At 37.0% G+C, this 72089-nt stretch overlaps 4 protein-coding genes across 9 annotated transcripts; 2 read left to right on the top strand and 2 right to left on the bottom strand.

The window, feature by feature from the left end:
* Window positions 1-7633: 7633 nt before the first annotated feature.
* On the bottom strand, window positions 7634-14798 carry LOC109236326. Of its 6 annotated transcripts, XM_019402496.1 has the most exons (6): window positions 14576-14798; window positions 13740-13899; window positions 13168-13268; window positions 12424-12662; window positions 11329-11477; window positions 7634-8179 (listed from the first exon to the last, which is right to left on the bottom strand). In XM_019402496.1, the coding sequence occupies exons 2-6, from the start codon at window positions 13740-13742 to the stop codon at window positions 7943-7945; spliced, it is 729 nt and encodes a 242-aa protein (XP_019258041.1). In that variant the 5' UTR covers window positions 13743-13899; window positions 14576-14798; the 3' UTR covers window positions 7634-7942. The 6 variants fall into 6 exon arrangements, with proteins under 6 accessions (XP_019258041.1, XP_019258037.1, XP_019258036.1 ...); XM_019402492.1 differs by having other exon boundaries at window positions 13168-13910; XM_019402491.1 differs by having other exon boundaries at window positions 13168-13899.
* Window positions 14799-20332: 5534 nt separating this feature from the next.
* Window positions 20333-29399, top strand: LOC109236324. Its single transcript, XM_019402490.1, has 4 exons — window positions 20333-20786; window positions 28340-28378; window positions 28918-29002; window positions 29080-29399. The coding sequence occupies exons 1-4, from the start codon at window positions 20403-20405 to the stop codon at window positions 29160-29162; spliced, it is 591 nt and encodes a 196-aa protein (XP_019258035.1). The 5' UTR covers window positions 20333-20402; the 3' UTR covers window positions 29163-29399.
* Window positions 29400-48589: 19190 nt separating this feature from the next.
* On the top strand, window positions 48590-50962 carry LOC109236337. The gene is made up of 4 exons (XM_019402510.1): window positions 48590-48907; window positions 48995-49810; window positions 49907-49991; window positions 50457-50962. The coding sequence occupies exons 1-4, from the start codon at window positions 48590-48592 to the stop codon at window positions 50960-50962; spliced, it is 1725 nt and encodes a 574-aa protein (XP_019258055.1).
* A 4561-nt stretch (window positions 50963-55523) lies between these two features.
* LOC109236323 (cyclic dof factor 3) lies at window positions 55524-58994 on the bottom strand. The gene is made up of 2 exons (XM_019402489.1): window positions 58417-58994; window positions 55524-57203 (listed from the first exon to the last, which is right to left on the bottom strand). Exons 1-2 carry the CDS (start codon window positions 58666-58668, stop codon window positions 55929-55931), a joined length of 1527 nt encoding a protein of 508 aa, XP_019258034.1. The 5' UTR covers window positions 58669-58994; the 3' UTR covers window positions 55524-55928.
* Window positions 58995-72089: the final 13095 nt, after the last annotated feature.

The raw sequence follows: 72089 nt of genomic DNA, 5'->3' as shown, positions 1-72089 counted from the left end.
CAAGCATAGAAAATGAGTCAATAGATTAGACGGTAAATTATGGTACCATATCATAGCTCCCTTTGACAGGGTCTCCCCGAATTTCTTTAGCAAGACAGATTCGATCTCGTCATCCTCTAGATCATTTCCTTTGATAGCACACGTGTAAAAGGTGACGTGATCGTTCGGATTGGTCATTCCGTTATACTCAAGAATCTCGGGCATGCGGAACTTCTTGGGGGTTATCTTTGGAGCTACGCTCGAGGGAAAGGTTTTTGTACGAACTCTTTGGAATCCATTCCATTCAATATTAGCGGTGCCCCCGGGATTTGATCGACCCTGGAGTTACAAGTTTCCACCTTTTTGTTGTTTGCCTCGATCTTCTTTCCCCCCGAATCAATCCGCTTTGTCAGTTCTTCGAGCATTTTCATGATTGCAGGATTGGTCTCCGATTCCTTCTCGTTCGATTTTTTAAAACTGATTCAACCCTGTGTACAACTTCCTGGGACGGCTCGAGCCCGACCATGTTCGGTGGGTGATTCTGATTTTGGAGCTGGGTTATCGCTGCCTGCTGAGCCTGCAACATTTCGAAGATCATCCGCAAGTTGATCCCGCCGTATTCACTGCCATGTGCGCTTTGAGCGACTGATCGAGCATCCCCACGGATGCTGCCTTCGGGATCGACGGCCAAATTTTCGTTGATGGCTACATGTGAACTGACGTCAATTGGATCTACAGCCGGAACTCAATCGAGGCCAACAGGGGGTGCATCGTTCCTTGGTGCTATGTTATCGTTTTCGCCGTGGTGGCCGAAATTATTGTCAAAGTGTAGAGGTTTTGATTGAGAGTTTGACATTTTTTTGTTCCTGTAATCAAAGATACTTCAAAGAACAAGTGTAAAATAGTGTGTCACGAAAGTTCGTACCAGGTAACCACTATTATCCTTAGCCCCACGGTGGATGCGAAACTGTTTACCCTATAATCGGTTAACAATTGAATTTATACGCGGTTCTAAGGATACGCGATATAACTTGGTACAGATTAAGAAGAATAAATTAATATTGAAATCGACGATATAAGAATAAATGCAAACCACAAAAATTGAATAGCCTTGGCCCTCGAGTTCAGTCACCCTTGAACTAAAAGATGATTCAACTGACTTATGAACAGAGTAACAAAATAATGAAAGCTAGAAAATAACAGTATATTTCTTTATATTACGTCAGTATCATCTGATTTACAAATGATCAGACCCCCTTTATATAGTAGGGGAGTCCTACTCTTGATACAGTTCTATATGAGGTAAGAAATATCATGACTAGCTAATTAATTGGCCTCTTCTCGATACGTGCCGGGATTTCCACTGCGATCCTCGCCCGATTGCGGATATTTTGGCTTTCCGTTATTTGGCTCGGTAAGTTTCCCTCGATCTTGCTAGATCTCTATCTTGCTTGGTCTCAATCTTGGCCGATTTCGATCTTGATCGGTCTCTTGGTCATGAACTCGACGATCTAACTTTGCACCATGGTTTGATATAACACGAGGTCGAACCTTGACCTATCGTATTCCAATCTCGATTAGTCACAAAAAGAGCAAGCCCGATTCTGACCGCATACAACTTAAATCATTCTAAGGTTGTAGCCAAGAAATGAGAATGGCTTCTAGGCTTAGAATCTCCTACTTATCTCGATGGCAGGTACGCACATTCTAAATCACATTTTTATTATGCGGAGAAAAATGTATTCTATGAAAAATATTTTCATGTTCTGTTCTGTATGATTGAATTTAAAAATATATGCTTATTTAATCGTTCAAAATTTAAGAATAGGGTAATATGATTGTGCTGGTTAGGGGTGTACATAGGTCGGGTTGGTTCGGATTTTATAATTACCAAACCAAACCAATTGTGTCGGGTTATTAAATCTAAAGACCAAACCAAACCAAACCAATAAAACTCGGGTTTTTCAATCTTGGTTTTTCTCGGGTTTTCGGGTTATTCAGTTTTTTTTCTGGTAAAATTTTCGTAGAACAAAACATATAACTTGTGCTCAAAATATTTCTTTAATCCTTGTAAGATGCAACTATATAAAGTATTTTTCAAGAAAATAATATAAAATATGATATGTGTCATGGCATTGTCCTAAAATATTCAACAATAAAGACAATACAATTATGTAATATAAATATTGCTAATTAAAAAGTCATAATAAAAATAAACATAATCTAAAAATACTAAGTCATGTTAAAATAAGTAGACTAATAAGGGAGTATTAATTACATGACTAAACGCTAAAGAGAAAATAAAAATAGGTTATGCATTTTTATCAAAAATTATCGCAAAACAAAAAATAGATATTTAATACATTCCCGTTCGAAGTATTGAAATGAATATTTTTTGTTAGCATTAGTATTGATTTGATTTTGGTTTGGGCTTTTGTTAGCATTGTTTAATTTATTAATATTAATGACTATAAAACTTATTGGAACATTCAAGTAAAAATTGCACGAGGCGCCCTATTTGGTCTCCCCCATTTAAGGAATTTTTACCTTCGATAGCAAAGGTTAACACCTTATTTATTTTAAATAAATACCATTTAAAAAAATTATATTCTATAGATACCTTTTAAGGTTTATAGCGAAATATTTAATTTTGGTTTCCTCCTAGCCCTAAACCACTAAATACGCTAATCTGTTACAATATTTTCTTTCTCTCTCTACTTTGATACATCCCATTCTCTTCCCTCATCCCATTAAAATTTCCGATTCTCTTCCTCTTCTCTGTCTAGTTCGCTTGCGATTTCTCCTCCGTCGATACAACATTATGAATTTCCCCTGACTTGTACAAAATATATTTGTATGATGTAGTTTCCCTATTTGCTGAAAATGGATAGCTTCCCGGAGTTGTACCGTACTGCACCGTCGCCGGCGTGCCGAAGTCTTCTGTAATCCATGAAATCCTCATCTTGTCTTCACCAACCATGGAAATATGCACCTGAAAATGTGAGAAAGCTAAATTTGTAATATTAACCGTATGGTCTAAAAGCTTAAACACTCATCGATCTCAACCGGATTCTCCGATGTATCTTTACCGTTCAACAATTCCTCTGGATATTCACCCCCGAAGATTATAACCCTAAAGAAGATATGCAGATACTCATCATGAATTTGAAGTATTTCAAACGCAAGACCCATCCCCTCCACCAGATTGTTATCTAAAAAATTTCATTTCTTATTCATCATTTTCTTTCTTCTACTGTTCAAACTCATGCTCTAAGATTTTTTTTCATTATAATTCAATGTATCTCGTTGTATTCCATGTATTTCATTGTACTCACTATCTTTTTTTCTCATTGTATTTCAATGTATCCCGCTGTATTCTATGTATTTCATTGTATTTACTGTCTCGTTATATGCCATGAATGTATTCATAAGTTTTTTTTAAATATAATTTCTCTGAAGATTGCTATATTTTTGGGGTATTTTTCGGTTGAGAATCTTTTTTATAACTGAAAATACAAAATTTGTGTGTTATAACTGAGTTTGTTGAGTTATATTAGGAGTCTATTATGTTAATTGATTCACTTTCCCTTTTAAAAATGGTGTAATCCCCTATTTCACACCGTGAATACAGTCGAATACAATAATCTGTCCAGCTGTAATCCCATGTTTAACTCCATGAATACAGTCGAATACACTCGAATACAACAACTGATTAGCTGGGCTTCCCTGATTCACGCCTATTTTTGCTACTGTATTCATGAATACAATAGCTTAAATACATCAAATACATCTTATAACTACGTAAAAGGTATCTATAATCCGTATAGCAAATGGTATCTATAGATGGCTAATTATTACTAAAAGATAGTGCTTTATGAAAATTTCTCCCATTTAACCTATACCCATTTTTTTAAAAACTTTTAACTTGTACCCACTTTTTAAACAACTTCAGTCCCTCCTCCTCCTTCTCCTCCTCAAAGTTATATCCGCCCTCAAATACAGGGAGTTAATGCACTTACAACGGAAGAAAAGAAAAGATAAACAATAATTATATATCATCAAACTGAGAATGTAAAGAGAGGGGCCAGTGCGTCAATGGGAAGGCGATGATTGAATAAGGAGGACCACCTTTGAACAATTAAAAGAATTGTATATTAGTAATAATTAATTAATTTTTGACATATATCAATTTTTGGAAGCACAGAAGAAAAGTATGTGTCCTTCAAGTTTGAACGCTTATAAAATTCTGGGAAAGGTAACTGAACGTCATATTCAAACAACCAGAAACACAAATACAAGAAAAAGAATAACTTAAATACCTGAAAGAATATATCAGTAAGCAGCTATTTTTCATGTTTTCGTGACAGTATCATTATGAAGGGAAGAAGACTCCAGAGCTGAAGTTCGCCAGTTACAAAAAAAAAACATCAAGTTCGCCAGTTACAAAATAAAAACTTCAGCTCTAAAGTTCGCCAGTTATAAAACAAAAACTTCAGCTCTAGAGCTGAAGAAGTTCGCCAGCTACAAAAATAAAAACTTCAGCTGAAGTTCGCCAGTTACAAAACAAAAACTTCAGCTCTAGAGCTGAAGTTCGCCAGTTACAAAAACAAAAACTTCAGCTCTAGAGCTGAAGTTCACCAGTTACAAAACAAAGTTCGCCAGTTACAAAGACAAAAACTTCAGCAATGCAAATAGAGAACAAAAACTTCAGGCCCGTCTACTAGAATGCTGAAATTTTGCGTGATTGCCTTTGCTACTTCAGGCCCGTATGCTGAAGTTATGCAAAAAAACGGGTACGCTTGCAATTGTTCTTGCAAAGCGGACACAAGTTAAAACGTGACACAAAAAGCGAGTATAGGTGCAAATGCCACAACATTCAAAAGTTCTAAGTCCAACCTTGAAATAATACCTTAAAAGATAAAATTATGAACTTTTTTTAAGAATTATTTATAAATTACATCACAATAAGTAGATTTATATATTAAATATATCTAAAAAATTTATATATGTAATGCCGGGTTGGTTTGGTTTCGGTTTGACTTTCTTTGGTTAAAACCAAATCAAACCACTTATGATCGGGTTTTTTTTCCAACACCAAACCAAATCAAACCAAACCATAGTCGGATTTTTTTCTCGGTTTGACTCAGATTATCGGGTTGGTGCTGTTTGTCGGTTTTCTTTGTACATCCCTAGTGTTGGTGATATAGTCTCAGTGTTAGCAACAATATATTTGAGTGTTAACAAAACTAATGATATATAATAAAAGACAGAAATCTTTGTAAAGGAGCATAACTTCCACCCATAAGTAATAGGGGTGTCAATGGATATTTAAAAACCGACTAAATCGGCCGAACCATATCGTACCGAACCGATTTTAGGTTTCTTTTAATAAAACCGTAGGTTTTTATCTAGATCTATAACCGTACCGATAATTAGGGTAGGTTTTTTATTTTATGAAAATAAACCGAAAAAATACCGAACGTACCGAATAAATTTAAAATGTGAAAAATATATTTATATATTAAGTTTAAAAATAATAAAGCAATGAATTTTTTCTTGGGCCTTGAAATTATGAAATAATTATAAGACAACAAGTAATTAAACTCAAAATCCTAATTCCCAAACCTATTATGCTACTCCTATTAAAACTAAATTATTTTCAACATATTCACTAGCAAGACACAAGGTATTGTAGCGATTATGAGTAGCAAACTACAATGTATTAAATATGTTTCCTTTCGTACGATTTAGATTTTCTTTTTGAATATTTAATCTTCTATAGATTTTATTCTTGAGTAGCTTGGTTAATATCTATCTGCTCGTGTAATTTATATTTTTATTGTATTTGCATAGTTTCTTTTACGTAGTTGTAGAATAGTTGATGGATCTATATACTAGCCATCTTTCATGTTTTCTTAATTCATCACCTTTTAAACTGTAAAATTGTCTAAAGAGATTTGCTAAGTCTTATAAAAGTACGTATGTTATTGCATGCTATTTCTACTAGTGACTTTTACATGAAAATCAAAAAAATTACCGAAAATTAACCGTACCGATACCGAAGAGAAACCGATATGATGGGACGGTTTCGAAAAGTCTAATTTTGGTTAATAACCGAAAAATTAAAATGGTACAATTTTATAAAATAACCGGCCGAACCAAAACATTGACACCCCTAATAAGTAACAAAAGTTATTCTCCTATATATTATTGGAAAATAATATATATGAAGCAAACATTTTTACAATTCAAGGTAAGCAAAATCAGAAATATAAGTTTCATTTTCGAGTACACAGCAACGATAAAATTACGTCTTAATCTCAAATTTCACGTGGGGGTCATGCAATATAAATTTTCACTAACCATATCATTCCATCCGTTGCCAAAAGCGTTTTCCAACAAAAAATATATATTTTGCACTATATAAGCACCACCATCCAGGAAAAATATTTTCCACTATATAAACTCTACTACAGAGTTACTTTTCCACTACTATGGAGTCCAACTCACAATAAGAATCAGCATTTGGCTTCTAATCAGCGTCTTCAGGTAGTCTGGTTCTTACAACATCAATAGGCTAAAGGAGATTGCTAATGCTAAGTCACTAATAAGCCTGTTGATTTCTTTATAAGACTTCGTATGACTTAATAGAAACAAGCTAATGTCCTAGTGGATTTGCAGGGAGATTGGCAATGTTGGCATTTTTCGGATTTATAGCACAACACAATTTGACTGGAAGGACCATTTGATAACCTGATGCAGCACCTTTCAGACCCATGGCACAACAACATTGTCCAAACCTTTTGAAGCAGAAAACCTGTTAGATACTACGCCAAAGATACTGTTATCTTTCAACCATGAGTTAGTGGTTTTGATCAAGATTTGAGCTTTGTTATAAACCTTTTGAAGCAGAAAACCTGTTAGATACTACGCCAAAGATACTGTTATCTTTCAACCATGAGTTAGTGGTTTTGATCAAGATTTGAGCTTTGTTATAAACCAGTGACCTCTAATGTACAGGACGACTAGAACTGCATTCTTACTCGGATTATTCTCCTAGATCATCAAGAGAATATTTGCTTTCCAGATGGTCGAGAAGCTCACTGAAAGTTTGTCTGGTTAAGAGAAAGCTTTTGCGGAAGATGTTAAATTTTGCATCTGAACAAAATTGCAAAAGAATGTTCCAGTATTTATTCAAGTAAAGCAAGAAGTTACTCTTTTGTATCATATTAATCTACGACTGTTGCTCATATTGTACATGATGCTATTGTCACATTGGCATGCATGGTGCGTGTGCTTGCTAACATAATAGCTATGATTATTGGAAAGCAAAACTTACCAATCAACAGGTAGTGTACAATTGAAAATTCTCTTTCCTGGTAATGACTACGAAGACCTCTAATAGCAACCTATGTTGTGTGAACTCTCCAAAAATGCTGCCGCACCCGTGTCAGATCATCCAAAAATGCACTACTTTTTGGAGGATCCGACACGAACCCAGTGATTTTTTTCAGAGTCCGAGCAACATAGCTAGCAACAACAAATTCTTGGAATCAAAGTCTAGGCAGCTCACATTTTTAAGCAGAGTCCCTTTGCTGTAAGAAATAAAACCACAACCAAATGAAGGAGAGAGAAATGGTCAGATTTCAAACAGTATCTGTAGAGATAGTGGTTTGTCCAGTGAATTAATAATGTAGACGCTCAATCGATGTGCTTACAAACAAAGACTTAATTATGTCCCCTGTAACGCACAATGGTCAAAGGTAGCACTTCTTCCCAGTATTTTTATCCGAGGAAGTAGCAACATGAATGAGTTAGGTGGGCAACCATAATCAGATTAGGAGCCCAATCCAACAAAAATACTCTCATGGAAAGAGGGAAAATTATTCCTCGATGAATAACCAATTAAGGTACATTGACATACAGTAGCACCTCAAGCGAAGGTCTTGTTATCTTGTAGCAGTTACAGTGACTGAAGTATGACATTCCCAGATTCAGACTCGAAACGTTCCTCCAGTTCTTGTTTTCCCAGCAGTCTAGAGGAGGGCATAAATTTCGTGTCATCAGGACTGTCAAATGATTTAAGCTCCAGAGAAGTCACAGAAAAGTGGCTGTCAAGTGCAGATATGGTTCTATTTATGAATTCTTGCCGAGATATATAATCCTTCATGCGGCAGATAAAGTCTGAATGGTCTCTTGCCTGAATAACCAGTAGGCAAACTCTCCATCAGAGACTAAAGCAAGCAAATTACTAATGTGCAATGCAAAAGTAACTTGTACAAATAAAAAAGTAGTGAAGTATCTCATGAGCCAAAACGGTAAATTGTCAAGTATGAAGTAACAAGTGAGAGTAAAATAGGAACTACAAGGCTTCAGCATGAGAATATTTAACTCAACTACAAGTTCACACATAAAGACAGCCTTCAAGCCAAAGAACTTAGGTGTAATTATCATGCTGCAGTCTTGCTCAGCTATAAGTTGGTCATGACATGCATAATTCCATGGAGAAAGCATAGCAAGACTTCACCATGAGAATATTATACTCAACTTGAAGTTCAAGCATAAAAGATCCCTTCAAGCCAAAGAACTTAGGTGTAATTATCATGTTGCAGTCTCTCTCAGCTATAAGACTTCCATGGCATGCATAATTCGACTGGAAAACACTAGTAAATACTAAGAAGTTCAAGTTCGCAAAGCCATCTAAAAAGCAATGTGGAGGCATTAAAGTGAAATAAGCTGGAAAAGTACTATAAGCAGAAATGAGAGCAGGGTTGAGAGACATCAAATGACAGAGTTAGAGTACAGTAAGGTAGCTCATGAAATAAACAACTTTTTGTTACTTTGATACTCTGTGGAATACTTTACCAAAGAAAGCACCGACTGTCGCTAGGATTGGGAATATGTTACGTCCTTTCGAAGAGGTAAAAGCAAGAGTACGATCTGGATGTTGGAGAATGTTCGGACACATCAGATTGCATTGACTACCATTCCTAAAAAAATGACTGATCAAGATCGAACTGGGAATAGGTTTTTTATCACCAGTTGCTGATACTCAACTAAATGTTCTCTACATCCAGAAGTCGAGACAGTGGCTTAGAAGGCCTCCAGGGACGAATCTGGCTAGAAACCTTCAAGCCACAGAATACTCAGGCTCCTAGAGAGTTAACAGTGTTAGAGCCTAGAGTGAATGCACCATAGAGATGACCAGGAGGCTCCAAACATTAACAGGTAAACAAGAGCTCCGCCATATTTACTTTAGCTACTAGAACCTCAAAAGGCATTGTTTAGACACGGCATTCCCTAAGATAAGATCATGGATAGCTTTAGTTATCTTGCACATAAGGAACTCATCTACTTCCCAATCGAGAGCTTGGTACAGGCACAAATAGGCTCCGACCCTAGTGGATCTCATATAATAAGTAGAAGTTATTTTCCTGTTTTCCCTTAATAATATTTGTTACAATTATATGATTATACTTTAGATTTGAGTTAAGTGGATTTAAAAAAATTTGTTATTTAAATGACACTCAAACAATTAGAATTTACGAAAAAGAATACAGATAAATGAAAGTTTTCCAACTTAACGCTGAAGAAAATTATTGTGAGAAGTATTAGCCAAAGATTATATCACTTGAATATCAGAAAGAAAAATAGGACAAGCACTCTAGGAGAGGGAGTAAATGAATCAGATAAGCACAAATGGATCCCAACTACTGTGGATCTCATCTACAAGTTATGAATAGCACGTCAATAAATAAGTTTCCTAGTTTAGTTTGCTAAAAAAGATATAATGGTACTACGATGTAGCAACTGAGGAAGATATTTACATCTAAAAGTCTAATGTGAAAAATAAGAAAAAGGAAGGGATACTTTGATAACTCGTTTATTCAATATATACTAGAACCCTATTTGTAGGTGTCAGACTCAACATAGTATAAAGATTTGTCAATGTCTGAGAATATCCAACTAAAGAACTTAATTCTTTCAATATTCTAATTCTAACACTCTCACACTCGCACTTAACATTCTCACATGCCCGCTAAGGTTGGAAACCAGTTTGAGTTTATTTATGGCTAAACACATAAAAAGATTCAATAGGCACCACAAAACATGCTGAAAATAGTCAGAAAAAGTTTGGTCACTTGGAATTTATTGAAAAAGTGGCTGTTGGAAAATGACCCGAAAGAGGTAATATTGCCAGGAACTATCGCTAGAAAAGAGAGCACGGTGCAGTCAAGGTAGGGAGCCTGGAACAGAATGTTTTGGTCCCATAGCAATGCCCATCACATGCTCCCCCTCCAGAACCAAACACAGAGCATGCGGCGCATGCTCATCGCGAGGGAGGTCTGGGTTCAGCTCATCACAACAGCATGCAGTTATTGGAACTTGGACTCCTGGTACGGACACGACTCCAGGAAAAAAATCAAAATTAATGAAATAGTTGGGTTCTTGATTGCCCACTTGAGCACTTGAAAAGAGGATAGTTTCATATGTGGACCTTAAGCAAGAGATTAGTTAAGAGGACACGAGTGTATTTTACACTCAAGATTATGATATATTAGGTGATATGCAGGCAGAAAATTAGAAGACTACAAAGGTGTAAAAGACAAACTTGGAAATTCCATATGTGAGGAAATGGCGATGCATGTACCACATACTTCAACATTGTGGCAGCTTGCAAACTGAGATTAACTAGCTTTACCTTTTCAGCCAAGCCTATACTTGATAGTAAACAACTTCTTAGGCTCACTGCCACAACCATAGTTTCAGGGACAATTTGTTCAGAACACATGAAAGAGCCTCTCAGTAAATTTATCTTATAACCACATTAGGACAGCCCTTACCAGTGACATGATCCAATTTTTGCAGATTTTCCGAAGTAATTAATCCCAGTACCCATTCCTCAAGCTAAGTGAAACAGAGAAGACTGCCCATGCTTCATCTTTTCACCATGATGTCGGCACCAACTTAGAGGTCTTCACACCATCAGCTTAGAAGAGTATGCATGCAGTGCAAGCACCACCACGACTATTTTCTATATGAAAATGCTTTATCTATTCTCTGTACCTAAATGTACTCTATGTTAGAGGGAAGAGAAAAATCTGTACGGTTATGAAATTATTCAATAATAATGTAATTCTATTAATTACATAGTTGTTCCATATGTTGCAGTGTACGAGAATGAAATTTTGCATTGATCTTGAACACGGTTAAGTTTATTCTGCCAACATCTTCAATCGGTGTTTCCAGAAACAAAGTGTTCAAAAATCAGCTGCGTCAAGTTCATTAAAAAAAGGCTCACAAGACTATTTACCAAGCAGAACAAAAGAACTTGAAAATTTTGCAAACCTGTCGATAGTCAGGAGCTCGTTTTGGAAGTTTGAGATAAGCCATGTTCATCATCTCATAATCCCAAAGAAAGGATGTATGATGGATCCAACGGCCTTTTGTGATAGATTGAGCATTTCCCCCAAACTTGCGGTTGCCAAAAACGTAGTCTGTGATCATGTAAAAAACAATATGAAGTTGGATGTCTTAGAAAGCTGGTGAGCAAGACATAAAACAAGGATTTCTCAAGTCATATCCCCGTGTGAGCAAAAAATAAAGGACAAAACAAGCAGTCAGACAGATATCCAGACATGGCGAGAGAATGAGGGGGGGGGGGGGGGGAGGTAGTAGTATTCACAATTCTTTTAAGGCCAAGTAACACCTGCGCAGAGAAGAAAGAATATAATATTGCTAACAAGAAGAAATAAGAAAACAGAAAAAGAAGCATCCAATCCAATGAATGGCACTTTTCTTGCCAGGAAGTTAGTTAGAAAGTGTGTGAACCTTATCTACCACAAATAGTTAAATCTACATAAAAGGAAGCTCCCTTGATGAGTGCAGCATAATAGCATCGTTAGTTTGACACTCAACCTTGGTTTTTAGCACCAGTACATGCATAAATACATTGTCAGGCAATTGAAACTTCTATTTTTGTTTTTTTATTAGTCAAATAAATTTCAATAATATCAAACTAACTCGGTGTAACAAATATAGAGAAATATATAGTGCAAAAATACCATACAGCAAGTATAAGCAAGTATTCCTCCGCAACAAAGTTTAAAAGCAAGTCCTTTTTTTCGACATAAAAGCAAGGTTACTCGTTTTTTTTGGGGGGTTGCTCTGATGGTAAGCAACCTCCACTTCCAACCAAGAGGTTGTGAGTTCGAGTCTCCCCAAGAGCAAAGGTGGGAAGTTCTTGGAGGGAAGGATGTCGGGGGTCTATTTGGAAACAACATCTCTAACCTAGGGTAGGGGTGAGGTCTGCGTACACACTACCCTCCCCAAACCCCATTAAGTGGGATTATACTGGGTTGTTGTTGTTGAAGAAAACCTGCAGCTCTTCCTGCAAAAAGCTGGACAGTCAACAATGAAAATAATCCTGGAGCAGATAAATACCATTTTCACGAAGAGAGAAATCCCCAACTCCTTGAAACACCTTGCTATAGAGTTGGCTGCTCCATGACATGATGGGCCTAGGATATGGTTGTACAGTAGGGACAGCATCCTTGTTGCATATGAAGGAGATGAAAATTGTCCTGTGATCGACAATTACAGTGCCTCCTCCAGTAAACCTCTTTACTACTGGAATCTTGTCTTGCAAAACAGAACCGATTTCAAGAAGTTCAGCTGGTTTTCTGTGACAATGGTTAATGTTGTTATACAATTAACTCAATTAGAGACATACAACAAAAAATGTCCGATCATTACGGCCATGGCATTCAAGTACTCATAACTTCTTGCATCAATTGTAAGCTGATAGATCCGAACTTGCGCAACAGCAGTGCAGTTAATACTGATAGCTTAGCTCCAAAGAATATACAGCCTAAACAATATCAGAAAGTGAAAAAACTGGCCTCGTTATCAGTGTCTTTATGACACACATATGTTAAATTGCTTTAGGTTCGTATTTTTCGAATCCCCTTCCTGGCTCCATCATTGCCCACAAGCACTATATAGTTTAAAGATGGTGAAGGATTAATTAGTGAAGCAGAAGGAATCAGGATCAGTGCAAACCCAATCGTCAAAGCAAGTTGTATAATGAACCCGCCAATAAAACAATCAAGAAACAATTCTAGCAAAAGTATTACTATGGAAAAAAGAGTCATACCATAAAAAAAAGAGTGAAAATTGATAGCTCACCCTGAAATACCCATGACAATTGTGGGTTCATCGGTTCCATCATTTACAATGCACCAGTTTTGAGGTGAAGTCCTGAGCAGTCGTTCCTCCAAGTGCAATTGCTGCAGAATTGGCACTCCCTTAAATTTAACAACATTCATCAATGGCAGCCGCCCCACATTTCCTGAACTCATCGCAACTAAAACAATCTGTACGTTAACAGCTGAACAGGGTCTTTTCCTAATTTTGCCAGAAAACCTACAATTGTGTACTTTCTCGACAATTTCAAGGATCAATGTTATCCACGAGTGTCACCACAGACCCACTCAAGGAATTCATAAATCTCCCTCTTCTTCTCTTCTCAAAGACCAGTCTCCTCTCTCTATCTCACACTTCTTCTCGTGTCCGAAACTATTGATTTCACCTAAAATGACCAGTAATTTATTTCGAGCTATAAGGTGGGGAAGCAATAGCTGAGGTAGATATGATCAACTGGCAGAGGGAGGCGATGCGATCTAGCTTTGTTGGAGGAGTTAGGAAATAAAGGAGCAGCCAAAGACTAGTAACCTAGAAAAGAATAGAAGCCAGCCTACCATATTTACTTTGGCATTGAATACAAACGGCCAACGGGAAGACTTGACAATTTTGGATTAGAGTTCTATATGTAATAAAAATTTGAGCAAACTTCATTTATAGCCAGAGGCGGATCCAGGATTTGAAGGTTCCGGGTGCCAAGCTGGTCGATTTGATCAACTACAAATCAACTTCAATTCAAGTTATTCATTGTTTGATTTATATAGACAAATCAATAAAAAAAATAATAACTATGACTACTTGGCGCAAAGCATATAATTACCAAAAATATTACTAAATCATAAATATACATCATCCCTTTACAATTGTCCTTGTCAAGTTTTATTCGTAATAACATCATTACTTCCATTTGTAAATATATCATACTCTATGTAACAAACTAAACAATCATTTAAAAATGCCATCTCAAGATGAAAGAATTTGTTTATTGCAGAAGAGCATTCTTCTTTTTCTTAAAGAGTTCCTAAAGTCTACACTGTTGCTTTTCTTCGATTAGACATTATAGATTCAAAGTCTAATTTAATATGTTAGATAGAGGTGCAAAAAATTCATACGAACAAATATGTATATCAATGTATGTAGCTCCATAAAGGGGCTCTTTCCCCCTCGTGATAATCATAATTTGCAATAATAAAAGGCAAATGGCTAAAGAAAATTATACAGATAGACAAACTAAGCATTTAAAATAAAACTTGCAGCAAGATTCGATAACCCGGAAAAGTGAGACACAACCAAATTGAACAAAAGAAAATCAAAATCGAACAGATATTTGATGGGGGGAAAAAAAAGCAAAATAGGGCTAGGAAATAAACAAGATGGAGCCGTAGTGCCTTACAATGGTTGGGCGTTGGAAGATGATTCGGCAGTTATCTGAAATTGGTGGAAGACTGAAAGTAGAGAAGCGGCGTTGGGCTATGAAAGCAGAGGCTGGATTATTTGCAGAGGGGAGGGGTTTGGTTTTACTATGAGAGAGAGAAATTAAGAGAATATTCTAGAGGAAAAAACATAAATAGGCCATATTTAAGAAAAAATTTCAGTTACCTAGCAGTAGTTGGTATTCTACAAAAAAAAAGGCACCTAAATAATTATATTTTTAGCAGGAAGCTAGAAATAAACCCAGAATCACGATTTAAAAAAATCTAACGCATTCAATTCCAAAAAAAAAAGAAAATTCAAAGCAGTTCCGTTTCTTCTCCTTAACTTCCTAAATTAGCGCTGAACTATATGAAGAGATTAATGCGTTTTCTGTTGCTATGTGCATATATGAGATTAGTAGACTCTATTTCATTTTGGAAGACATAGCTTATATTTATTTTCTAAAACTTTTATGAATCTTATTTGTTGCAGATTAACATGACTCTCCAACTTTTTGTCAAACAATATTGAATTGTACATTATGCGTATACAAATGATATAATTATATATACCATTGGTATAAAGTTTTATTATTTGCTGTATGTCAATATAATTTTTTATACAGTATAATGATGATATTAATAATTTTTTTTATATACAATATATATATATATATACATATATATATATATATATATATATATATATATATATATATATATACATACACGCACACGCACACAAACACAAACACAATTATAATACTATGTATATATTTAATTATCTACTATTATTACATTAAAAAACAATATATACATACAATGGCTGAAGGATACAGTATACTCTGTATATTAATATACTAAAAACACCATTGTAATGGACTCTATTTCATTTTGGAAAACATATCTCATATCTCATATATATATATATATATATATATATATAAATATTTAAAGTACCAAAAATATTCAAAGACTATTTGAATGCTAAAATAAAGGAAAGAAATTTAGAATAGAAAAAGAGAGTGATTTGAATGCTAATTCAAGCAACTAAAATTTAGAATAGGAAATATGAGGAGAGAGAATATAAAAGATAAATAAGGATAAAACTAATCTCATAATTTATGTTATTCATTAATTGTTTCCATAAATCTTTACGGTATGCTGATATTGTAAAAGAATGTGCTATATATGGAATAAATAAAAATTAATACCATTTTCTTAAATACTTTTTAAAAGATGCCCCGTAATGTATTTTTCTCAATATTCTAAAAGGAGAGCTTTTGTTATTTTATTCTATTTTACTTAAATAAACAAAAGCTGGAGTTCTCTTGTCATGTAGGCGGGAAACGCAATACTTTGCCACTGGCACCTTGGCTGCTTCTATTAATGCGGGTGGCAATTCAATCATTTATACTATTTCATATATATATATATATATATATATATATATAGATAGATAGATAGATAGATCCGCCCTTGTTTATAGCAATCCTGAAAAAACTAATGACATTAGGTAGCTATAAAATAAATCATATAATTAATAGTCCAAAACCAATTAGCCAAAAAATACCGTCACTCTCCCCCCCCTTCAAATTTCAAATTTTTCAGCCCCGTAACCTGCTTTAATCCATACTTTCCCTTTACTCCATCACCTACTTAGAGAAATTCGAAGTAAATTGTTTGGGCATTTTGAGACGAGGCACATAATTAGTTTGTGAAACGGACCAATTTTCTTCTCGCTAATAGTTGAGGTCAGATTACTTTTGTTGTTGCTTGAATTGTGAATTGGCCAAACTTACCTTACTGACTACCAGCAAAAGCTTTTCAACATGGATTTTTTTACAAGAAAATGGTCAAATTTATCCTAGAACTATACAAAGTGATTTTATATTTTGCTCTGAAAATTGAATAACAAAAAAAGTAACGCTTTTAAATTAAGTTTGGAATAACAAGTCTATTGTATATAAATTTTATAGTGACAGTCTATTTTATAAATATTTTGTAAGAGTGACAGCGGATTTTTAAGTGTCAGTATACAAAATATATATAAAATAGACTGTCACTATACAAAAATATACAAAATAGACTGTCACGATACAATTTATTACAATAGACTGTCAGTACACAAAATATATATGAAATAGACTGTCACTATATAAAATACAGTCAGACCTCTCTATAACTGTATCTCTATATAACAACCATTTACTATAAAAACCATTTTTTTCGGAACCGGTTTTATATTATGTTATAATATATGTCCTCTATAACAACACCTCACTATAGCAGTCAAAAAATATTGGAACAAGCGAGGCTGTTATAAAGAGGTTTGACTGTATATGCTAAATAGACTGTTACTATACAAAATAGATTGTCACTATATAAAAAATATATAAAATAGACTGTCACTATACAAAAATATATAAAATAGATATTCCGGGCTATTAAATATAATATGTTTGGGTCAGAGGGCTATTTTGTGTCAATAAGAAAAAATATGGGCTATTAAAATTTTGAGGGGGCTATAAAGGATAGTTTTCTCTTTATTTATCGGGATAGTTTTAAAAATAGCCAGATTTACAACTGGTCGTTCAAAAATAGCCCAATTTCAAAAGTAATCGAAATTTAGCCACTTTTTATGTAAAGATAAATCTAAGCGAAAACACTGTTCAAAACCCGGAAAATACTCCAGTATATTATGCTAGAGTTCCAGCATAAGTATACTTGAACTCCAGTGTATTATACTTGAATTCCAGGATAGTATGTTGGAACTCCAGCATAATATGATGGAGTTCCAACATAAATACACTAAAACTCCAGCATAATATACTGGAGTTCCAGCAAGTATAATTGTCCAGTATAATATACTGGAGTTTGGAGCACCAGTGCTCCAGTCTCCGGTATATTATACTGGAGCCAGCAAAGTATACCGATCCAGCATAATATGCTGGAGTTCATACACAAGTGCACCGAACTCCAGTATATTATGCTGGACTGGTCTCTATTGCAGCAAAACGGTGGCTATTTTTCATTGACTTGGTAAACGCTGGCTATTTTTGATTGACCAGTCCGAAAACTGGATATACCGTGAAATTTTGGCCTATTTATCTCACTATACCCCATTGGGCTGATCGGTAGGCCCAATTTAGATTTGGGTGAATGACACAGTTACCTACAAAAATAAAACTATTTACCCTTACCTACCCATTTATTTTTCTACCCATCAAACTAATTACATTTACTACCCATAGTAGTGTTTACGGGGAGTTTTCTCTTTTTTCTCAAATTCTTTTTTATTTCTATGCTTCTTTTCTTTTTTCCTTTTTTTCTCCTTTTTTTTCTCGTTTTCTTCTTGTTTTTTTCGTTTTTTCTCTTTTCCTATTCATTTATTTTTGCCCAAATTTTATTATTGTTATTTTTACCATAACTTATTTCACACTCAATTTTGACTCCTTTATTTTTTATTTTCTTTATTTCTTGTTCCTTTTCTAATTCCATTTAACTCCTTTTTTCTTTTATTTTTTTTATTTCTTGTTTCTTTTCTAATTTCATTTAACTTTTTTTTAATATTCTTTTTTTCTCTTCATAATCTAATTTTATTTTCTGTTTTCACTATTTTTTATTATTCTTTTTTTTATACAATAAGAAAAAATAACTGATATAGTAAATATTTGTTCAACTTTTTTTAATATAACTAGTATAATATACCTTTTGTCTTTTTTCTCATTTTTTAATTCAATTATTAAACTGAAATAATATCAGTTGTCACTTGATCTAATTCACTGAATATCACACTGACTACTGCTAAGCACCATAAATTACATAATCAGATTCTAAGAATCAACATGTGATAGCCATGCAAACCTTGATCTCCTTCCCAAAAAATATGAGTACACACTCTACCATTAGCAGTAATACAACTAGTTATGGAACAAGAAAACACAATCTACAACCACCAAATCTCCATATATACTAGTTAGAATAGAAATGATAATAAAATACAAAAAAATACAATTAAAGTATAAGTAACAAAAAAGACTTTTTAGTACCATATGATACCAATATGGTATACATGTATACCAACAGAGTATATGATTGCTCTAGAATATTGTTACAACAATCTGCGACTATATTAATGTACCAAAACATTAAAGGATGCAATAAAAGTATGAGAAAATTACATGCTCGCATTGCAAGCTAAAATTCGCAAAGCAACTTACTCTATATTAACAGGGTATGTAGTTGTATCGGGTCGCTCCAACAATTGCCTGTAACTATAAAAATTATTACATAATACACATAATCTATATCCATCGGTACAAAAAAATTCCAACACTGCAAATCATGTTCATATAAATAACTCCAGAACAGAATTCACTTAAAAATACAGCTAAAACAACCAAAAAAATGTTTAAACTGCCATATGATACCAATATGGCATATTACTATACCAACATGGTATACAGTTTTACAGGTTAATTTTTGGCAACTATATGACTATACTACTATTATATAACACACATGCATAAAGAGAAAAATAACAAAATAGTGTACCACATATCAATATAATAAAGTATTTCAAGATATTGTACTACATTACCATTATTAAAAGAAAATCAAATAGTGTACCAATTAAATGCAGCTAATAAAATCAAAAAAGGATTCAACTAACATATGATACTAATATAGTATATAGCTATACTAATAGGGTATATAGTTGTACGGGGTCGTTCCAACAACTGCATATAACTATAAAAATTATTACATAATACACAAAATCTATGTCCATAGGTACAAGAAAATCCAACACAACAAAATATGATCATATAAATCATTTCAGAATAGTATTCACTTGAAAATGTAGCTAAACAACCAAAAAATATTCCAACTACCATATGATACCAATATGACATATAATTATACCAATAGGGTATACAGTTCTACTAATTAATTCCACACAACTATATATGACTATACTACTATTACATAATACACATGCATAAAGAGAAAAATAAAAAAATAGCGTACCACATATTAATATTAATATATTCCAAGATATTGTACTATAATACTATTATATAAAACAAACGCATAAAGAAAAAATTAAAATGACTACATAATACATATGCATAAATTAAAATTAGAAAAATCCAAAATATTGTACTATTCTACTATTACCAAAGAAAAATCAAACAGTGTACCAATTAAATGTAGCTAATACAATCAAAAAAGGTTCCAACTAACATATGATACTAGTATAATATATAAAAATACCAACATGGTATACAATTGTATGCAAAGAGTTTAATTTTTTTTTTTAATTCAATTATTAAACTGAAATAATATCAGTTATCACATAATCTAATTAACTCAATTTTGTACGTCATCGATTATACTAAATTTTAGACATGTTACAATAATATACTCTATACCATTTTGAAATGGAGAATAAATTAATAAAAAATATTCAATGAACAAGTACATCCTATTATGAAATGAGAAAGATAGAAGAAAAATATTTATTTATATTTGAGAAGACAATAAAAGAGAAAATAGGTTGGGGCAACTAATGGAATTTTACGTGATACGAGATAAGAAAGGAAAGGATTTTGAAAAAAGGTAGTTGGGTAAATACTTTAGATTGCATAGGTACACATTATAAGAAAAATTAGAATGGGTAGTAACGGATAATTAAAATTGCATGAATAGGCATATTGAGCAGATTTCCCATTCAAACGGGTGCCCAACTCCAAACGGGTCAAAAGCTAACATAAATGGCGTTTGAGCAAAAATATCAACAGAAACATGAGATCAAGTAAAGAAAGCAAAAGGAAAAACAAGTATGCTTCATCCCCAACAAGAACCCGACCCGTTAAACCATCAGGACCCGACTCAAGACCTCCCTATTCCGGGCTATCTCCTCCACCATCAGCTGCTCTCCTTGAGAGTGAAATTGTCACTGATTCAGACTTGGCTTTGTTTGAGAAGCTTGAAATTTCTTCCAATAACAACCCAAGAAGTTTCCCGTATAGTGTGAAGCAGCAGTGTTGGGAGAAAGCGGAGAAAGTGAAGGGTAGAGACCCGGACCGATGGCGCCGCGACCCGTTGGGGAACATACTGTTTCGGAAGCTTGTGGGTTGTCCTGGTTGTCTATGCCATGACTATGACCATATTATTCCCTATTCCAAGGTACTTTTCTTCCAAGTTCTCAATTTTTACTCCCTCCATTTTGTGTTGTGTGTCAATCTCTTTGATTGGAAATCGAGTATGAGGAAGAAAGAAAGATTTGACAGGTAAAGAATATACCAAAACTAGGTAATTTGCCCGCGCTTCGCGCGATTATAAATGACATTATTAAATCTCACTTATTTGATTTTATTATCGTGCAATCTCACCAATATGTAGGGAGCCCTGTCGAACCGTTGGACATGTAAAAATGATTTGACTATTATTAAATTTATAAGCATGATCCTTCAGGTGAAGCAAACCCCAGAGATATGTGTTACAACCTGAGTAATTAATATAGGACCTATTAGATAATTGTACACCAATTGTACTTATTATTAACAATTCATGAAGTTGGTTGAATTAATTCTGTACTTTATCCTGGTATTAAATAATTCCGAAATTATTGTTTCACCCTCAACATGGAATAGAATAATATTACAATCGTGGAGTAAATTAATCCTGGGATTGCTAATATGTTAGTATAAAGGAATGGCAAATATACTATTCCACATTCTTTTGATGTAAATTCTTCCAATTCATTACAGTAATTATCATTTAAACACCAAAACATATCAATACGCCAGGTATCATTTATGAAATAATTATAGTGAAGGCTTCCAGGATGGCTTACCAATTAGAAGGTGTTCTGTTCATTATTTTGGATGGCTTAAGCCCAGAAATAGTCGAAGTCATTCTATACATGACCAAAAGTCATAAATACAATCACATAATATCTATACATGAAATACAGTAGCAGTCATTCTTTTCATTAATGATCAGGGAGTTTATAAATTTCAGCTCTCTGTTGTGCTTGTTTTATTTTTCAAATATTCAATCTGCATTTGTGAGATTGTTGTATACATAGAATCGATCTAAACTTCTGGTTCTTTAGTTGCACCTGTAGCAGTGATAAATGTAATGTTAATTGTGAAAACCAAAAAGAAAGCCCGAACTCTCAAATGTAGTATGAACATTTACCGTGAAATTAGTTGAAGTAATCTGGTGTGCGTGATGTATAATTGTTTTATCCACTGTAGGAATCCTGTAGGACAAAAGATAAGTTATATTCTGAAATATATAAGCATATGGAATACTACACTAACCAATTTAAATTTAAGTTGGACTCTATAAGAACAGATCATCCTATAAGCTACCTTTATGCTTTATTTGAGAATGTTAAAAAGGCAGGCAAATATCATAATGATTAATGAAGCAAATAAAATTTCCAAAAACTAAGAAATTCCTGTCTCTTAATGTACTGTGATAATATAATATAGTCAAACTTCATATCAGTAAACTATATATAAATAACATTTAGAGATATTGTTGCCAAAGGCGCGAGTATTGAAGGTAGAGAAGTAATAGGAACTTCAAATTCTATGCAATACAAGTATACAAGGCTACAATGAAAGTATAATATAGTCTACACTCCATATCACTAATCACTACAGTATATATAAACAATAGTTACAAATATTATTGTCCAAGGCGTGACCTACATCTGTGTACTCGTTATATATTTTGTCTATAGATGTGAGGAAGCAATCCAGTTGTTATTTATTGCAAGTGTTGGAAGGCAACATTCATGAATAATGTTATCAAAGGCGTGCATTTTAAAGATAGAAAACTGGAAGTTGAAATACTATGCAATACAAATATGTAAAGGTACAACAAAAATGTAATATAATCGTCTAAACTTCATATATATTGTTGTTGAAGGCTTGACCTGCCGACAAAAGAACTAATTGTATATATTATAAAGTTCAATTTACCTTTTAAAATGCTTCATGATTGTAAATTTGCAACAATTTTCTCCATTATGTTAATCTATAGAAAGAAACAAAGAAGAAGAAACAGAAGAAAACACAAAAGAAGAGCGTAAAAAGAGAAGAAACAATACAAAAAGCTGAGAAAGTAAAAACATGAAGATTTAGAAAGTAAAAAATTATTTACTATATCATATCTGAATACTCGATGTCCTTATAACCATGATCAAACAAAAAAAGATGACTGAGGAAAAAGAAGGGATTAGAAAATGAAAACCAGAAGAAATTTAATGAATTAGTGAAGATTCTTATTGGCACAAATCAACAAAGAATATCCAACCTTTTCTTATTCTTTTTGCTCCAAGTTCTTCTATTCCTCCCACGACCAGCTATCCAAACCACTCCTTATCCTAAACATGAATGTTACATATCCAGATTTTGGATTGAAGAAACAATCATGAACCAAGTCGCAATAAAAAAAATTCCATGGGTTCACTTAGTAGTCTCCAATTTATTTAGCCAAAGGCATGCGTGTTAAAGACAGAAAACTGGAAGTTGAAATATTATGCAATACAAGCATCTAGGGTAAATTGACAATGTAATATAGTCGTCTGCACTCCATATCACTAAACTGTATATAAATAACATTTAGACATATTGTTGTCGAAGGCTTGACCTGCTGAAGGTAAATATGACTGGAATTTATTCATCAAGAAAAGACATAACTATATAATGTTACGTGAAATAAAGAGCCTACTGTTTCCAAAATCTCATACAGATTAATACCAGGATCCATTTACATTTACCCCTGGTATACCCAAACTCACATCTATAGACAAAAGTTACCAGCCATATTTTGTTTGTTCAGGCGAGGCAAATTAAAAAACTCTTGCCAGCACAATCAGCAACTCATAGTTTAGGTTAAAACAGGGAAAAACTAAATGGATCCTGATCTAAATACATACGAGATGAAGTGAAGAAATAGACTCTTTACTTCAATATTAAGATACTCATGCCAACACACTGATTAGCTCATAGTTTTGGTTAAAGTGGAAAAACTAAATGGATCCTGGTCTAAATTTCTATGCGATTTTGGATGGGATATACTCTTTACTTCAACATTAAGAAACTTATGCAAACACAATCAGTAGTTCATACTTTTGGTTATCACAGGGGAAAAATAAATGGATCCTGGTCTAAATATGTATTTGAGTTTGAGAGGAACTCATGCCAGCAGAATCATCAAATCACATTGTTATTTATGACAGGTAAAAACTTAATAGTTCCTGGTCTATATCTGCAGGCAATTTTGGAAGAAATAGTCTCTTTACTTCACGTAAGGTTATTTAGTTATGTCATTCATCGATGAATAATTTCCATTGTTCTATAGGTGTGACTTGTGAGTAATCATCCAGTTGTTATCTATTGCAAGCATGGGAAGGCAACATTTATAGATATTTTTGTCGAATGCATGAGTATAGAAGTATGAGAAAGAACTGTGTGTTTTGGAGGCAAAGAAGATGACTTAGATAACGCCGAGAAGGCAATAATATGAGATAACAGGAATGCTATGGCCATCACTATTTTGCGGGGAAAAATATGTTTCTGATCAACATAATGTTGGAGGCCATCGCATTGAGAAAGCACAACACAATTGCACCTTTGTGAAAGAATGTTGTAGCAGATTCTTCATAATCTGTCAATTTAGATCCATTTGTTTTTTCGACACAAATTGGGTGCGACTAAATGTGAATAATAGGAGAACTTGTTCGGGGAAGTGTGTCTTTTGTAGGAGAAAGAAGAGGACTTAGATAATGGCGAAAAGGCAGTAGTATGAGAAAATTGAAAACTTTAGTCCATGATCATATTTTAGTGGGTTTTTCGTTCCATGATGACTAAATTATTGAACCAATGTTAGATGCATATGTCGCGCTTTAAGCAGAAAAAAATTGTGTAGAGAAGATTGGAAAATATTGCCTAAACTATAACATCAATTGAAAGAAGTTGTTGTCGAATCTTATCATACTTAGTGGTGTAACAGGGGAAAAAAATATGGTAGTAGTATTTCAGAACGTTTAGAGCAGCAATTCTGAACTGTGTGAAAATCTGATTGATGAAGAACATCATGCATGTACCTCAATCTAGTATCGGTGTTTTGTATTCGTATTAGGTGTGCGTGAACACCTATCTTTGTTGAACGGACCTATTTGTTTTGTCTTCGTATTCCTTGTGCGTCCGCACCCATAGCAGTTGAGCGGACATAATGTTTTAGCAGCAAATATATTTTCTGAAAATAGAATCAGATTAATGAAGTAAACCAGGAGAATGATGGGTAAGGATAATCGGTAAACATTGTTTCAAACGGTTTACATACCGACATTTGTTTGTTGAGCCAAAGTAGTTTGTGATTGCGGGTTGAAGTTTTTTTTGGGTTGACGAACAGTTCATGGTCCGTAAAGTAAGTATGTCGTGGCTAAAGAATGGAGACATTCGCAGGGAATTAGAGATACTGTATGTTCCAAATAAAACGTCAGAGCGAAGAAGGTAGAGAGGGCAATTGAAAAGATGGAGACAAATTGGAAGATATATAAGGAGGAAATTAGGGGAAAAGGGAGTAGAGAAACGGTGGCATATAAACTGGATGTGAAACGTTTAGGGTATTTTGAGAATGTGTGTATTTTGAGAAGAAGCGGAAGAAGCAGTGTGGGCGTATACGTGAAGCCTAGAAAATAGAATTCCTGCTGATTGAGAGTGCCACCTCACCGGCCTTAGGCCCTCAATTATATATATATAGATGCTCTTAGACTCTACTTCTCACTCCATTTCAATTAATGCGACTGTAGTTTGGCTCGGCATAAGTTTAAGAAAAAAATAAACTATTGAAACTTGTGGTCAAACATGTTTAATATATACGCCCTCCATTTCAATTTAGATGAGGTAGGCCATGACATTTGTGCGGTTATAAAAGCTTTTCATGTAGAATAAATAGTTTAAAGTTGAATTATTTTTAAATTTAGAAATGTGTCATTTATTTTGAAACGGAATAAAAAGGAAAGTACCTCATCTAATTTGAAACGGAGGGAATATAAATATAAATATAAATATAAATATAAATATAAATATATATATATATATATATATATATATATATATATTTCTTTTTGATAAATATGTGGCTATAAGAAATTTAAAACTTCTGGTTTTAAATATTCCACAATATATGTGTGACTATAAAAGTTTCTCATTAAGATAAAATAGGTAAAATAGAAAGTTTAAAGTCAAAATTATTTCCAAATATAAAAATATGTTATTCTTTTTATGTTCTAATAAGGAAAGTGTCACATAACATGGAGGGAATAGTTATTTTTGATGCCATGTAATTTTTATAGAAGTATGTCATTAATGTTAAAAGGGGAAGTTAGAACTAAAGTTTTCATAAATATAGAAAGCTGTCAAATTTTATAAATAGACCACATACAAAATGAAACTGATGGAGTATCTTTTAGATTTATAAGATGGACAAGTCTTGTGGCTATGCAAAGCATAAACCGTTCAGACTCAAGTCCCTATCTGGATAAAGTAGGAGAGTTGTGTAAAAACTATCTTGTGAACAGATTGAACAGACGGTTATGAAAAATAAGTGTGGCATCACTAGTAGGGTCACTGGAGATAGATGTAGTGCCTTCGCAAGGATCACTTGGAGATCGGCACAGTACCGTCGGAGCTGGCACCGAAAATAGAAATGTTGCTGCTTGAATGGTAGGAGTTACTTAAACGGTTAAACCACTACCACAATTGTAGAGGCCTCTGATACCGTTTTTAAATAACAAGAGAAATGAAGAGATACATAGATAACTTGATGATTTGGTAAATACGAAGCATCACTTTTTTCAAACAAAAGACACAGATGATATGTCCAGTGTGGGACATCTCAAAAAGAACTTTATATTTCTAACATTCTAACACTAACTCTTTAAGGGGTCGTTTGGTAGAGTGTATAAGAATAATGCTAAATAAGGTGTATTAGTAATGCATGGGTTTGTAATGCAAGCATTAGCTATACAGAGGTTATTTCTTATATATTGTTTGGTGTGGTGTATTAAAAATTAAAATCCATTACTTAATCGTTAAGAAAATTGTTTATTTACAAAAATGCCCTCCATGTTCTTTAGCTTTAAAGGACTTTAAAGGATAATTTGGCCTTTAACTATGCTAATGCTTGCATTAATAGCCTTGGTATTGCTAATACCATGATTTGATATGCATTAGCTATACATAGAATAATACCAAATATGATATATGACTAATGATTATATTAGTAATACATATGTTGAAAAAGCATAGCAAACAAGGTTTTACTAATACACAAAGCTAATGCATGCATTATTTTTTCTAATGCACTCTACCAAATGACCTCTAACATTCTAACAACCCATAAAAGAAGCTCTGTAACATTCTAACAAATTAGCTTCAGAGAAGTTTGGAGCTTCCACTTGTCCTTTTTCTGGAAAAAGGAAAGGAAGGAAAACAACATAGTGAGACAGGTGCTTAGGACCACCGCCAGATAAGTACAAGCTACCTGTGTCTCTATCGAGATAGTAGAGGTGCTGAAACCGTGTGGAAAAATAAGAGAATAGAGATAGCAGATGCAGGGTACCATGTGAAAAAATAAGAGGGAATACTTGATCAGCTGATGAACACAGGACAGAGCTATTTATATGTGTTAACATAATATACATGATATTTGCACACTGCAAGACAATATCTAACATCAACATTGATCCTTTAAACATTATAGCATTTTAATAAAAACCCTTGACATTCTAACATATAAATTTATCAACTCAAAGCTCTGTACTGAAATTTCCTTGTGGTGCTTGTACCTCACTCCTGTGGAAAGAAAAAGGAAAGTCAAAAATAGAAGTTACAACATTTCTAAAGACCTGAATTGGGGGTATGACCGTTCTTCCTTAGCTTGTATAACGGATCTCATTTCATTGGCAGGATTGTTAGACTAATCGGTCAAAGACATTCTTCACATGGACTGCATGATTAGAACTTGATAATGCTTCATGATTTTTTTTTTTTCTAATCTCAGTTCTTTTGCATGTTCATTTTTCATTTTATCACACCTGTGATTGCAGATATATCCAAAACTGAGTCAAAAATCAAACAAGTAGTAGAAGTTTTCTTTTCTTCCCAAAAATTCTGCTCAGTCTTAATTGATTGGGACTTTGTTAGACTTTGCAAAAGCAAATAAGAAGATGAGGAAGAAGCAAAAGAAGAGTATATTGTATAGGAGGAATTCTGGGAAAAAAATACAAGCATGCTTAGGTTCGTAGAATGCACATTGTAAATGGCTTTGCAAAAGAGCTAGTAGTTTCCAACATCTTCATTTCTTTTCCTTTATTTCTTCTTCTTGGGTTTGCTACAGAAGGTGGGGCAAGTGCTAAACTTGCTAATGAAATTGTTTTGTATATTCTATTTTGTAATGCTCTATGATATGGCAACTTCTAGCCTTAGCTTTGTGTCATCAACCGAAAAGCTTGCATTATAAATGCCATATTTTCTAATCTGTTGTACTGATTATAAATGTCTGCTTCTTGAGAAGATGGACTAGTCTTTTCAAGCCACTGTCTGTTATAGATGATTTATTATTGACACAAAATCTTTTTTCCCAACATTTTTAATTGAGGCTCTTTTTTCCCAACATTTTTAATTGAGGTTATCTGTTTCAAATTTTTGCAGGGTGGACAAAGTACATTAGAGAATTGTCAGGTTCTGCAGGTGAGTTTTTCTTTCCTGTAAAACATATCTGATTGTGCTTTATGTGGAGTATCTTGAAAAATTCATAGCTGCACTATGTTATTGTCTGATTCATTTTGACAGATAATCTGTATGATAGTTTATACTAAGTGCTGCTTTTGAAGACAATGTTTCATTAATGATTTGAAACATATTCTACTTTATCTGTTAGCTGCAAGTTCATCAGAAAAACAAGGAGTATTAAGACTATTTAGGGATTATTGTCACTTGCGTATCTTGTGCTTTTATCTCCTTATATTTTTTGCTGCTTGGGTTCTCCATTTATATCCACGTTCTCTGGACTAGTTATTTGTTTGACTGCTCCTTTGTGATTGCTGGATGTTTAAAATGTGGTACATTTCCTAGATCCAGTGTCAATCTCAATATTGAAATGGAACTTGGCTAGCCAACCTTCGAAAAAAGCCAAAGAGAAAAGGTTATGATTATTTAGAGAGCGGGTAGAAAATGGTTTAGTGTGTCTAAGAGTTGACATAGTTGACGGTACGACTATCTTCCTGCAGGCCACAGTTAATCGATCCAAGGGGAATCGAACTGATATATCAAAAGCTGAACTTATTAAGAGAAGTTCTTATTGTCGGGTTTCAGGTAGATGCAGTCTTGTGTTCAAGTATTTATAGTTCATGATTTATCTCTGCCAATTAACCTTTTAAAACTACATCCAGGTCGTGACATGGATCTTCTTGAACTTTCTGCCTACGGCAATGTCCGTCATGGGCAAGATTCTGGGGGGTGTAAAATTCAGTGAGTCATTATTTTGATAATTTCAGTATTACAACTTCTTTGTACAAGATACTCAAGAATGACATTGATACACTTCTCTTCCTTAATCAAAGGAAAGGGTATCTCTTGGAATTTAGGCCTTATATTCGTGTATCAAATTGCCCGCAGTTGTTAACTCACAACTGTAGCTAGCTTCATGATCCTTGCTACTTGTATTTATTCTCTTTACAAATCAATTAAAGCTCTTCACTACTTCCACACCTCTTATTTTCTTCTGTTTTTTGTCTTCGCTTTTTGTATTTTCTGTATCTTTATACGTGCAAGTTAATACCCTTCTTCTGTCCATTCTGGAGTAGACAAAGGAAGTGTCTTGAAAAGTGGTATTACTAGTTAATGAAAGCTCGAGGAATTTTGTTGAGAACCTTTCAGCTTCATGTAAAGCACTTCTGACTTGTTTTTCGTAGTTTGTGTAGGTGCAGCCAGTTGTTGTGTAGGTGCAGATTAATTACCTCTGCAATTAGGGATGGCAATGGGGCGGGCGGGTTTATTTTTTTAAGAAAAAATCTTTGCGGGTTGCGTGCCGGGTGCGGTCTTATTAAAAAAAAGCCACATTCAGTCTGAAATCTAACCACGGTCACTAAGCAGGTGTAATGAAACATATTAGTGACTTAATGTAGTGCTTAATTGCACTTGCACCTTCAATGTCGTTTGAAAATGAGGTATTTTGTTGGAAAAAGGCAAAACACAAATAGGTGGTCTATATTTATTATCAGTTTGAATTTTGAACTATCAAAATGGTTGAACACTAATCTGGGATGGGCAGGATGTTGCTAATTTCAGGGAAATTCTTTGTTTTGAAAAAATCAAATACACCATCTATATCATGGAAATTCTTCACGAATATAATTGTGTTACTCCTATCCTTTTCTAATAAATCACTTAAAACACTAATGTGGTGCAAATCTTAAATAAAAAATTATTTATCTTACTAAATAGATTAGGTTTTGGCTCAATAATTTTTTTAAAGGGCACAGTAGCTTAAGAGCAACAAAAGAGATTTCAATCTTTCGCTTGATTAAATCAGAGAGTCCAACCAAAAGCTCAAAAGAAATAAAACTGAAAAAATGAAAGAAAAAAAAATGCGGGGCGGGACGAGGCGAGGCGGGTGTGAGTGCGGGGTGGGTGTATGCGGGTGCAAATGCTATGCGGGGTGGGGCGGGTTTAAATCTTCGCGGGTTTATGCAGGTTTGCCCCGCAACCGCACCGCACCGCCCCGTTTACCATCTCTATCTGCAATCATGCATAGACCCTAAGAAGTCGTTGAGGGAGTTATTCTTGCTCACAACCCCTTAAGGTTTGCACTCACTTTCTTTCGATAGAAAAAGGAAGAACTACCTAAATTGTTTGAAATTACGTCTGTTGTTTTTTATGGTTACCTTTAGTCTAGAGATTGATTACACACAAGGCAGTTAGTCAGGTAGTTAGCACATTTTGTAGGCTGATGGGGATGATATTTTGTTTCATATTCTCAGCACGTTGATTGTTGCCAATTTCACGAAGCTATCATTACAGTAGAGTGTTGCTTTTAGGAAAAGCTGAAACATCTAAAGAGTGTAGCAGGTAGCGGTCAAAGAATTGGGTGAAAAGCATGGTTTACTAGGTTCAAGTTCTAGCATTAGACAAATACCGCTAGGTGATTTCTTTCATATGCATTAACGTTGATGGACATAGTTATCCAATAACTGTGTTCATGAGAGGTAAGAGATAGTATTGATTAAAGATATCGATATCTTGCCAATATTCGTAGTTCAGGTCCTATAGGAATCACATTTGAGTTGACGCCAATTTCTCACATTTTGGTGTCATTGGCTATCTGATGGTGATGTAGAGTTGGGTCTGCTGCAAAATCTCTCATAGAAGAATCTTGAGCGGACATCTCTTTTCACAGAGAAATAACTCCATAAACAGGGCAAACAGGCAATAAATGCAAAATAAATAAATAAACCATAGTAATGAAACTGCAAATAATTGGCTCAGATACAACGAGCGTTGTTCGTATTGTTCCTATCTCAAGCACCTGAATAATTAGCTGCAGAATTTGGTGAGAGAGAATGACAACAGTTGCCAAACTCTGAGGCCAGGAAAAAAGAAAAAGCAACACGAAATTGGTAAGACTTGAGAATCATATATATATCATGCTTGACATCAATATGGAAGATGTTAGAGCATGTAGCTGATAGTCAATGTTACTAAATAGATGAGAATCCCATAACTGGAATTTTGTGGAAGTTTAACTAGAACTTTTAAGACTTCTTTTATGATGGTGTCCAGGCCAGCTTGTTTGTATCTCAATTATTCCACCGAATATTTACTATCTCTCCGCAACACAAGTATCGGGTAATTATGCTGACTTACGGTTAGGCATATGTAGAGGTGTACATAGGTCGGGTTGGTTCGGATTTCACCATTACCAAACCAAACCAATTGTGTCGGGTTATTAAATCTAAATACCAAACCAAACCAATAAAACTCGGGTTTTTCAATCTCGGATTTTCTCGGATTCTTCGGGTTCTTCGGGTTTTTTTCGGATTTTTTCCGGTAAAATCTTCGTAGAATAAAACATATAACGTATGCTCAAAATATTTCTTTAATCCTAGTAAGATACAACTATATAAAGTATTTTTCAAGAAAATAATATAAAATATGAGATGTGTCATGGCATTATCCCAAAATATTCAACAATAAAGACAATAAAATTATGTAATATAAATATTGCTAATTAAAAAGCCATAATAAAAATAAACATAATCTAGAAGTACTAAGTCATGCTAAAATAAATAGACTAATAAAGGAATATTAATTACATGACTAAACGTTAAAGAAAAATAAAAATAGGTTATGCATTTTTATCTAAATTATTGCAAAAATAAAAAATAAAATAGATATTCAATATATTCTCGTTCGTAATATTGAACTGAATGTCTTTTGTTAGCATTAGTATTGATTTGATTTTGGTTTGGGCTTTTGTTAGCATTATTTAATTTACTAATATTAATGGCTATAAAACTTATTGGAGCATTCAAAAGTTCTAAGTCAACCTTGAAATAATACCTTAAAAAATAAAATTATGAATTTTTGTAAGAAATATTTATAAATTACATCACAATAAGTATATTTATATATTAAATATATTTAATATTTCTATATATGTAATATCGGGTTGGTTTGGTTTCAGTTTGACTTTCTTTAGTTAAAACCAAACCAAACCAATTGTGGTCGGGTTATTTTTCCCAACACCAAACCAAATCAAACCAAACCATAGTCGGGTTTTTTTTCTCGGTTTGACTCGGATTATCGAGTTGGTGCGGTTTATCGGTTTCCTTTGTACACCCCTAGACATACGAGAAGAAATTACACCACACCTTTGGGTGTAATTTCATTTTTGGGATTTGAACCTGAAACTTCATGGTTCTCCTGCCACTTTATTGACCATTACACCACACCTTTCGGTGCTTGATATTTTAAGACACTTGTAACCAATTTGTCAGTAAAAATTGCACGGGGTGCCCTATTTGGTCGCCCTCATTTAACCTATACCCATTTTTTTAAAAAAGTTTTAACTTTTACTCACTTTTTAAACAACTTCAGTCCCCTTTTTCCTCCTCCTCTTCTTCTTTCTTCTGCTGCTGTTTGTGCCGCTATGAAACTTCAGTTCAGCGGATGATTGCCATAAGTATGTTTATCAGATTATTTAAAGCAAATTATAAATAATTACGTAAGTTAGTAGACAATAATTTGTGAATATTTTCACATAATTATGTTCTTTTCACGTTTATTGTTTCCAAAATTTATGATTTAGATACTGTCGGCAATCGGATTATCTTATAGTAGTAATACACTATGAAAGATTAAGGTGATTATTTATGTAGTATGTTAGAAGACTTTTTCAAAAACTTCAGCTTATATAGTGCTGAAGTTTTTACAAATGAACTAAGTAACTTCAGCATCTTCTGCTGAAGTTTTTGAAAAAGCTTATCCAGGACAAAATACTTCAGCTTATTTAGTGCTGAAGTTTTTACAAATAAACTAAATAACTTCAGCATCTTCTGCTGATGTTTTTGAAAAAGCTTTATGACAAAACTAATGAATACAGGACAAAAAAATTTCAGCTATTTTAGTGCTGAAGTTTTTACAAATGAACTGAATAACTTCAGCATCTTATCTTGGACAAAAAAACTTCAGCGTACTGGCTTTGCTACTTCAGGCCCGTCTACTAGAATGTTGAAGTTTTGCGTGATTGCCTTTGCTACTTCAGTCCCGTATGCTGAAGTTACGCGAAAAAGTGGGTACGTTTGCAATTTTTTTTACAAAGCGAGCACAAATTAAAACGTGGTCCAAAAAGCGATATAGATGCAAATCCCCCAATTTGACATTATGGAAGGCCGATCAAAGATTTTTATTCAGTAAGTTCAGAATATTATTACACTCCCTATTCTTTTGTGACAATGAGTGTATGTAGTAATTGTATATTAAAAAAAAAAAACTAGTACATATAGAATATTATTCAAACGGAAGACTTACACGCTGCTTTAAGTTATACATCCTCCACTAGAAAAGGTAATTAAAGCATGCCCATTATCATGTTATACATGCCAAATTATGCATTGCAAAGTTCCAGCAGCGATTTGGAGGCAGACCTTGACGAGACGCGAGGCGGTGTTAATGGGAGGTTAGAGATTTGGAGGTGGACCCTGGAGTCTAAAGGTTTCAAGTTGAGTAAAACCAAGACAGAGTACTTGAAGTGCAAGTTCAGGGGGGCGACTCAGGGTGGGGACGAAGGAGTAAGGCTTGATTCTAAGTCATCCCTAGGAGAAAGAGTTTTAAATACCTTGGGTCGGTTATACAAAGGAAGGGGGAGATCGACGAGGATGTTACACATCGTATTGGGGGCAGGATGAATAAAGTGGAGGCTCGCTTCAGGTGTTTTGTGTGATAAGAATGTGCCACCTAAACTTAAAGGTAAGTTTTATAGAGCGGTGGTCATACCGACTATGTTATATGGGGTTGAGTGTTGACCAGTCAAGAACTCCAATTTTCAAAAGATGAAGGTGGCTGAAATGAGTATGTTGAGATGGATATGCGAGTATACCAGGCTGGATAGAATTAGAAGTGAAGTTATTCGGGATAAGGTGGGCGTAGCCCCTGTGGAGAACAAGATGCGGGAGGCGAGACTTAGATGGTTCGGACATGTGGAAAGGAGAGACGTAGATGCACCAGTAAGGAGGTGTGAGAGGTTGGCCCTGGAGGGCATAAGGAGAGGTAGAGGTAGGCCGAAGAAGTATTGGGGAGAGGTTTTTAGGCAAGATATGGTGTTGCTCCAGCTCACCAAGGACATGACCATGGATAGGAAGGTGTGGAGCTTGAGAATGAAGATAAAGGGCTAGAATAGGTCGCCTAGCATTGTCCTTGTCCGTAACAGTAGCTTTAGTACATGAACTAGCGTTATTTATTTACTTTCATATTACTTGATTTATGTGATTACTTGTCGTTGCTTTCATTTCGGACTTCTAATTACAATACTTAGTTTTAGTTTTGTATCGTTGTTTTTTTGCTTCAGTTTTATAACTGGTGTGATTGATGCTTCCCTTCCTTTTATTTTTCCTAAGTCGAGGGACTTTCGGAAATAGTCTCTGTGCATTCTTGAAGGTAGACGTAAAGTTTGCGTATATACTATCCTCCTCAGACCCCGCTAGTGGGATTACACTTGATCTGTTGTTGTTGAAAGTGCCAGCAGGACTAATTTCGTGTCAGCCTTCAACTAAGAAAAGTTCTACCGAAGTCATTGGATTTTGTTTAAGTTATCTTCTTATGGTTGCTTGTAAATAACATTTGACTTTTGGGTTAGTGGTGCTAAGTGATAACATTTGGTTTACTTGCCACCTCAATCTTTCACTTCTTGACACTTATTGTCTCCACTTTGAAAATTAACATAAAGCTGAAGTTTGAAGTCCAAGTGATTTTTCTTTCACTTTTAGTTACAAAGTGAAAGCTTCACATCCACACTTTCCTCAGAGATGTCTTTTTCCGTATAAAATCCCGTCCCTCTTTTCTGTCTTCTAGAAATTTCACCCATACCAAACAAAAACCAAGAAAAAAATCTTACAACATTTTGTAGTCTACCTCTTTTAGTATTTGTATGCATGCTAACCGAGAGAGGTGGAATTTTTCTGCTAAGACAAGTTATTACGTACCCTTCTTTCTTGATAATGTTTACCCTAAAATTCGAGTAACAATTAAACTATATTGTGGTTTTAAGGATATATGATTTACTCTAATAACAAGTGATAAACAAGGAATTAAACAAATAAATTAGAGAACAAAGCAAATCAAACCATTATGCAAGCCAAATCTCGACCTCGACCTATGATAGTCTCGAGGTGTGATAATAGGAATAACTAATTATAAAGTAACTCTGATGAACAATAAGTGAAATAGCAAGAAAGTAATGTGCATATATTTTTTTCTCAGTAAACAATGTGTTTTAAAAATGAAGGGGATCCCCCTTTATATAATAGGGGAGTCCTAAATAAGATACACTTCTAAGTATAGTAGGAAATCATATTTGATAACTGTTTAACCGCCGAAGACCAATCCATTCCAAAATTTACGCTGTGATCTCCGGCCCGTTGCATACATCTCGCTCTTTCTGTTACTAAATCATACCGGCATCACCTCGAAGCATGCCTTCTTCTGACCTCGGTAATTGATATCGACCTCGACCTTGGAAAGAAACTTCGACCTCGAGCTCGACGTCCTGGTCTTCCGATGTGGTATCACTTTTTCCATCGAAGAACGAAATGGGGTAGCCCCGATTTTCACCGTGAGCAGATAGTCCCCTCTTTTCTTAGAATAAAATGATAAGAAACGACTTGAGCCTCAATTTTTTGGAGACCCCGATAATGATATCATCCCCGTGATGTAAGCGCTCGAGGTTACCGAAACATCCCGTCGGTTCGGTTCCCCAAACCATTAATGCTTTCTAGTGACGGTCGGCCACTAGCGCCACCGAACTATCGCCGTGAATCTATAAATACAAGCTCGCCATTTGAATCAAAACTTTACTTTCATCTTCACTAAGTTCTCTAAGTCTCTTCCTCTCTCCATCTCTTCTCTTTCAGCGCCCGTCGATCCATCTTTTAGCACCAAAATACCAAACTCCACCTCTTTCTGCTTCCTTCCATCTCAATAAATGGTGAAAACTTCCAAAATCGCCCCACAAAAGGAAAAAGTTTTTTCTTCTTCTTCTTCTTCTCCGCCGGCCGGTGACAAAATGACGGTGGAACCGCTCCCTCACGAGTATGTTCCTGGCCCTTGTGTTCCAAAGAACGACTTCAAAGTCGAGAACCTTCCGTCAGTCCCTGGCCGATGTGAACATGTATCGAGGTATCTGCTTGATAACGATAAAACAGATCGAAGTCGTGAAGAAAGACTGCAACTGGGGGGCCGAGGTCGTGGTACAAATCCCTACTCCCGAGGAAAGTATCACCACTCACGTGGAGGGATTTCTAAGTGTTTTCACTTACCCCTTCACATTGAGTCCTCTTGACCCTGTTATCGTTGATTTCTGCAAGATGTACTAAGTTACCCTCGGCCAGGTGCACCCCTCGTTCTGGCACATAGTGATCATGCTCCGCTTCTTCTCTAGCAAGGCCAAGGGGTTGGAGTTCACTCTCAGCCACCTTATACGGTTGTATCGACCTCGACTTTTTCGAGGATTAATCAAGCTCCAACGCCGATCAACGAAGTCCTTTATGCAAGCATCGATGAGGACAAAGACTGAGGTTGGGTGAGCCGGTTCGTGAGGGTAAGGACCTGCGACCTCATCCCCGAGGAGAAATTATCGTTCCCCGAGAAGTGGAACCCCGAACGTAAGTAACATATTACCCATTAATTTTCGTGCTCTATATTTTGCTTTGTGTAACACTTTCATCTGTATGCAGTGTTGCCTGGATGCCTCACGCGGTTCCCGACCTCGAGGACTAGGTCTGGAAGTTGGCTGCGACTTCCTCCCATTCCGAGCGCTGCTGGCGTGACTTGGCAAGGGGCAGATGGGAGGCCAAGAACCATGGTAAGTTTACCTCGTGAGCTTTTGGTGTCTTTTTCTTGTAACATTTCTTCTCACTTACACTCGACTCCATTTTATGCAGGCCTCGGGGATGTTGCTGAATTGAGGCTGGCCCCGCATGGAGAAGAGGTGGTTCCCAAACCGGCCAAGGATAAGAAGAGGAGAAGGGCCTCGCCTTATGATATCCCGAAGCCTAAGAAGAGCAAGGCTCGTAAGTCGAAGGTCAACTTCGATGCTCTATCTGCCGACGTGCCCAAAAGCTACGAGATGAAGAAGAGATGGGCGAAGATGTTGGTTATGAGCTGGTGCCTCGAAAGAGGGGGAACGTCGAAGCTCCAAAAATAGCTGGGCCGATGATGGCGGAGGAGACTCATCCTCGGACCGAGGAGATCTCGGAAGGTACTTCGAGCAAAGCCCCCGAGCCATCGGGGGCCGAAGATATTTCCTACCATGACAAACAAACGGCGAGTGTGCCCGAAGGGTCCAGTAGTAGGGCTCTTCAAAAGGGAGAGAGTGCCCCAAGTGACTTGCTTGGGGCAATCACTATTGATGATTCGCCGCCCGGCCTTGAATTTTCTGAAGGACAATTGCAGGACGCTCGATCTATGGAGACCCCCGATGTGGGACCGACCCATAATGGGGAGGACATATTCCGCGGCTGCCTTGCGGGGGTCGATGATGTTTCCGACCTATATGCGACAATGGTTTTTGACGAGGCCCATCGTATCCTGAACTAGGTAAACTTCATTCCCCGTTATCGCGTTTGTCTTTATTTCCTTCTTGCTGGTTTCTTTCCTTTCTCCATAGGTTGTGGTGCTTCATCGGGAAGCGTTCACCAAGTCCTAGGTTGATGCTGAACCGGTGTGAGGTTGATCTGAAGAAGCTTACTGAGGAGAGAGATGCCCTCAAATGCCTCTATGTGAAGAAAGAAGAGGAGATCAGGGACCTCCGAGCAGACTTGGCCCAGGCACGTAAGGAAGAGGCCGAGCTCGATGCACAGGTAACTACCCTTTTGAAAGAGTATGGTCTTGACTCAACTGTGGAGGCTAATACTTCAATATGTCAGTTGCAGCAAAAGCTAGAGAGGATTGAGCGGCTCTGAGGGGAAGTCGATCAGATCAAAGCCGACTGCGTTCGGTGGAAGGAGAACATGGACCGCCTTGCTGCGGAGAAAGAGGCTGCCATGGCCAAATTGTGGTCGGCCGAGGTCCAACTTCGGGGCGTCAAAGAGAAAAGTTCTTCCCAGACCAAAAAGATTGAGGATCTCAAGGCCGAGCTTGTTGAGGCCAAGGCGGAAGTCGGGAAAGCGAAGATCGTGGCTGACAAGTCCATAGCCGTGTAGTTGGTCGATGCCGAGGCTGCTTAGACACAGTTAAGGGAGGCTTCCGATCGAGAGCAACTGAGAAATGACTTCCGATTGAAATCCATGCTCGAGGTTTTGACCTCTCTAAGGAGATAGCTCAAGCTAAGGCGCTTGAAGATGATGCCGAGTTGCTTGTCTCCTCCGATGATGATGATGACGATGAAGGCAGCCAAGACGGGTCCGATATTGATGAGGGGCCCGAAAGAGAAGCTGCCCCCGAGGAAGAAACCAATCCCGGGCATAGTTAGGATTTTCTTTTCCTTTTTGTAAGACCTTTGTCGGTCTCTTATATATATCCTTCTTTACCAATATATAAAGGAAAGTTTCTCTTGAATGGCTTCTCGATCTTTATCTACAAACATGTTTTTTGCCTTGCAAATTTTTTTAGCACAATCTTATGCTTTGAATGGTGCGTTTGAGATTTTGGTTTTGTGTGACTTCGAGGTCGAGTTCGAATAAGGTTCGAACTTGAGGCATAGGCCTTTTAGGGTTTGTGTCGGATGATGGTGAGTCCCCGAGCCATAGTCAAGTTATTTTTCATTTGGGCTCGGGATAGTCGAACCCTTGGGTTCGAATGGAGTAAGAACAAGATATCGAACTCTAAGTGTATTCGCCTTTAGGCTCTTTAAATTGGGCCGATATGGCCTCTAAAATATGGCTATTATTCCCCTCTTTTCGGCTTAATACTTAGTCAAAATTTATTTATGCCTTGGCATGTATTTTTTACCCATTGGGTTTTTTGAGGGTTCGATGTCGATTGAAACCCCTCAATTTTTTGTGCCTTAGAACGTTTAAGATAATTTGATACCTCTAAAGATTTTTGAGGGCTGATTTTATCGAAGCCCTTTTGATTATCTGCCAAGGGTAGCCCCTTTTAACCGGTTTTTTAGAGATTTAGAAGGCCTATTGTGATTGCGGGATTCAGACGTCTCCGAGCCGCATTAATTTGGCCGTAGCCTTTGGGTATGCCTCTTGGGCTTATTTCCCAATAACACTTCGAACTTGTTCGGAGTGTTAGTCCTCGGGAATGATGGCCTTGGCCTATAGATCGAGGGGTGCCTCTTTGAGGAACTCATGAATTCGAGTTTAGATAACTCGGATATGTCGATCATTGATGATAGTCCCCGAGTATTTGAGGTATATTTGTGCTTGGCCCTTGAGCCATTTCTCACAAAATCATAAGTACGGAGCTCGTACAGTAGAAAGTTTTCGTTGAGACACAATATGTTTGATATAGAGAGAATTCTTCTTGAAATAATTTATACATGCATATATGTTTTGCCATCGGGTCTTGACTAATCTATATGGACACATTTCATTCGACCTTTTGGCCCATTACAAAATTTCCCTATCGAGACCCTTCAGCAGCAAGTATTTTCCTTGAAAATATAACCTTCGAGGGTGATGCCCCTAGTATTCGAGGTTTATTAAAAAGAAGCCTTGGATACTGTCGAATTTTCCTCAGGTATCACACAATTGTTGCCTCGTTAAAAACCTCGCCGAAAAAACCCGTTTGGGATAAAAACCAATCTAAGGGAAAAAGAGTGCAACACGTGCTTTAAAACCTAAGGCCCTCGTGTTGAAGAGTTTCTTGACGTCTTCGATCAAACACCTGCAATAAGTTAGTAACAAATACAAACGGAAAGGGTGAAAGTCATACCTTAGCAATGATACCGTTTGAGGAGTGATACATTCCAATTGTTTGGCAATTGTTCGCCTTCCGTTGTGCCAAGTTTGTAAGATCCTTTTTTGATGATACCGAGGACCCGATATGGTCCTTCCCAATTTGAGCCTAGTTTCCCTTTGTTTGGGTCTCGAGTGTGACTTTCCTTAAAACTAAGTCCCTGATTCCGAAGTGGCGAAGGTTGGTTCTTCTATTATATATCTCTCGATTCTTTGCTTTTGCGCAACCATCAGAACGAGTGAGCTTCTCGTTTTTCATCCAATATCTCGAGGCTAGTATTCATAGCCTCGTGATTTGATTCTTCTGTTATATGTCGAAATATGGCGCTAGGTTCCCCGACTTCGACCGGAATCAAGGCCTTAGAGCCATATACTAAGGAGAACGCGGTTGCCCCCATACTGGACTTTGATGTTGTTCGATATGCCCATAGGACTTCGAGTAACATTTCTCTCCACTTCCCCTTAGCGAAGTTCGACCTTTTCTTTAAGTTTTGAATGATAGTCTTGTTCATCGATTCGGCTTGTCCGTTCCCACTAGGATGGTACGGTGTTGATAATGTCCTTTTTATTTTGTGCTCCTCGAGGAATTTCATTACCTTGCTGCCGACAAATTATTTTCCATTGTCACACACTATTTCGGCAAGTATCCCAAATCGACATACGATGTGATCCCAGATGAAGTCTATAACATCTTTCTCTCTACTTTCTCGTACGCCTGTGCTTCAACCTATTTAGAAAAATAGTCAGTCATAAATAAAACGAGCTTAACTTTACCTGGAGCCGTTGGGAGAGGGCCGACGATATCCATCCCCCATTTCATGAATGGCCATTGTGATAGGACTGAATAAAGTTGTTCTTCGGGCTGATGGATCATCGGTGCAAACCTTTGACATTTATCACATTTTCGAACAAACTCCTTTGTGTCTTTTTCCATGCTATCCCACTCGTATCCTCCTCTAATGATTTTGTGAATCTGTGACTCGGCGCTGGAGTGGTTCCCACAAGTTCCTTCATGGACCTCTCGTAAAACATAATCGGTGTCTCCTGGTCCTAAACATACTGCTAATGGTCCATCTAATGTCCTTCTGTATAATGTTCCATGTCCATCCAATGTGAATCGAGAAGCTTTGGTTTGTAAGGCCCTCGACTCTTTAGGGTCCGATGTGAGCTTTCCGTTTTTCAAGTATTCAATATATTTGTTCCTCCAATCCCAGTTCAATCTTGTATAGTTTATCTCGGCATGACCATCCTCAATCACAGATCTCGAGAGTTGAATGATAGTCCCTGAGCTGATCTCATCTTCCTCGATCGATGACCCCAGATTTGCAAGTGCATCGGACTCACTATTTTCTTCTCGAGGAACATGCTGTAAAGTCCATTCCTTGAAACCGTGCAAAGTTACCCACAACTTGTCCAAATACCTTTGCATTCTATCCTCTTGAACTTCGAAGGTTTTGTTTACTTGGTTCAACACCAGCAAAGAGTCACACTTGGCTTCAATGATTTCTGCTCCCAAGCTTTTAGCTAGCTCTAGGCCTGCAATCATGGCCTTGTACTCGGCCTCATTGTTAGTCAACCTAAATGTTTTGGTAGACTTCCTACTAGTGCTACCCATGGGCGGCTTCAAAACGATACCCAACTTGGACCCCTTCACATTGGAAGCACCGTATGTGAAAAAGGGTCCAAACCCCCGATGATGTGCCTGATTTTAACAAAAGTTCTTTTTCAACTATGGGCATGAGGGTTGGCGTGAAATCGGCCACAGTCTGCCAAAATTTGGGACTTGATGGCCATTCTAGGTTGATACTCGATATCGTACCCACTGAGTTCGACGACCCATTTGGCCAATCGGCCCGATAGTTCGGGCATATGCAGAATATTATGAAGGGGGTAAGTGGTTAACACGCATATGGGATGACATAGAAAATGCGGTTTTAACTTTCTAGAAACGCTTATCAGTGCAAGTGCCAATTTCTCTAAGTGTGGATACCTAGTTTCTGCTTCTACTAAGGTTCGACTTACATAATAAACGTGAATTGTGTACCTTGCTCTTCTCGAACTAGGACACCACTTACCGCGATTTTTGATACTGCCAAGTATAAGTAAAGTTTCTCATCTGTCTTTGGAGTGTGAAGCAGTGGCGGGATCGATAGGTATCACTTCAGTTTCTCTAATGCATGTAGGCATTCCGGGGTCCAGGCAAAATCATTCTTTTTTTTGAGTAGAGAGAAAAATTTGTGGCTTCGATCTAACGACCTCGAGATGAATTGGCCTAAAGCATTTGTCTGTCCAGTTAGTCTCTGCACGGCTTTTACACTGTCTACGACGATGATATCTTCGATGGCTTTGATTTTGTCAGGGTTGATCTCGATTCCTCTATTCGACACAATGAAGCCCAGGAATTTTCCCGAACCGACCTCGAAATCACATTTTTCGAGGTTGAGCTTCATGTTATATTTCCTCAGAATCTTGAACGTTTCCTGCAAATGAGCCAAATGGTCCTCTGCGCGCAGGGGCTTAACTAGCATGTCATCGATATAAACTTCCATTGACTTACCTATTTTTTCTTCGAACATTTTATTTACTAGGCATTGGTAAGTAACTCCTACGTTTTTTAGCCCAAAGGCATTACATTATAACAATATGTTCCATACTTGGTGATAAATGAAGTTTTTTCCTGGTCTTTCGGGTTCATTTGAATTTGATTGTACCCCGAACAGGCATCGAGAAAGGTAAGGATCTCGTGGCCAGCCATGGCGTTGATCATGCAATCGATGTTAGGCAGTGGAAAAGAATCTTTGGGGCATGCCTTGTTTAAATCTTTATAATCTACACACATTCTAAGTTTGTTCCATTTTTTAGGGACTACGACTATGTTGGCTAACCATTCGGGATATTTTACCTCCCGAATAGACCCTATTTGGAGAAGTTTAGTTACCTTATCCTTTATGAATGCGTGCTTTACCTCGGATTGGGGCCTTATCTTTTGCTTCACTGGTGTGAACCTAGGGTCAAGGCTTAGCTGATGCGTTGTTATCTCTGGTGGGATCCCTATCATGTCTAAATGGGACTAAGCAAAATACTCTATGTTATCAAAAAAAATTGAATAAGCTTTTTCCTGAGTTCGGGGGTTATTCCCGTTCTCAGGTATACCTTTCGCTCAGGCAGGTACTCGATCAATATAACATGTTTCAGCTCTTCGACCGTTGATTTGGTGGCGTCAGAATCTTCGGGAACAATAAAAGTTAGAGGAGTTAGAAAATCTTCTTCTTCTATCCCCTGCTTTCCTGATTCGGTCGAGGATGGTAGCTGTGATTGCTATTTGGCTTCCTGTTTATCTTTGATGCTCGACCTTTCCGAGTCTGATAGTGTTGATATCAGTGTTACCTCATCGTCCGCAAACATTTTCTTTGCGGCATGCTGCTCCCCGTATACTGCTTTTACACCATCCTTCGCTGGGAATTTCATCATTTGGTGGAAAGTTAAGGGGACTGCCCTCATGTTGTGGATCCAAGGCTTCCCAAGTAAGGCGTTATACCTCATGTCTCCCTCGATCACATGGAATTTGGTATCTTGAATGGTTCCAGCCACATTCACTGGCAAAAAACTTCCCTTTAGTTGTTTCATTAGCCATGTTGAAGCCATTTAAGACCCGAGCTGCGGGCACAATTTTATCTTGTAGGCCGAGTTGCTCCACGACCCTCGATCGAATGATATTCGCCGAGCTGCCTGGATCCACTAAAACACGCTTAACTTGAACTTTATTTAATAAGATAGAAAATATCAGAGCGTCGTTGTGTGGTTGAGAAATGTCTTCTGCTTCTTCATCGTTAAATGATAAAGAGCCTTCGGGCATATAATCTTGGGTTCATTTCTCCCTGTTGATTGATACCTTAGTTCGTTTAGATATGGGTCTTTGTGGGATGTCGACACCACCGATGATCATATGAAAGACATGATGTGGTTCCTCATGTTCATTTTTCCAGTTTGCATCCCTTCCTCTTAAAATGATTCTTGTCTTGATCACGGAGGAACTCTCGAAGGTGGACCTTATTGAATAGACCGGTTACCTCCTTTCTCAATTGCCTGGAATCCTTAGGTGTTGTGACCATGCGTACCATGATACTTGCACATCAAATTTGGGTTTCTTTGGGAAGGATCGGTCTATATGGGTCTGGGACACCTAGTATCTTTGATCCTTCTGATTGCCAATACAATGCCCGATGCGTCAATGCTAAAGTTATATTCCGATAACTAAGGTGCCTCTATGGGATCGACATGCTTATCAAAACCACTTTTGCTCATAAATCCCCAATAATTCTGTCCTCGATCACTTCTTCGATTGTTTCGGGCAAAATTGCATCCCGAACCGTTATTCCTTCGATCTGCGGTATATGGTTGATATAGTTCTCTTTTCGACCTTGGCTCCTGGTCGCCGTCCTTAGGGGTTTTATCTGCCGACCTGTTGGGATGTACTGAACTGAAAGGGGCTCCTAAATGTTCATCCTCTACCTTGATCTTCGATTGATATCGATTGTGCACATCTGTCCAAGTTACAGCTGGATACTCGATCAAATTTTGCCTCAACTGTCGTGATTCTATGGAACTTCGCTCGTTCAACCCTTGGGTGAAAGCTTGAACGGCCCAATCATCTGTGATCGGTGGCAACTCCATGTGTCCCATTTGAAATTGGGATACGAACTCCCTCATCATTTCGTTATCCCTTCGTCTTATCTTAAAAACGTCCAATTTTCTTGTTGCGACCTTTATGGCCCCGGCGTGTGCATTCACGAAAGAATCTGCTAACATGGAAAATGAGTTGATGGAATTTGGCGGCAGGTTGTGATACCAAATCATTGCTCCCTTTGATAAACTTTCCCCGAATTTTTTTCAACAAAATGGACTCGATCTCATCATCATCTAAGTCATTTCCCTTTATTCCACATGTCTATAAAGTGACGTGTTCATTAGGATCGGTGGTCCCATTGTATTTAGGTATATCCAGCATACAGAACTTCTTAGGAACGGGTTTTGGAGACGCACTCTGAGGAAAAGGCTTGTGCATGAACTTTTTTGAATCCAAACCCTTTAGGATCGAAGCTGCCCCCGGTATCTGATCAACTCGGGAGTTGTATGTTTCCACCTTTTTTTTATCATTATCTTCTATTTTCTTCTCCCCCGACACAATTCTTTTGGTGAGCTCCTCGAGCATTTTTACTATTGCGGGATCAGTCCCTAATTCGCTACCATTTGATCTTTCCGGCACTGGCTTACGGCGAGTGATTTCTGGCTCGACCACACTTGGAGTCCTATGTTAATTTTGCAATTGAGCAATAGCGGCCTGCTGAGCTTGTAGCATCTCGAATATTATCCGGAAGCTAACTCATCCGTCTTCCTTGCCCTTTGTACCTTGGCCACCAGATCGGCCTTCCCTGCGTATACTCCCTTCGGGGTCCGTGCCTAGGTCCGCATTTAGAGAAACGTGGGAACTGATATCGACTGGATCGGCGACCATTTCTCCCCCGAGATTAGCCGGTGGCACCCCGGCTCCTGGAGCAATTACATTGTCGTTTTCCGTGAAATTCGAGACCATCATCACCTTGTACGGGTGCGTTTTGTGAATTTGGCATGCTTTAACCTGAAAGCAAAAATACTTGACAAGAATAAGTGTGAAAATAACGTGTGTTATCAGAAATAACACTGAAACAATCAGTATTATCCTTAGCCTCACGGTGGGCGCCAAACTGTTTACCCTAAAATTCGAGTAACAATTAAACTTGTATTGTGATTTTAAGGATATGTGATTTAATCCAATACCAATTAATAAACAAGGAATTAAACAAATAAATTAGAGAACAAAGTAAATCAAACCAGTATGCAAGCCAAATCTCGACCTCGACCTATGATAGTCTCGAGGTGTGATAATAGGAATAGCTAATTATAAAGCAACTCTGATGAACAGTAAGTGAAATAGCAAGAAAGTAATGTGCATATATTTTTTTTCTCAATGAACAATGTGTTTTACAAATGAATGGGATCCCCCTTAATATAATAAGGGAGTCCTAAATAAGGTACACTTCTAAGTATAGTAGGAAATCATATTTGACAACTGTTTAATCGTTGAAGACCAATCCATTCCGAAATTCACGCCGTGATCTCCGGCCAATTGCGGATATCTCGCTCTACTTAATCATACCAGCATCATCTCGAAGCATGCCTTCTTCTGACCTCGGTAATTGATATCGACCTCAACCTTGAAAAGGAACTTCGACCCGAGTTCGACGTCCTAGTCTTCCGATGTGGTATCACTTTTTACATCGAAAACGAAATCGGGCAGCCCCGATTTTCGCCGTATACAATAATAGTGGGGCCCTATCAATTTGTGCCATTTTAGGACGTTGACAGTTTCACCGGCTACCATCTTGTATCAGTAGATCCAATAAATCTATCTATCAAGACTTAAATAGATTGAAAGAAGTTATCCAACGTTCTTTGTCTCAACTGAGATTTAAACTCTAACTTTTTACTTTATTAGGTTTCCACTTATTTCATCAACCACTAAGTCACACCCTTATATATTGCTAGCTAAGTTTTGGTTGAAATGTGTGTAGCAGTTCTGTGATTTTTGAATAAACTTGCAGCCTTGAGATGAGTGCGCCACAAGTTGGTAATGCACGCATTCCTAGAATAAATGATTGACTTATAAAGTCAGACCTCTTTATAACATCATCTCTATGTAATAAACATTCACTATAAATGTTAAGTTGTTCTCAAAATTAATTTTTATATTTTGATATAATATATGTCTTCTATAACAGTACTTCACTATAACAACCAAAAAATATCGAAACAGACGAGGATGTCATAAAGAGGTTTGACTGTACTGGTAATTAGTAAATCTACAAGTCATTAATTCAATAATTTCATGAACAAAGTCTTGTAGTATCTAATTGCAATAGAAGCATTAGAAATGAACTCTACTGGCACAGTTTCCTCTCGGGGTTGACTCTTTGCTTAATTATGTTTTTTAATTAATAACCTAAACAGCACTAACACAAACAACTTAATTTTTTTTTTTTTATAAATCCAAGATGAAAGATTTGCCTAGCCTTTATGGAAAATTCTTAAATGTCTTTGCTTGTGAAATAGTTTTCTTTTTTATGTCAAATAATATCCTCAAATATTTATATGTTCAAAAGAAAAGAAAATGGAATAATAGAAAGTAGATAGGTTGAAAATTTGCATCAGCAGCTGTTTGGAGTAACTCTCTTGCACGTGTGAGTTGTAGAATTCATAGTTAGATTTTTAGAAAAGGAATGGACTAGAAATGGATAAACCCTACCTTGAAAAGTTGATTTTGAATTATTAGTTGTCCAAGAAGCAGAAAAGGAAACACATGCATACAGGGAATAGAAATTGTTACTTATATTTAGGGGTGTACATAGGTCGGGACGTCGGGTTGGTTCGGACTTTGTAATTACCAAACCAAACCATTGAACCAATTGTGTCGAGTTATTAAATCTAAAGACCAAACCAAACCAATAAAACTCGAGTTTTTCAATCTTGGTTTTTCTCGAGTTTTCGGATTATTCGGGTTTTTTCCCGGTAAAATCTCCGTAGAACACAATATATTACTTGTGCTCAATATATTTCTTTAATCCTAGTAAGATACAACTATATAAGGTATTTCGCAAAAAAATAATACTAAATATGAGATGTGTCATGGCATTATCCTAAAATATTCAACAATAAAGACAATAGAATTATGTAATATAAATAATGCTAATTAAAATATTCATATTAAAAATGAACATAGTCTAAAAGTACTAAGTTATGCTAAAATAAATAGACTAATAAGGGAGTACTAATTACATAACTAAACGCTAAATAAAAAATAAAAATAGGTTATTATTGAAATGAAAGGGCTTAAGGATGCATACAAGAAACTAGAAGGGAGTGAAGTGCAAATGAAAGAAAGTAGTGTAGTAAAAATATTGTTAAATAGAAGAAAAGAGAGATACGGAAGTAGTTGTAAAAAAATGATTAAAACTGTAAAAATCTAGAGCTTCTTCTTCTTCCTCTGATCTTATCTCTCGCTAGCTACTGTTCCACTGCCATGGCCAGTTGCATGTCTGAATTGCTGCTATCTTTCGTATAATCTAGCTCGATTAACATAGTATCAGAGCCTCGATCTCAAATCTAGGGCTCAGATTCGAATTTCGACGGAAGGCAGTGAAATTTTCTGAAATTAGGGATCCATAGTTCTTCGATCGGAACAAAAATGGCCGAAAATGAAGTGACTTTACTTGAGCACAACCATCCGATGTTTCTCCAACCCCCCGACGCTCCAGGTCTAGTTTTAGTCCCAATTAAGCTCACAGGGCCCGAGTATTATGCCCTATGGAGCAGGGCGATGAAGCTAGCATTGAGAGGAAAAGGAAAGCTTGGATTTGTGGATGGAACATGTGTCAAAAGCACATACAGAGGAGAACTTACAGAGCAGTGGGAAAAGTGTAACGCAATTGTATTATCGTGGATCGGAAGCACTATTGCAGGTGAGTTAATGCCTAGCATTGTATTTGCTTCAAATGCAAAGAAAGTATAGAGTGATTTCAAAGAAAAATTCGATAGATGTAGCTTAACAAGGATATATCACCTATGGACGGAAATTGCTAGTTTGAAACAGGGTACAGACTCTGTTACTAGCTACTATACGAAAATGAGTGATTTGTGGAGTGAGTTAGATGTGTTGGTCCCAACCTCTACTTGTGATTGTGAGGAGTCTAGACCATCCTTAGAACATTTAGCTCAACAGAGGTTATTACAATTCCTAACGGGGCTGAATGAGACTTACAGTAATGTAAGGAGCAATCTATTGCTAAGAAGGCACGTCGTTACTGTGAATGAGGCCTATGCTATTGTAACACAAGAAGAAAGCCAAAGGTCATTAGGATTTGTCGACACAAACAGGGATCCTTTAACAATGATGGCAGGAAGAGACCAAATTTTAAAACCAAATAAGTTTGGGCTGATTTGTGATCATTGTGGTTTCAAGGGCCACTTAAAAGAAAACTGTTATGAGATCATTGGTTATCTAGCAGATTTTAAGAGCAAAAAGAAATTTCAAGGTGAAGGAGCTAGACCTTATGTGAATGCTGCAAGTACTGAAGCAGGAGAAGGCTCAGGGAATCCGTTTCAGGGTCATGTGTTGACAGAGGAGCAATACAAGCAATTGGTAGGTCTTCTGAACAAGCCAACAACAGGAGATTGTTCTTCAAACATGGCAGGTATAGCCTCTCTATTATGTAGTGCATCAGTAGAAGAATGGATAGTGGATTCAGGAGCCACACATCATATTACACATAATAAGGAAATCTTAAGCAACGTTAGAGAAATGACAGAACATAGTGGAGTTCAGCTGCCAACAGGGAATAAAGCAGACATAAAACATACAGGAAGTACAGTGGTCCTAGGAAATAAAAGTGTGGACAATGTTCTACATGTGCCTGACTTTAAGTTGAATTTATTGTCAGTATCAAAACTCACCAAACAACTCAGATGTTCAGTCAACTTTTATCCTGATTTCTGTCTGTTTCAGGAACTTTACAGTGGCAAGGTGCCGGGGATTGGTAGAGAATCAGGTGACCTATATTTGTTGAAAGGAAGAGCAATAATATTGGCAAGTACAACTCTAAGAGATAAGACTGACAATACTCTATGGCATCACAGATTAGGACATGCTTCCTTGAAGACTATACAACATCTGCCAACTTTACAAAATAAGATCAGTAGTAGTGATATTGAAGATTGTGACATTTGTCCTCTAGCTAAGCAGTGTAGACAATAATTTCCTGTTAGCAATTCAAGATCAAGTAATATTTTCCAGCTTGTGCATTTAGATGTTTGGGGACCTTATAAGGTGCCCACTTATGAAAGAAAATAATATTTTGTTACTATAGTAGATGACTTTAGTAGATATACATGGGTATGTTTGATAAATACCAAATATGAAGTTGTAGTTGTGCTGAGGAACTTTATATCAATAATAAAGAACCGATTTGCTATCACTGTGAAGTGTTTGAGATCTGACAATGGGAGTGAATTTTTTAACTCCAAATGTAATGAACTGCTTGCTTCTCTGGGTATAGTGAATCAAAGTAGTTGTGCCTATACTCCACAACAAAATGGAGTTGTGGAGAGGAAACATTGGCACATTCTTGAAATGGCTAGAGCATTGAAGTTTCAAAGTGGGATTCTTATTAAATTCTGGGGAGATTGTGTGAGAACTGTAGTGTATTTGATAAATAGACTGCCAACATCTGTATTAGCAGGTAAGACTCCATATGAACTGCTTTACAAGAAACAAACCAACATAGAACATTTGAGGGTGTTTGGTTGCCTATGCTATACAAGTAGCTTGCCAATGGGAGATAAGTTTGCTCCTAGAGCAAGAAGGACTGTACTCATTGGTTATTTTGATACCCAAAAGGGTTATAGGGTTTGTGACTTAGAAAGTAAATCCTTCCTTATTAGTAGAGGTGTAGTTTTTAAGGAGCACATATTTCCTTTCAAGAATCTTCCCAGCAATACAGATGATATGTTTGTGCAAGATGTGACTGCTGTGCCTCCAGTTCTCCAAGACAGTGTTATGTAGAGTTCTTCTTCTACATAGCATATAGCCACATTGCAGGGTGAGCCACATTTAACTGAACCAGATACTTCTGGAACAGATATGGATGGCATTCATCTTCAAAATAACCACATGAATCCTGACAATGTCACACCTCAAGGGGAGTTGAGTGATACAACTCCTGGTGATCAAGCGATTGCTGAAGTAGCTCCTGCAAGTACAACACCAGCAGCTTATGAACATGATACTATTCTAACTGAAGGACCTCCATTGATACATGCCAGGCCACAAAGATCTCATGCTCCTCCTCTATGGATGAAAGATTATGTTTCCACCTCTGTGACAAGCAAGTACCCCATATCATCTCACATAGCATATCATCACCTTTCTCCAGATTACCAATCCTATCTAGGGGTATTTTCTGTATTGACTGAACTTAGAACCTTTAGAGAGGCAGCTCAAAATCAACAGTGGGTAGAAGCTATGAAGCAGGAGATCAAAGCTCTTGGGGATAACTCCACTTGGGAGATTGTGTCTTTGCCTCCTGGAAAGAAACCAATTAGATCAAAATGGGTTTACAAGATAAAATATAAAGCCAATGGTGAAGTGGACAAGTTTGAAGAACGACTGGTTGCAAAAGGCTATACTCAACAGGAAGGCTTGGATTACCATGAGAAATTTTTTCCGATAGCTAAAATAGTTACTGTACACACTGTTATTAGTGTTGCTGCATCTAAAGGTTGGCATCTTTTTCAAATGTATGTCAATAATGCCTTTCTTCAGGGAGACTTGGCTGAGGAGGTTTACATGGAACTTCCACAGGGATTTCAAAAGCAAGGGGAGTATCAAGTGTGCGGGCTATTAAAATCCCTCTATGGACTGAAGCAGGCATCAAGACAGTGGAACATCAAACTCACAAATGCCTTGTTAGATGCTGGATACATACAGAGTGCCCATGATCATTCTCTTTTTACCAAGAAGCATGGAACAGACATTGTGATCATCCTCATTTATGTGGATGACCTTCTGATAACAGGAAGTTCTCAGTTTTTGATAGATGAAGCTAAGAGTACCTTACACAAGTGCTTTAAAGTTAAAGACCTGGGAGAGCTTATATACTTTCTGGGAATTAAAGTCATGAGATCAAAGGAGGGTGTTCTTCTAAACCAGAGAAAATATGTACTGGAACTGATTTCTGATGCAGGACTGAGTGGTTGCAAACCTGTTGCAACACCAATGGAGCTGAATCACAAACTTACTACAGTGGATTATGACAATCATGTTGGCAGGACAGATGATACACAACTAGAGGAAGTGGGTACCTATCAAAGGCTAATTGGGAAGTTGCTCTATTTGACTATTACAAGACCTGATATATGCTTTGCAGTACAAGTTTTAAGCCAATTCATGCAAAAATCCAAAGGTCACATATGGATGCAGCACTGGGAATGGTCAAATACATTAAAGGAGCACCAGGCTTAGGGATATTACTGAAGAAAGGTGAGACTCAAACACTCACTGGTTTTTGTGACTCAGATTGGGCATCCTGTCCCAATACAAGAAGATCTGTGACAGGTTATGTTGTCAAGCTAGGTGATTCCTTATTGTCATGGAAATCCAAGAAACAACAGACCATTAGCAGAGGCTCAACAGAAGTAGAATACAAGAGCATGGCAGCTGCAGTAGCAGAAATCATTTGGATGGTTGGCTTATTGGAGGAACTTTGAAATAAAGTTCAGAAACCAGTGAATTTGCATTGTGACAACAAGGCAGCGATGCAAATAGCTGCAAATCCTATATTTCATGAAAGGACTAAGCACATAGAGATAGATTGTCATTTCGTGAGAGTAAAGCTCAAGAGTGGATTGATCACACCACAATATATTCCCACCAAAATGCAGCTAGCTGATCTGATGACCAAGAGGTTAGGTTCAGTGTAGCACAGTCACTTATGTCCAAGCTCGGAGTGTTCGATGTTTTTCACTGCCCAGCTTGAAGGAGAGTATTGAAGTGAAATGGCTTAAGGATGCATACAAGAAACTAGAAGGGAGTGAAGTGTAAATGATAGAAAGTAGTGTAGTAAAAATATTGTTAAATAGAAGAAAAGAGAGATACATAAGTAGTTGTAAAAAAATCAGATTAAAACTGTAAAAATCTAGAAATATTGTTAGCGTTATTTAAGTTACTAATATTAATGGCTATAAAACTTATTGGAACATTCAAATGTTCAAAGTCCAACCATGAAATAATACTTTAAAAGATAAAATTATGAAAAAGTTTAAGAAATATTATAAATTACATCACAATAAGTATATTTATATATTAAATAAATCTAAATTTTTTATATATGTAATGTTGGGTTGGTTTGGTTTCGGTTTGACTTTCCTTCGTTAAAACCAAACCAAGCCAATTATAGTCGGGTTTTTTTTCCACCACCAAACCAAATCATAATTGAATTTTTTTTCTCGATGTGACTCTTATTATCAGGTTGGTGCGGTTTGTTGGTTTCCTTTGTACACCCTACTTATATCTATATGCCTCTAAAAGGAATAAAAGAGGAAAGCAAAAGCTCAGTGAAAATGCCAAAAGCATTTATGCCAGTAAGAGCATATGGGAATTTTGGGTCCCCTTACTCTACTAATTTATATATAAGATGTGGCTCAGAGTTGCTCAAGACATCAAAATATCTACTCTGTTTTATTGACAAAAAATTGCCAAGTTACACTAGATTGTTCTGATTTTCTAAGTGCCCACCAGGCTAATGTCTACATCAACCAACACAAATTGATTTATTTTCTTGTTAACTGATTGTATTGATTTTGCAGTTATTTCTCCCTCTTGCCTAATTATCAGGTAATGGATTGTTGAAAATCCAGAATCAGGTAAGAGGTATTAGGCTGTTATTTTTTTTTCTTTTTTCTTTTTTCTTTTTTGGACATCTGAAGTTGAGAAGCAGGTTAAATATTCATAACTAAAATAATAGAGAGAAAAAAGAAAAGAAAGTTCAAGTGACTTATTTTTGGTGGCCACCTGGGGCTTTGTGCTTTGGGTCGAGTATTAGGGTTGTAGTTTAGTAGGTAGTTGACTCTTGCCTTATTTCGTACCTTTGCGAGACTAGTCTGGTAGGGTTTTGTCTAAGATAGCTAGTGGCAATGTTATGTCTTACTATTTCGCTTTCCAGTGCATGACCTATTTACTAGCTATCGCTTTTGCTTTGCATCTTTCTTCAGGATTTCATGGTGTTCCTATTTTTCTTACGATGTACGTGGTGATACTAATATTGTCTCCTTTTGTCTTTTTGTTTTCTTGAGCCAAAGGTTTTTTGGAAACAACCTCTCTACTTCTTCGGGGTAGGAGTAAAGTCTGCGTACACACTATCCTCCCCAGACCCCACTAGTGAAATTTTACTGTTGTTGTTATTGTAGTAAAAGAAAAGAAAATAAAATCTTGTATCATCTTTCCATTCCCTTTTGCAAGTTGTTTGGGATTGAAAAGGAAAGGTACTTGACTTTTTCTAGAATTTTCAAAGGCTCTAAGCTATCTGCATGAAAAGAGGGCATTAATGAAATATCCACTTTCACATGCATTGGCCACCACTAAGCTGCTCCACCTTTTTGTATAACAACAGTATTTGGTTTAATTTGCGCTCTCCTTAATTATTTTTTCGGATACCTATTAACTTTCATTAGCACAAGTCGGGTAATTCTGCCCTCATGTTTTAGATAGATGAAAACAAATCATTTAACATTTTTTGTCGATGTTGGAAACTGAATCATAATCTTCCATATTTTTCACTCACTTCATTGACCGTTAGGCCAGATTTCACATCCTTAGATGCTCCTATGCTATTCCAGTTGAGTCCCAACTTTTGCCTATCTTAAGTAGTTCATGCAACATATCTTTGCAGTTGGAGTTATTTTAAAAACATTTCTCATGAGTGTTTAAGTGGGTGTTTGGACATAAGAATTGTAAAATTCCAAAATACGGGGAAAAAAATTTTCAAGTGAAAATGATATTTGAAATTTAGAGTTGTGTTTGGACATGAATATAAAGTTTTGTGAGTGATTTGAGTGAAAATTTTGAAAAACAACATTTTGGAGTTTTTCAAATTTTCAAAAATTTCCAAAATGCATCTTCGAGTGAAAATTGAAAATTTTATGAACTAACGCTGATTTCGGAAAAAAGTGAAAAATTTCTTATGTCCAAACGGGCTCTAAGTGTGCGTTTGGACATAAGAATTTTTTCACTTTTTTCCGAAATCAGTGTTTGGCCATAAAATTTCCAATTTTCACTTGAAGATAAATTTAGGAATTTTTCGAAAATTTGAAAAACTCCAAAAAGTTATTGTTTAAAATTTTCACTCAGATCACTCACAAAACTTCAAAAACAACCCAAAATTATATTCATGTCTAAACACAATTCTAATTTTCAAATACCATTTTCACTTGAATTTTTTTTTCCACTTTTTTTTGGAATTTACAAATCTTATGTCCAAACGCCCACTAAGTACATTTTAGACAAGATCAATATTTAAAAGACCTTCCTGTTGATATTCAAGCCTTCATGATGTCTTCTCTGAAAGAAATCAAGAAGAGGCACACTCGTATAACTAACAAAAGTTAAACACATAATCTGAAAAGGCTTGTATTATTTAGATCACCAAGGAAATGGAAAGATGGAGCTGCTTTCCAAGCTACCTTTGGCAATTACACATTTAACATCTGGTTCATCCAAATCTCTCTCTTTCCTTTTTCTAAGCTGCATAAAGTTATATACATTGAAGAACACAAACCAAGTAAAACCAAGGCAGCTGCTCGCTCCTAGTGTTACAAAAGAAAGGATACTTGCTACCCTGCTTCTGTTGGAGGACTTGAAAAATATTAGCCTCTCTTAGTGATATGCGTATCGTGATTAAGCATCCATTAGGCAGGAAAACTGGCAGGTATCTTTCGGCAGGTATTTCACAGGGCTGCATAGCTTCTAACTCACTTTAGGCTCTCTCCTGGAAGCTGAGGGACCTAGATAAGGCTGCAGGGTTAGCCTGCAACATCGGAGATGTAGTGGCAGAATGATCTTTTTTATCACTTTTCGGTTGCAAGGCCTTAAAAAGACCTCCCCTGCTAACGGAGTCGTATTTAATTCCTAGAGTTGACCATATAGAACTCTTTGCAGCTTCATCAGGATCATCGATACGCAAAGTTTTTGGGACCAAAACAGACGTTTCTGAATTCTTTTGCTCCGATGGTTCTTTTTCGTCGGGACTGTTTGACTTAAGCAAGTCCCCTTCCCTTGAATGCTTCCCTAAAGGTGAATTAGGAGTAGATCCTGACCCTTTTGGGTTCTCGGTTGGTGAGGGTGGAGTCAACCAGGGAATACTCCATGGACCAAGCATATTGCAATTCCAGTAGGGTGGAGGACAGAATGGCAATGGATATCCGGGCGGGCAAATCGCTGGAAGAGGAACTGCAGCATTCCATTGGTAAGGCCAAGGAACGCTGGGTATGCATGGAACGGGAGGTGCGAAGCCATTTACATTTGGAACGACTACCTCATTGCGCCTATGAGTGCCTCCATCGACCATTGAAGTTGATGTAGTGACTGAAGATCCACTACAACAGTCATCCCCATTTTCTCCACCTTTGCGAATGGAGTTCTTGTTTTCAGGTCCGTGGAAACCGTTACGAGTCCCATTTGGTACCTTTTTCTCTGCAAGGTTTAGAACAGAAGCCATAGATTCACAGAGAGGTGAGTCAGGCCCAAAGGATAGTACAGTACCATTGGGTTTGAACGTTGGATGCTGAAATCCATTTGGAGGATCAATTCTTGCCGCTTGGAGGGCTTCAGGGATTGTGATGTGACGACAGTGCGGTGCAGAATTCTTGTTCTTGCGACGACCAGCTCCCACAGGCACATTCCTCATGGTACCGCCAGCAGTCCAATATCTCTGGCAGCTCTTGCAGAAATGTCGAGGCTGGTTGACATTGTAATTGTTATAGTAGCAGAATTTGGTATCCATACTATTACAACGGGGGCATGGGAGAATTTTGTCTGGCTTCTTAAGAGGTTTCTGCTGAGAGTTTGATGCATTGTTCGGATCATTTTCAGTCTTGGAGGTTTTTAATGCAGGTGAATCTTCATCAATATTAGGAGTTTTTGGATTGTTGTCTGATTCTGACGAAAGCTTAGGATCTTCTGATTCTTCCATCATCTGATTTTGATCTTTCTCCTCCGACTTGGTTTCGCTGAGCTCTCCTGATGAATGATTCTAAAATCCAAACATAACTATATGAGTAGAGTTGAGTTGCTGGTCAAATTGCTGTAAGAAAGCTTTTTTAAACTGTTAACTAGCCAATCCACATGATGGCAGGAACATAAATAGTGAACACTAACAAGTTAACAACTTTTTCTTAAAATGGTAAACAAGACAAGATAGAGAAGCTGATTCTGTCCTACGAAAAATGTCGTCGGGTGCGTGTCGGATTCTCCAAAAATAGTGTATTTTCGGAGAATCCGATACGGATGCGGCAGTGTTTCGGAGAGTCCGGCAACATAGATTCTGTCTCCAATTTCTTTAGTAGTTACAACTATACCTTATATAGGGAAACATAACTGAAAAGGGTATGCCATAGATTACACAAAGCAGACTATAAACATCTGGAAAATTAGGAAGTGACCTCATCAAGCTATTGGTTAATTCTATTTTGCATAGCTAAAATACATTGAAGAAAGCTAAAAAGTAGAAGAAAGTTACACTAAAGAAAAAGTAGAGTAATTTTCACGGGTGGTCATTCAACTTTGCGTTCATTACGCAAAAGTCATTTTTCTTCTTTTTGTTTCGTAAAAATCATTCAACTTCATGTTCATAACTCAAAAGTCACTTTTCTTTCTTTTGTTACACAAAAATTATTTTACTTTGCTCTACTTATCACAAAAGTCATATTGGCCAGATTTTATAATATTTTTACTTGAAAAGTCTATTTTGCCCTTGACATTATAAATCTTCTCATTTATGTAACACCTTCTATATTATATACTACATAATATATATTTTTACCTAGCTATTTTACTTATTATTAAAATAACTTTATATTATTGTATTTATTATTTATATAAAATATTCATACATTTGTAAAATCTGATCAAACTGACTATTGTGATAACTAGAGCATAGTAAAATGATATTTGTGTAACAAAAGAAAGAAAAATGACTTTTGGGTAATGAACAAGAAATTGAATGATTTTTAGGTAGCAAAAGAAAGAAAAATGACTTTTGGGTAATGAACACGAAATTGAATGATTTTTAGGTAGCAAAAGAAAGAAAAATGACTTTGGGTAATAAAGACAAAGTTGAATGGCCACCATGAAGAAAAATAGGAAGAACTATTTTCAAAATTCTTAACGAAATTAAGCAAAAGAAATAAAAATCATAAAGTAAACTTTGGACCATCAATTGCAAAATGGATTATTTGGAACTGTACCTTTTCAGCTTCTTGATTTTCTTCATCAATTTCTTTATCTTTCTCCTCACTGCTTGCTTTCTCATCCTCTAAACATCCATCACAGTCAAACCCAGTATTCGTCTCGCTATCTTTAACACCACAGCTAGCATTTCCTGAATTCCCGTCGCCGGAATCTTCGCCGGGGACGATCAAAGGCAGCACCTTTTCGTTCTCCGGCAAAGCAATCTTCTTGCCAAACAGCTTAATCTCTGGATCCTTCGATTCCCTCATATTTTCCAATGAAAATATATTAAAAAATTAGAGTTTTTTCTAGTAGTATTTGAGTAGTAGTCGGAGAATCAAAGATCGAAGAATCGGAGTTTCCAGTAAAACAATAAAAGAAGAAACTTAAAGGGTCCTTCCGTAATAGTGGTGAATTTTTGTAGCCGGGAAAGTTGCCGCCGGCAGGCTGTCGGCAAATCAAGATCGGAGATACTATGTGTAAAGTGAACGTTTTGAGAACCGAGAACTGTGAAAAGGTTTAAGGCCTTGTTGGCATGGTTGAGGACTGTGATTTTGATCAGGGGTTTAAACAAAATGACAGCGTGGGGGGGTGTTAGGATGCCACGTCATCACATAATTATTTTATCAGCCACAAATTTTATATAGTGACCTTTTATGAAAGTAATACAATCTTTCTTTAGATTCGGATAGTTGCACGAAAGTTGGGTTCACCCTTTGGTCAAAGGACTCTGTTTGAAACCCACTATTGATGATGTGGAAGGATATTATTGGCTACGGGATGGATAAGTTTGTACTTTTGGTGAGAAGTTTCATGCTGAGAAGAACTTGCAGCTGTGGAACTCATCATCAGCTAATAGAAGGGAGAAATTAGAAATTGAACTTTTGTCAGAACCAATGGGATTTTTTTCATTCTTCTGTCAAATTCTGGAAAGTGGCCCGATTCAATCGATATTGATTTTTTCAATTGCGGATAAACAACTTAACCTTTGGTCATTAATTTTTGGAGACGAATTACATATTCATATTCACAATAAAAGAATTAGTGAGACTCCTTATACGTACTTCATGGCTGATAGGCCTACAGACGCTTGACGCCTTTCTTTTGATATCCCCAACCTTTGATCATAGGGATCAATTTCTAGTCGCATAGCTTCATAATAATTCTACAAAGTTTCCGCGTAATTTCCTTCGAATTGAGCCGACATCCGTTACGATTGTCATTCAATTGAAAGAATCTCCGTTCTAGAACCGTAAAAGAGATTTTCACCTCATACGACTCCTCCCTTATGTGCAAAAGAAGGGTAAACTGAATCATACCACTTTATTAGATGACTATATATAGAAGGGTATAAGTTAGAGTATTATTATTGGACCAATGAATTTCTTTGATGATATTTGTGCTTTAGCTTGAAAAAATTTCAATTTTTATAGCAATATATATTTTAACCAATCGTATGAACGTTAGGTACATACGTTGAAATATTATTTTTTCTCAGCTTTGTATATAGTTGAGTCAATGAATTTACATCACTATAAAATGATTCTACATTACACTTAAATAAGAAATGACACGTGCTGCTATTTTTTTTAAAACTCAAACTAAGAAAAAAGGACCTCTTCTTTCTCTTACCTTATATATACGTAACTAATCATTTCAATTTTCAGGTAAATAGTTTGACTTAAATCATTTGCAACTCAAAAATCAGTTTTTGCCCCGCATAAAAATAAGTGTCAATTTTTGTTTCTCTCTGTCCATTTTAAAATCAAAGTCATTATATACTTATCCATATCTATTCGGGGAAAACCCCAATTGCTATCTATTATATAAAGTTAGATTAGATTATTTTCTGATAACGGCATCAAAAACTTGTTAGTTCTTAAAGCACACATAAAATATACATAGTTCACAAGTAGTAAAGTGACTCGAAGGTTGTCGAACCTACAGAGACTTATATTAGGTGCTACCTAAGCAAATAAAAATTTATTATCTGTGTACTATTACCAAAGAGCAATGTCTGTGACTAAACTAATATTGCAGAATTTATACAACTACTTAGCTAAACTAGCAAGAACGCACGTGTCTATGATTTTGTCTTAACCAATTGAGATGATGATTCTAGGGTTGTGGTCAGGTTATCAATCCTATTGAGTCGTAATTACACCCGTCATTACCATATGAGCCTATAGGATCCTTCAAAACACCATTCAGGGGTCATCTACACAAAAATCAAATTCCGGTAAACTCTTAAAACTTAAGCATCCAACCTTGAGATTAAGAGTCTCAATTATATCCAAAACTCCCCCGAAACAAAACTAACCAACCCCGCAAGTAACATAATGATAAATACATATATGTAAAGAAACAAGTAGGGGAGAAAGGGCTAAATACACAAAATGACCAACCGGGTTGTTACATTCTTCCGCTCTTAAATAAATATTTGCCCTTGAACGAGCCTAGAATCATACCCGGGGTCTCAAAAAGTTGAGGATATCTGCTCCACATCTCCTGATCGGTTTCCCAAGTATCCTCCTTGATCAGCTGACCTCTCCAATGAACCTTCACCGATGCTATATTCTTCGACCTCAACTTTCGAACCTGCCAGTCCAAAATGGCCACCGACTCCACATCATAAGTCAAATCTTCGTCCAACTGCACCTTGCTGAAGTCTAATACATGTGACGGATCCCCATAATACTTCTGGAGCATCAAAACATGAAACACTGGGTTAACACTCGATAAACTGGGTGGCAAGACAAGTCTGTAGGCCACCTCTCCAACTCTCTCTAGCACCTCAAAAGGACCAACATACCTAGGGCTCTACTTGCCTTTCTTCCCGGACCTCATCATACCCCTCATAGGTGAAACTCTTAGTAGAACCTTCTCACCCACCATGTATGCCACATCACGAACCTTCCTATTTGCATAACTTTTCTGCCTAAACTACGCTGTGTGAAGCCGTTCCTGAATCAACTTCACCTTCTCCAAAGAATCACAGACCAAATCAGTGCCCAACAACCTAGCCTCCCAGGCTCAAACCAGCCAACCGGAGAATGACAACGTCTGCCATATAAGGCCTCATACGGAGCTATCTAGATACTTGGATGATAGCTTTTTTTGTAGGAAAACTCTGCTAATGGTAGGAACTGATCCTATGATCCCCTGAAATCAATGCACATGCTCATAACATGTCCTCTGATACTAAATAGTACGCTCGGACTGTCAGTTTGTCTGGGGATGAAATGCCGTGCTCAGCTCAACCTGTATGCCTAACTCCTGTTGCATTGCCCTCCAAAAATGCAATATAAACTGCATGCCTCGATCCGAGATAATAGACACGGGCACATCATGAAGTAGAGCAATCTCACAAAGATAAATGCGAGCTAGCTGTTTTGAAGAGTAGGTAGTCATGATTGGAATGAAGTGTGCAGACTTGGTCAGTCTGTCCACAATAACCTACACAACATCAAATCTCCTCAAGGTCCGTGGAAGCCTAACTACAAAACTCATAGTGATACGCTCCTACTTCCACTCCGGAATATGTAGCTTCTGAAGCAAACCACTCTGTCTCTGATGCTCGTACTTCACATGCTGACAGTTCAAACATCGAGCAACATACTTAATAAAATCCTCTTCATCCTCTGCCACCAATAGTGCTGCCTCAAGTCCTGGTACATCTTCGCGGCAGCCGGATGAATGGAATACTATAAACTATGGACCTCCTCAAGTATCAACTCTCGTAACCGATCCACATTAAGCATATAAATATGGACTTGAAGCCTCAATACCCCATCACCATCAATAGTACCTCCTTAGCATCACCGTACTGCAGCATTTCCCTTAGGATAAGTAAATGGAGATCATCATACTTACGTGCCTTGATGCGCTCAAACAAAGACGACGGTGATACAACAAATGGAAGAACCCTACTAGGCTCCAAAATATCCATCCTCACAAACCTGTTGGCCAAAGCCTAAATATCCAAAGCTAACAGTCTCTCCCCAACTGGAATAAAAGTAAGACTCCCCATGCTCTCAGCCTTTCTACCCAATTGTTGCTCCCAAATGCACACGCAAGTATACGTGGTCGTACAAGTAATAAAATGATAAGTCAAGTATCGAACCCACAGAGACTTGTATCAACTATCCACTAAAATCATCAAGATTGTTATTCAGTCAAGCCAAAATCAAGTTCAAGAATGTGATTACACTAAACTATAATTCTAATTTATAACTAAATTATCAAGCAGTAAATGATTGTTATGTATTCAATAGAGACAAATATTCCATGGTTGTGATCGATTCACCAATCCTATTGTGTTCTAGTTACCTCTCCCTTTCATACAATTCACTCATGGTCGCTTATTAATCGATAATTGCTCTCATAGCCTTCTCCTAAAGTTCTACTCGCCTATTCAAAATAGATTAACGCCTATATTCCTATGAAATCAATCTATTAAAATCACATTAAGATTACGATAGTGAATTAAGCACAGTGACTAGGTATATTCCTATCCTAACAACAAATCCGCCCCCTAATAGTTAAGATCGTGCTCTCTTCAATTCGTCTCTAATCTAAGCACGGCTTTCCCAAGCATAGCATAGATAGTAAATAGAACCTAACTGCTGGCCATACAATTAAGCAATTAATCACAGAATTGAAGAAACAACCATATAGTAGTGAATTATAATCAAGGTTAAGTCAACGTTAAACGACAAAATTCATGGCTAAATCACAACCCCAGAACAATGGGTTTTTAGCCACTCATGTTAATAGCAAACAATTTCATAAGTGTTGAATAATTGAAAATACTATAAAAAGATGAAGAAAACTGAGATCTCTCCGCTTCCGAATGTTTCTCGTGTGTATTTTTCCTTAAAAGTGGCATCACACCCTTCACAAATAAGTTTAGTCTTGCTTTTATACGTGTTGGGTAGGTCTAGGGCCGAAATAACCGTGTCCCGGGCACATTTGGAGAAAACTCACGCCATTGGCGCCCTGCTCAGCGCCAGGCGCCCTCCATGGTGCTGCCAATTTAAGGCTTCTATTTCTGGCGCCACAGGTAGCGGTAGGCACTGCCTGTGGCGCTGCAATTTCCATTTTACATGCTTTCGTCCTTTTTGGCTCTAATTTTGCATATTTCGCCCCCAATTGCTCTCGGATCATTCCTACACATACAAATACCTCAAATTAATATAAATCAATACATTTCACATCCTAAATCCACGAAATAAAAGTAAAATATGAGGCGATATACACACATATATATATACTTTAAGCTAAACATCAACACCCCACACTTAGACTCTTGCTCGTTCTTGAGCAATGGGACTATCAAATAAACCCCAACTACGTACAAGTCTCAACTATAGAGGAGCAATTCAACTTTTAACCATACTCTCTACCCTTGACTATGATCAGTACCGGCACACAAGCATGAACATACAAAATTTCACATTCTTCCCGTTTAAGCATGCCCAAGTATAACTTTTCAATTCAATCAATTCCAACAACCTATTTGTCACCACCCAACCTCAAAAGCCGACTTGTAATCACTAAGCACCCTCAATTCACGCACTCTCCCAACAAAAAAGTTTACAACATTACCAATCATTCATGAAGTCATGTGCCCTCACCAACAAACAAAAGAGTGAATATAGACTAGTCCACACATTCAAATATGCTTTTGAATATAGATTAAGGACATCACACAATTGAACAAAATTCGCTCACTCTCACAAAGAATTCATATGCATCCCGTGGTTGTACCATAAGCTTACCCGTAGTGTATATCTCTACTAATTTAAGCTAGCCAAATCTAGGATCAATTAGGACTTTAAGGTTGTAATGTAGGCTAAGGGACGGGTATGATACATTTAAAAATAGTGACTAACCCTCCTAAGCACTTTAATACACTACATTCACAATTCAAGCACATGTTCTCCTCAACCAATTCACTTGCCACAAACCATATGCAACATAGCCCTTACTTTCATTAAGCACTTCTATACTCCCACTAGCACAAATTATTAAGAATTAGAGGTGTGTATTTTCTACATACTTTGACTATCATTTTTTTCTTTTTTTCTTTTCTTCACACACTCCATACATTAAAGTTCCTCGGCTAGTGACTTTTGATTCAACTTTAGTGCACCAACAGGCCCTTCTATGGTTCCACTCGAAAATTACTCCCCAATATCTCACTTTACTTCTTTTAGCGACAAAGTGCCTTAGGAGGTAAAGGTTCAACAATCTCAAATTAAGAACAAAATAGGGGTACGACTTGTAATGTGGGTGCCAAAGAAAAGGTCTATAGGCTCAAAGGGGCTAGCAATAGAGAATTTTATTTTTATGTGACGAGCACATCCATGATCAAGCAAGAAATGCCTACGTCATCTCCTAGATTAGCACAACTTACAATTTCGCTTCGATTAACACACAGGGCAAGTTCTAGACCACACAGGATAGCACATAAGATCACAAATCCTCACACCCACATTGCACATGACTTACTCACAACGGTTTTGTTCAACTCTCAAGTCAAGCAAGCACACATAATTGAAAAATTAAAGCAATGAAGCACTATGTAGCATACAAGTCAAACAACTGAGAGAAAGCGTCACAAAATAGGCTATTTACTTCACTTAGACGTCACAATTCAAACCAAATATACGGGAAGATAGAATGTATGTCATAGCCTAATGTACCAGCTGTCACACCTTATTTTTCCCGAGGGGGATATAAGGAGTTTTTCCAATTTAAGTGACATTAATCGAAATGAGATTATTTATTCAATTTCAGAGTCTCCACTTGGAATAGTTATATGGTGTTCCAAGTCACCGATTTATTTTAAACCCCAAATCTAGGAAATTTGACTCCATTTAAAGTCTGCGAAACCAGAAGACCGGGTAAGGAATTCTGTTAACCCGGGAGAAGGTGTTAGGCACTCTCGAATTTCGTGGTTTTAGCACAGTCGCTTAGCAATTTATACTTGACTTATTTTATTTAATTACTCATTTTAGGACCTATGTTTATTTTACCTTATACCGCTACTAATCACTTGATAACTCGTATTTAAATAATTATCGAGTACGCGTACGTATACTCGTTTTAGTTTGGTGCGTCAAGAATCACGTCACGCGTACGTGTACACAATTCACAACGCTTAGTTTATTTAAGAAAACAAAAGGTTGGTCAAAGTCGCGCGAACGCGTACTTTGAATTTTTTGAAAATCAATCACAGTCACGTCACGCGAACATGTACGCAATCATGATAGTAGTTTAAAAAACCGTGCCTAGAAGCATTTCTACGAGTATTTGATCAAGGCGTTTTATTTACTAAAAATGTTTGACCATGGTCACGCGAACGTATACCTTGGTTTGTTTTGAAAAATCGTAATTATGTCACGCGAACGTGTACACAATCACGATGATAGATTAAGTCACGCCTAAAGCAAGCTACGATGTTCGTTCTTTTCTTAAACTAATTTGAGATTGTTGTAAGGTTATGAATATTACCAAAAATTGGAATTGTGGGAGCAAAGAGATTTATCTTCTACGGATACCTTCGTAATGCAAAATTATTCACTTGGCTCGTATTCTTTCAACTAGTCCACCGATCAGGTACCTCATAGACCAATATAAATTTGCCAAACCAAACTTTCACTTTTCTACATAGCCTAACTACTGAAATTATAAACGAAAAATATATATACACCATTTGAACACAAAATCTACTTCAACAACTAAACATATATGACCTGACCAATTCTTAATAACTTAACATAATAAACTCAAGAACACCACAAATGGATGAACAAGTTGAAATCACGTATATGGCATGATAACGAAGACTTCAAAGAATCAAAGTAAAACAATCACCAAAGCACAATAAATACATGAAATAAACTAAAAGTGAGAAAGGGACCTTTTTGTTTTGTACTAGTGAAGATAACTCAGTGAAGAATACAGCAAAGCCAAAGGTGCTTGAAAAATAGGAAATAACTTGGACCGATGACCGGAGTTGCAGCTAATTACCGTCTCGATCGGGAACCTCACTGCCAACAAAACTCGAAACCCAACTGATGCCGAAAACTAATGTAACAGTGGTGATTTTCTAAAGCAGAAAATGGAGGTGTTTGGGTGGTGGGATGGAAGAAATCTGGTGCATTTTAATGGATTTTTTGTTTGTTTTTGTTCTTGTTTTGTTGAAGAGGGTTTGGGGCTGCTTTCTGTACTACTGTGAAGCTGCGTTAATGAAGGAAGAAAAAGAGATTATAAACTCTATTTTTGTGAAGCTGTGGCTGCTCCTTTCTTCTCTGCATCCCCTCTCTGTTTTTTTTTTGGGTTTCTTTTTCTTTTAGATCTCCACGGGGGTGCTGCCGTTTCTCTATTCTCTACGTGTGTGTTTCTTTCTGTGTGTTCTTCTCTGTTTTCCTCTTTTACCGAAGTGGTGGAATTCCAAAATATATAGATGTGTGTGTTATAAAACTGGTGTGAAGAAAGTGGGAAAGTGGGGATTAGGACGTGAGTGTGCATGGGGTGAGAGAGATGAAGGGAAATACGTGAAAAGTGGGAAGTTAGGCTAAAAATGAATATTTATGGGATTCAGATTGTTATCTAATTAAAAAATCAAATTTTTAAATTCTTTTTTTAGAAGATAAATTAATATATTAAATAAGAAGATTAACTAACATTTCTTACAATATAGGAAAACCATATATTTACATGTACTTTAAGTGATATTAAGAAAAATACTACTATATAACTTATTATAATTCTATTTAAAAGAAATCTTATATTGTTTGTAATTTTTTTTCTTAATAAATAGAAATAAAACATGTATTCTAAGAATGTTAATATATATTATGTAGTTTTTAATTTTCTTAAATAAACTCTACTAAAAATAAGATAAAAGTTTTAAATATAACGATAAGACCTAAAAGAAATATTTACACTAAAATAGTATGGAATTCGGTGTGGTCAAATATTAGTTGTTCACACCAGCATCAACTATGTCAATGAGTATCTCGGAGCAACTCAGTTTCTTCCTAAACTACTTCTAAAAAATTAAATAAAGTACCCGGTTCGAGCTACACTCTTGGAAAAGAGCCGGCGCCCAAAGAAAAACCAAGGGATACTACTTAACTATTCTAAAAAAAAGTCTTTTTGGTGGTTTAATCGGACTTTATCCCTCAAGAAAATTGTCCAAAATATCCATTGTTGGGAAAAGTCCGAGCTTATTGTAATTTTTTTTGTATTTCTATACTTTTTTTCTTTTGTTTAAAGCAAATAAACTAAAACTAGACTAAATAAAATAAAATAAAAAAACTAAACTAGACTAAAGAAACAATAAAAGAAACAATATTAAAACTAATGAAAGAATCAAATTAAAACAAATTGATACAAGATATACAATAAAACTCCCTGTCAGTCGGAGTCCTCCTCCTCAGTGTGCCCTCCATCAGCAGCTCTGGGCACATCATCATCCGGTCCTAGAGGCAGCAACGCCATGGGCCCCGTATCATCATCACCAACCTCATCCTCCGTGTCTGATCCTTTGACAGAGTTGGCATCCTCCGACGAGTGAACGGGGCTGCCAGGTGCAATCCCCAACATCTCCTCGGACGTGCTCGATAAGTCATTGCGTAAATGCATACGCTCATCGTCTAAAATACCAGCCCTGCTCATGAGTAAGTGCAACGAGTTATAGAGGTACCTATTAAAGTTCTCGTCTCGTTCAATCCATGCTGCTGGAGGGAGTTTTGACGATGTCTCCAACAGAAATGTGATGTCTAAAAGCCCTGACGGAGCCTCCACCACCTCATCATATCCGGGGTACTCCGACACTCCTCGGAATAGCATATACTGTGTGAGTAAGTTGCCGAAGAAGAACTGCTTAATTTGTCGCCCAAATCTCGTGCGGGCCATCTAACTGAGCATAATCTCACCCACATTAATGGGTCTGCCGGTCATCAAAAAGAAGATGACACACACTCTAGCTCGAGTGCAGTCGCTGCTGTGCTCAATGGCATGAGTCTGGCTTGCATAAAACTCTACCACACTTTGGCAGTCTTGTTGAAATCAGAGCGAACCATAGAAAAGTGAATGTTGCCTTGCTTCCTGGTCCACTTAGCATTGGAATCCATGCCACAAAGAGTGTGACGTATCAGCATATATTTTGGGCTTCTGACAAATCTTTAGAGTCTCCTCGGGGCAACATTCTCAACCCCCAAATATGTACATAAAGACTCTCTATCCATTGGCACATTCTTCCTCCGTACACGTGCAGTGCCCCATCCAGCATCCAAGTTAGCATAAAGTTCCCCAACCATGCTTAGATTTGCATCCCGGGGCATTCCAGGAACTTGTTCATATTTAGTGCGCGGAGCCGGCCAAGTACCTTCGGGAAGTTTCTTTCTAAAGCCTTGGTATTAATTCCCATCTCGGAGATGTACCATCCATATGGCACGAAGTCCCGGTGCCATGCAATAGCCGCATCATTGACCAAATCCAAGCGAGGTCTCGGTCTCAATGGTACCTACTATGATCCCTCAACAACCTGTTTGCCTTTAGCTTGCTGCGAGGATCCTTCTCCTTGCTTTCGCTTTTTGGGCGCAGGGGAAGTGGTGGAGGACTTTCCAATGCCCTTGCCTTTTCTAGAACTATCACGAGCCATAATATCCTTCAACACGAATAAGCATGTATGTGAGAAATCGTCAAGAAATATGCCTAAGGTTTGTTGTGCAAGTCATCAAATGACCCCATACTTTAAACCGAACGCACAATGTACAATACTACACAATTTTGTTCTAACATGTACAAGTGTGGCACTCCAAAGCTATGGGTACTCAAGACTTGCCCATGCCATACAATAGCTAGACGGGCACTAATCAATGCTCACACACAAAAGTAATTGATGATGGCTTAGTGAATTCACCTTAAGGCAAGCAAGAGGCATATGTTACTCACCTTTCCACAACTACTACACTACCCTAAATTAGCTAAATTCTACAACATACATTATATAAGATAGAGGGTGTAGGAACATGTTTGCATCGAAACCAAGCTCCTTAGCATTTAAAGTCCTCCCCATACACCCCACACTTAGCCCAAATTCATACACAAATATACTCGGTTACTCAGACTTCACTTGTACACCAAAATCTTTATTCAAACATTTGAACAAACACCTTGTGGGCATAAAGTGTGTGCATTCTAGTTTAACAATGGTGGAACATGGTGGCCCTCCCAAATTTCAACGAAGTAGAGGGAATTCTCATTTACTACTCCATATATACAATAACCACACAATTTCGGCCAAATTAAGCCACCCACCATAAAAATTTCTTAAGGACTACATATGGGGAAAAACTTGGGGATTAGGTCACTTGGGGAATGCGAAAACATTTTTATCTACTAATTAAAACACATAAAGAAGACAGGAACAAGAAGAACATACCTGAAGACTTTAGAAGGAGATCAAGAGAAAAAACTTGAGAAAATTTGTGAGGAACAAGAAAGAGAATCGACAGAAACAGCGTGAGGAGAAGAGAGAACAACGTGTTGCATTTTTCTGATTTTGTGAATTAGGAGTTTGGGTGGTTTTGGGTTATGGTTTAGTTGGGTTGGGGATGTGTATGGGTATTAGGATGGGTTAGAATGTTAGTGTAAATGGGTATTTGGGTTGGGTTAAATGGGTATAGGTTATTAAATACAAAAAAATAAAATAAAAAACAATTACATGGATAACCCCCAGCCCGGCGCCTTGCGCGTACTCTAAGCAATTTTTCTTCTTGAGTGTTAGTCAAGTTGGATGAGATAATCATGGGCAATGTCTCAGAGTTCCCTAAATAAGCATGACGTAGATGTGCTAGTAGAGGCTTAAGTTCGAGCTTTGGAGCTTCTTCAATAGATGGCTTAGGAGGGGTCAGAGTGACAGGCCTGTCCAACTCCTCAAATTTTCCAAACCCATGGACATAATTTCAGGACATTTCAAGTACTTGCTCAATTTCTCCCATCATTTCATCTTCACTATCTTCTTCATCCCCAATCAAAGCTCGTTTAAGAGGATCTACAGGGCTCATATAAGGCACTAATGATGTAACATCACTTTCCAACACAGAAATCATGGATAGCTCTTCATAGTGGGTTGGCAACCTAAGTGCTTTATAAACATTGAATACCTCCACTCGATCACCTACTTTCATCGTCATCTTTCCTTCACAAACATCAATAATAGCTCGGCCCGTGGCTAAGAATGGACGCCCCAAAATAAATGGGACTTCCTGATCAGGCTCGTAGTCGAAGATAATGAAATCAGCAGGGAATATGAAAGAACCCACTTGAACTAACACATCTTCAATCACTCCTTCAGGATGAGCAAGGGAGCGATCAGCCAACTGTAGGTTTACCGTTGTTGGGCGTGGCTCACCCAACCCCAACTGTCTGAACCCAAACAGCGGCATCAAATTGACGCTCGCTCCAAGATCACATAAAGCTCGCCTGACTGCATGCTTACCAATCGAGATTTGGATAGTGAAACTACCCGGATCCTTTAATTTCTAAGGTAGCTTGCTTTGAATTCTTGAGCTACATTCCTCAGTAAGTGCCACAGTCTCGAATCCGTCAGCCTCCTTTTATTTGCCACTATGTCCTTGATGTATTTAGTATATTTGGGAACTTCTTGCAAGATGTCTACCAATGGAATGTTAATTTGCACCTGCTTCAAAATATCAAGAAACTTTTTATACGCGGCATTTTACTTCACTTTATGCAATCTTTGAGGGGACGGAGGTGGTGGCCTTACAACCAATGGTGGGGGTTGCTCAGCCACCGCCTCTTCAGCTGGGTTTTTTTGACTCCTTTGGCTTTTTTGATTTTGATTCTATAGTGGCTGGCCTCTCATTAAAAGTCACATGTTTTCTTTTTTTTTCTACTGGACTTCTTCTAATTGTCCCCCATTCCTCAATGACACGACATTAAGGAATGCCTTAGGATTAGCTTTAGTGTCACTTGGAAGAGCTCCAACTGGTCTAGTGTTTTGGGCACTGGCAAGTTGTCCCACTTGTCGCTCCAAATTTCTCATTGCTGCGGCTTGGGCTTGCTGCTCAGCCACAAATTTCTGAGCGAGGGCTTGTTGTTCAACCATCACTTTTTTCATCATGTCCTCAAGGTGACTTGTTGGACTCGCTTGTTGTTTAGCCTGAGGTGGTCTATATTGTTATTGAGGTGCTTGAGGCCTGTATTGATTCTGATTACCTTGGTTTCCACCCCAAGAGAAGTTTTGGTATTTCCTCCATTTGGGATTGTAAGTGTTCCCATATTGGTTTGTTTGGTCCCTATTTGTATTACCCACAAAGCAGACAGACTTTGGATTAGCAGGGCATAAGTCGCTCGTGTGTAGGGGTGTGCATTCGAATCGGTTTATCAATAAATCGAATCGATTATTTGTCATCGAAATCGAAATCGAAAAAATCGAAACCTTATTGAAACGATAACGATAAGCATATGTACACATCGATAATCGATAAGTAATTATCGATAAGTGTCAAAATCGAATCGATAAATCGAATGCACACCCCTAGACTGTAGACACTTGTTAAATGAGTAATTACCTATTTGTGTAGATTAATATAACATACAAAATATATATATATATTCCCCTACTATTTTGAAAGCGGCTATACAA

This window comes from Nicotiana attenuata, unplaced genomic scaffold (genome assembly GCF_001879085.1).
Source record: "Nicotiana attenuata strain UT unplaced genomic scaffold, NIATTr2, whole genome shotgun sequence".
Classification (NCBI taxonomy): domain Eukaryota; kingdom Viridiplantae; phylum Streptophyta; class Magnoliopsida; order Solanales; family Solanaceae; genus Nicotiana; species Nicotiana attenuata.
This window is presented reverse-complemented; position numbering and strand designations above follow the sequence as displayed.

Excerpts from the sequence above, each read along its gene's own strand:
- LOC109236326 (XM_019402492.1), bottom strand. The coding sequence starts at position 13,340 with ATGAGTTCAGGAAATGTGGGGCGGCTGCCATTGATGAATGTTGTTAAA. Across the intron at positions 12,663-13,167 it reads ATTGTCATGGGTATTTCAGG|AAAACCAGCTGAACTTCTTG; the intron begins GTGAGCTATCAA and ends CCATTGTCACAG. Across the intron at positions 11,478-12,423 it reads TTTCTCTCTTCGTGAAAATG|ACTACGTTTTTGGCAACCGC; the intron begins GTATTTATCTGC and ends ACATGATCACAG.
- LOC109236324 (XM_019402490.1), top strand. The coding sequence starts at position 20,403 with ATGAGATCAAGTAAAGAAAGCAAAAGGAAAAACAAGTATGCTTCATCC. Across the intron at positions 20,787-28,339 it reads ATATTATTCCCTATTCCAAG|GGTGGACAAAGTACATTAGA; the intron begins GTACTTTTCTTC and ends AAATTTTTGCAG. Across the intron at positions 28,379-28,917 it reads AGAATTGTCAGGTTCTGCAG|GCCACAGTTAATCGATCCAA; the intron begins GTGAGTTTTTCT and ends ATCTTCCTGCAG.
- LOC109236337 (XM_019402510.1), top strand. The coding sequence starts at position 48,590 with ATGGCCGAAAATGAAGTGACTTTACTTGAGCACAACCATCCGATGTTT. Across the intron at positions 49,811-49,906 it reads GTGTGGACAATGTTCTACAT|GAACTTTACAGTGGCAAGGT; the intron begins GTGCCTGACTTT and ends TGTCTGTTTCAG. Across the intron at positions 49,992-50,456 it reads AAGAGCAATAATATTGGCAA|TGAATCAAAGTAGTTGTGCC; the intron begins GTACAACTCTAA and ends CTCTGGGTATAG.
- LOC109236323 (XM_019402489.1), bottom strand. The coding sequence starts at position 58,668 with ATGAGGGAATCGAAGGATCCAGAGATTAAGCTGTTTGGCAAGAAGATT. Across the intron at positions 57,204-58,416 it reads AAAATCAAGAAGCTGAAAAG|AATCATTCATCAGGAGAGCT; the intron begins GTACAGTTCCAA and ends TTTGGATTTTAG.